General features: G+C 39.2%; 2 protein-coding genes across 3 annotated transcripts; both read right to left on the reverse strand.

Annotated features, from left to right (window-relative positions):
* Window positions 1–9,509: 9,509 nt before the first annotated feature.
* Window positions 9,510–10,280, reverse strand: LOC18435152 (2S seed storage albumin protein). The gene is made up of 2 exons (XM_006845203.4): window positions 9,807–10,280; window positions 9,510–9,670 (listed from the first exon to the last, which is right to left on the reverse strand). The coding sequence occupies exons 1-2, from the start codon at window positions 10,237–10,239 to the stop codon at window positions 9,657–9,659; spliced, it is 447 nt and encodes a 148-aa protein (XP_006845266.2). The 5' UTR covers window positions 10,240–10,280; the 3' UTR covers window positions 9,510–9,656.
* Window positions 10,281–20,622: 10,342 nt separating this feature from the next.
* LOC18435153 (DEAD-box ATP-dependent RNA helicase 20) lies at window positions 20,623–44,344 on the reverse strand. 2 transcript variants are annotated; one of them, XR_016058281.1, is made up of 10 exons: window positions 44,000–44,344; window positions 42,529–43,247; window positions 36,719–36,898; window positions 36,441–36,602; window positions 36,145–36,299; window positions 26,384–26,476; window positions 26,176–26,261; window positions 25,523–26,039; window positions 24,591–24,827; window positions 20,623–21,012 (listed from the first exon to the last, which is right to left on the reverse strand). XR_016058281.1 is itself a non-coding variant. In XM_006845204.4 (10 exons), the coding sequence occupies exons 1-10, from the start codon at window positions 44,056–44,058 to the stop codon at window positions 20,918–20,920; spliced, it is 2,013 nt and encodes a 670-aa protein (XP_006845267.1). In that variant the 5' UTR covers window positions 44,059–44,344; the 3' UTR covers window positions 20,623–20,917. The 2 variants fall into 2 exon arrangements, 1 of the variants encoding a protein (XP_006845267.1); XM_006845204.4 differs by having other exon boundaries at window positions 25,813–26,039.
* Between the last annotated feature and the right edge of the window lie 27,745 nt (window positions 44,345–72,089).

The following is a 72,089-nucleotide window of genomic DNA, read 5'->3' on the forward strand; positions in this document are numbered from 1 at the left end:
TGACTTTGATTCACATAAAGTTCCTTTATGAAATTCATGCGTAAATCTTGCTTTAGACTAAGTTCGATTTAGATGACATGACATCTTAATTGGCACGCTATAATTTTTCCAATCTATATTGCCTGAGGTTGATCGAGCGTCCAAACACAATAAATTCCTTTATTTATTGAGAGAATGTAATGGGAGAATGGGTTGGATTTTTTTGAGAATGTGATGTGAGAAAAGAAGAGTAATATTTTTTAAGAAAAATATTTCATTGATTTTCCTCCATTTTATCTTTGTCTCATCTTTGTCTCACTTGCTCCGGGGATTCTTGAAGAGATTGTTTGTATTTGTTACTTTGGTTTGTGCCCATCTTAGAAGCCTTGATATACCGAATCTGAATCCATTGGCATCTATAGGGGGAACCTCAAGCAACAAAGGTTCACAAACTTGGGGTATAGATGGGGCTGGGGTTGTTCATCTTTTAGGGTAAGAAGATAGGGAGGAAAGCTCCGTTTTTTATCTTCTTCTCCTTACTCTGCAATTGGGTTTTGAATCTGTGCTCCGTTAATGGTGCCATAGATGCACGGGATGAAGTAAGGCGCGCCACAAAAGTCTATTTTAAAAGGTTGTTTCTGTGTAAGTTTGCAGCAAACAATTTATAGATAGTATGCAGCAGAAGCTTGATGGAACTTGTTGCAAAGGGTTTGACGGCAAAAGCTTGATGGAACTTGTTGCAAATAGATTAGTGGAACTCCCAAATTTTCAACAAACAGCTCGCAAAGAGTTTGAAGGCAAAATCTTAATTTTTTGGTAGTAGGCTGGATGGAGGAGTCCAAGGTTTCTGATGGGGATGGTGATGCTAAAGGTGGAGCTGGCACTACTTTGGTCAGTATTAGGTATGATCATTCAGGAGGCATTCTTTCAGAGGCACAGTTTCAGGTGGTGGGATCTTTCTCTCCGCCTTCAACGGATATTTTCGGTCATTCTGACTGGGCTAGAAGGAGTTGGAAATTGTCGTATGCTCCAAAGGTTATAGTTATGGGGGACAACAAGATCATCTTTCTCCTTCTCTTGAAGATGGACTTTGTTGAGGCTTTGAAGAATCGTTTTGTGCATATTAGAGGGAAATTGTTATCCCTTGACCCTTGGAGGCCGGATTCTCATCAATCGTACCTACGAAAATGTAGTTTGTGGATCAGACTATTGGGTGTTCCTGCCCATGCTTGGTCGTTACAAACCTTTCGTAAACTCGCTAGCAAATGTGGTGAGTTATGTGATATTGACAAGTCTGCTTTCACTGGGGCTGATCTTAGATCTGTAAGAGTTCGCATCTGGAAATTGGAAGGTGCAGACATCCCTAAATTATTGACCTTGCAAGTGGGTCAAGAATTTTTCTCCATTTTTGTTATGCAAGAAACTGTTGAGAGAGGCTCTTTTCAGTCAGGACTGCAGAAAGTTGACAATGACCCTAATGGAAAATCTAGGTGCAAGGAGGTCGTACACTGTCGTAAGCTTAGGCAAGAAAATTGGAATTCCGCCCAGCAGTGGGTAGGTCCTCGCAATTTTGGTAAGTCACAGATAAAATTTCAAATTTTAAAAATTCATAAGCATTGGGTGCTTGTGGGGCTTTTTACGAATAATACAGCGGGCTTAGAGTAATCCGTTATTGACCATGCTATGGGACCAACAAAGGTGACTGAGGGTCCATCAAAGATACGTTAGCAAGTTTCTATGGAAGTTTCTAAAAAGGATGAAGGTGTAGGTTTGGGAGTTTTATCGAGCCACCTAAACGAGCAGTTTTCCTTGAGATGGGCGCAATCACGGTGGTTAGACACCTGGAGCTCCTTGACATTGCTAAGAGTGTCGGCGATCGGTTCATGGAGGTGAAGGTGTTCCTTCAACATCTCATCCCTTAAGTTCAAAGAAGGTGTTCCTTCAACATCTCAAATCTTTGGCTTCACAATGGGAGACGCAGAAGAAGGTGATAGTTATCCAGCTGATACTTGCGATTCTGGCCACCACGTATCCTTTGTGGCATCGACGCGGGGTAAGGAAGACCTAAGCTATGAAGAGGTTGCCTTTGCGATCCTCTGTTGGTCAATCCACTAGCTTAGCTGGTTATAGATGATGTTGAACCAATTGCTATGGCGGAGGATGGTGATGTTGAAACTCTGTGTTGAACTTCCCAGTGAATGCGGTTATGCCTCAGGAAGAAGGGCAGGAGTTGGTGTCCATTATGGAGGTAGTGGACGTGGCCCCACTCTCTGTGATTTGTGAGGAACGTCCCCTACTTCTTTATCTCTCTAAGACTGTGTCTGGTTCAGTGCCTGAGGAGAATCAAGACGGTGAGCCGCATGGGATAGATTCGACTTCTGTAGTGGATGGTAGGGTTGATCAAGCAGAGAAGTTAGTGGGGACGATAGTGCGTGACAGTGGCATGGACTTCGATTTATCCATTGGGGTAGTTTTTAGTGATATCATAGGGAAAATCAGGGTTGGAAAATTGGCTTCCACTGGCGGTAAAAATCAGAAGTCCAATTCCTTGATTCCTGGTGGAGATGCTGAGACACTTACCCTTGTTAAGGAGAAGCGTACAAAGAAGAAAAAAGGTAAAAGCCTTGTTAATGGTACTCGCTCATCTATTAGATTGTTAGCGAAAGGGAAGCGTGATACGACTGCTGGAGTGGTGACCAGAGAGGCTCAAATTAATGATATCGCCACCACTTCTTCTTCCTCGGTGGATGATGCTGATGATGTGACCATGAAAGAGGCGATGTTGTTCGAACAAGTCTACTTTGGACCAAGGGAGGATGGTTCAGGTTCTTTGCATTCCAAATCTCTTTCATATTATTACTTTCTTGGAAAGTAAGGAGTCTGGGTGACCCCTAAAAAAGACTTTTTATTTTTTGACAGTAAGTATAAACCTATTTCTCTTATTTTGCAAGAAACCAAACCTCCAACCCCTACTCTTTTTGGGGACATGGAGCAGTAGAATTTGTGGGCGTTGATTCAGTGAGTCAGTCTGGTGGTATTTGGTTGATATGGAACCCAACGGTTTTGCTTTCTTTTTGTGTTGTCAAAAAAGATTTTTTATTGTTGTTGGCTTTGTGGGTTCTGAAGCTGAGTTTCAATGGGGTCTGATGAATGTCTATGGTCCACATAGTTCTGCTTAGAAATTTTGTTTTATAGAGAAAATGACTGAAGTCATTTCTCAATTTCTTTATCTTATTTGTATTGGGGTGGATTTTAATTTTATCCGTTGACCGGATGAATGCTTTGCTGGGGGAGTGATTACTTCGTCAATGCGTCTATTTAATAGATTCATTGAGTTGCATGCCTTCATTGACCTTCCAATTATTGGGGTGAAATTCACTTAGTTTAATGGGAGTGCGACTTTTCTATCCATGTCTAAACTAGATAGGTTCTTGGTTTCCCTTGAATGGTCTGAATTTTTCCCTGTAGCCTCTGTTAAAGCACTCCCCATGCTCTCTTCGAACCATACGCCGATTTTGTTAACCTCTAAGGTTTTTTTGGGAGGTACTAAACCTTTTCATTTTGAAATTGGATGGTTAAAGGAAAACGATATTCTAGACTTTAGTGGGAGAATACAATTGTCAGCGGGTCTCTTGATTTTCAACTCCATAAGAAACTGCTCAATCTTAACCATAAGTTTATGGATTGGAAAAAAGAGAAATGCTATTCAATAAAAAGGAAAGTTGATGAAGTGTTGCTTTCTATTGAGACCACAGATCAAGTAATACAGCAAACATGATCTTAGACTATAAAGATGGCTGGGGAGAGAAGTGCCAAGTTGAATGAGTTACAAGAGCTTAGGAGGGTGGAAGAGGAGTATTGGAAACAGAGGTCTAGGGTCAAATGGCTGAAAGAGGGGGATATGAATACAAAATTTTTTCATGCTATTGCAAATGCCAGAAGTCGTCAAAATGATATTTCTGGTCTGATGGGTGATGATGTTAACGCGGATGATGGTGAGGGTATGAGTCATGCTATTATTAACCACTTTCAATGTACTTTTACCTCGGAAGTAAGTTTTACCCCTAGACTGAGCCGAGTAGGCTTCAAAGTTTTACCGCCTCACTTGAGTTCTATCCTGGATAGAGATGTTTCTTTGGAAGAGTTAAAAAATGCAGTTTTCGCTTTAACTAGTGACAAGGCACCTAGTCCTGATGGCTTCCCTCTAATCTTTTTTCACCAATTTTAGAATTTGATTAGTTCTAAGCTATTGGAAATGACCAAGAGATTCTTGCGAAGTGGAAACCTTTTTAAAGGAGTTAACTCTACTTTTATTGCCTTGATCCCAAAAAGTTCTATGATTGCTGCATTGCAGGATATTAGACCAATTAACCTTCTTATGAGGCTATACAAAATTGTGGCTAAGGTCTTGGCTGAGCGACTAAAGGAGGTTTTACCTGTTATCATTTCTGGCCAGCAATCGGCTTTTAGTAAGGACAGAATGATATCTGATAGAGTTCTGATTGCACATGAATGCATTCACTCTGTGATCCTTGATGAGAGTCCAAGGGTGGTTATTAAATTGGATATGAAGAAGGCTTATGATAGGGTGGAATGACATGTTTTGTTAGAATTATGAAAAATATGGTTTTAGTGAAAAGTGGCAGCAGTGGATTTTGGGTTGTTTGTCTTCAGCTCAATTTTCAATTCTTTATAAAGGGAGCTCGATGGGATTTTTTAAGGCCACCCGAGGACTACGTCAAGGGGATCCTCTCTCCGTTTTCCCTTTTACTATATATGCGGAATACTTCAGTTTGATGCTTACCAATGTAATGAGGAATTGTCAGTTTGCCGGCTTTCAAATGCCCTAAGGGGGACCGTGTGTTTCACACTTATAATATGCTGATGATACCCTTCGTTTTTGTGAAGCACAGCAGGTGCATGCTGCAAATATTGCTATTTTTTTAAAGTGTTGTGAAGTTGCATTGGGTTTAAAGGTTAATTTTGAAAAAATTGGTATGGTGGATGCAAATTGCCCTGATGCGAATATTTCCTCTTTTGCACAAGAGTTTGGTTGTAAGATTGAATTTTTCCCTATTATATACTTGGGTATGCCAATTTCAGATGGTCATCTCCCTTTTGCAATTTAGGATAAAATTTTGCAAGATATCCAAGTTAAGCTCTATTTGTGGAAATTTAAGTATTTATCTTTTGGAGGGAGGATTACGCCCATTAAAGCTTATATGTCAAACTTGCCTATTTATCAAATGTCTATTATACAAATCCCTGCTTCGATAGCAAAGAAAATAGAAACTATGGTGATGAACTTTTTGTGGGGGTCCTTTGTGGAGAAGAAGAAGTTCCATCTCCTTCACTGGGATAGAGTGTGTACGCCTAAAAAGGAAGGAGGGCTTGGGATTAGGAAAATCAAATGGGTTAATCAAGCTATGCTCTGTAAATGGTGGTGGAGATGTCTTACTCTTAAATACCACCTTTAGTACGAAGTGATTGCTTCAAAGTATAGAATGGATAGGTGTGGTATGTAGGGGGGGGTATAGGAATCGAGTAAGGGGCATGTCAGCCAGCTGGAGAGTTATTCATTCGTGTAAAGGCTTTATACATCTTGATATTCGGTGGTGTGTAGGTAATGACTGCAATATCTCCTTTTGGCATTATAAATGGTTGGGAGACTGCCCATTGAAATTAAGTTTTCTTTGATTTATCATTTGATGGCTAATCGAAAAGCCACTATTGTTGAGTTTTGAGTTTTTTGTTCGCAGGGGTAGGAATGTTAACTAGAATATTACTCTACCTTATAATAGGGTTTCTTATTTGGTTTTCTCTCAGTTTGCTGATCTTCATAGACTATTGAAGGATGTTTATATCCCACACAATGCTTCTGATGAGGTAGTTTGGGAGATCGACAAAAATGAGATTTATTCAGCTAAATCCATATATCATTTACTCTACCATGATAGGGTGCGATGGTCTATGCCTGAAATAGCTATCTTGTGGAAATGATCCCTACCTCTCAAAGTGCAAGGTTTTCTTTGGTTGGTGGTTCAAAACAGAATTCTCACGGATTATAATCTGATTAAGAGAGGGAAAATTTTACCGAATATATGTCTCATGTGCAAGGAAGACGAAAAGACTGGCGATCATCTCTTTCTCCATTGTCTGTTTGGCAGTCGCATTTGGAAGTGGTTTTTTTACAAGCTTGAGGCTGCATTGGTAATGCCACCACCGGTGATTGGGGTTCTTCATAATTTTTCAGTTACTTTATCAAGGATTGGGAGAGTTGTATGGCAAATCTCTAGAAGTGTCTTTCTGTAGGAGATCTGGAGAGAGAAAAATAGAAAAACGTTTGAAGGCATCTCTTTACCTGTTGGAAAAGTTTTGAAGAAAATCTTACATTCCATCTGATTGTACCTCTCTGTTACGAGTTGTGGACAGAATAATTCTGAAATAAATGTAAGAAGTAATCTAATTAACCTTTTCCATTGGTTTTCTAAGAATGTAGGCCCAAAGACAGATAGATGGTCCCACCTTTGGGGGTTTATAAGCTCAACTTTGATAGTAACTCATTGGTCTTGCTGATTTTAGAGGGGTTGTTCGGGATCGAATTAGTAATGTGATCTTCTCCTATGCATGGCCACTTAGGGTACGGACTGCGAATTATGCAGAGATCTTTGTCTTCTCTTTGGCCTTCGTCCCTTTGTGGAGAAGAATTTAGGGACTTCTTACATTATCGAAGAGGATTCTCTCAATATTATGAAATGATGCAAAGCGGATCAAAAACTTCCTTGAGAGTTGAAATCTTTGTTGTTTCAGACTTTGGATCTCGCCTCTTCCTTTTCTGCCGCTTTTGTTCATGTGTTTAAGGAAGCTAATGTGCTAGCTGATTCCCTCACCAAAAGAAGTTCTACCCTCTCTGAAGCTGTTATTTTGGATTCTGTAATCTCGTTCTAGATTAATAATGAACTTTCTCTCAAAAGATTTTCTTTTTTTTTTATTAATAGTAGGAATCTTTATTAATAAATGGAAAAACTTACAGGTAAACTAGGTTTCAATTACGTTGAGACCACCCCAACCTTATAAATTACATTGAAACCACCCCAACCTTATGGTCCTTATCTTCATAATTGCCCATCTAATCAGCATTTCCAACATCTCCAATGTCGAACGGGTGGAAAATTCAACCTAATATAAAAAACAAAAAACGCTTGTCCAGTACTCAAAAATCGCTTGTCCAATACTACCAATGACAACCGATACCGATCAGCTTCCTAAGCTGTCTAGGATTAGAAAAATTAAACCTAATATAAATAGTTATTGTTATTTATTTTTTTATTATTTAAATTTTTCATTATTTTATTTATACTTTGTATTTGAATGTATTTTTCAATAGATTTTTTTTTTCTTTTATTTGATCTTTTCGATTTCTAATTTTCTATTTCTAAATTTCTATCATATTTTTCTTCTATTGTAGGCTTCTAGTCCACCATTCCGTCATTCTATATATATAATTTTATATTCTAATTCTGAAATTTAAAAAATAAAAATAAACAAATTGGAATGAAAATTTGAATTACATATTTTTATCTGCTAAATATTTCTATTATGCTAATATTTCTCAAGAAATTTTATTAAAAATTAAAATATATTCATATACAAATAAAAATAAATAAAATTAATTACATTACACAACAAAACAATAAAAAAATTAGTAAAAATTTAAATACTAGCAATTACTTATAATAAATCCAATATATCTAATACAAGAAATATCGAACAGTAGAACTATTCGGCGTTTCTAGCGTTTCAAATATTTTCTACCATTCGGCATGTCAAATATTAGACAGGCCTCGAGTAAGAGAAACAATTTTTTTGAGCTATCTGATATTTAAAACACCACAATTTTTTTGAGCTATCTGATATTAAAAACACCAGACAATGTAGATGTTCAGTGTTGGTAGTATTAGACCGGCTATTAAACCGACCCCAACTAATAGCGATGGAGCTCACCAATCCAAAATGCCAGGCAATTCCTTTTTTTTTTTTTTTTTTTTTTTTTTGTAAAAAAAGAAAAAAAAAAAAAAAAAAAAAAAAAAAAGCCACCTGTTGGGAGCAGTTTCTACCATTCTCTAATAAAAGGGTTGAAAATACTGTCATACGCAATTTTTCCTCTATAGAAATCTCTCAATAACTAGAGAAATAACTTAAACTTCAATGTGCCCTTTGGTTGATCTATGTAGGCAACGAAGGAATTCATTAAACTGCCGTGCTCTCGGATTGTATCTTCACAGGAAAAGTGTTTGCCGACTCACACTATTCTTGCGCCGTCTTCCAACAAAATATATCTCAAACGTTAGCATTTTCCATCCAAAATTTAAGAGTTCAATAATCTCTCTAAATTTGGAAAAAAAAATTTCTAAAACACATAAATATTATTTTTAAATTCCTTTTTTTCCACCGTTTATTTTAGAGTGATATATGCATTATTTTAGAGTGATATATGCATGAACCGTAAAATTTTAAATAAAATACGAAATGCTCTACTTATTAGCAGAAATCACAAAGCAAATCGGTCAACCGACCTATTTTTTTATGTTTTTTCTAAAATTTCACCACAATCAACCTGAATTTTGATTTTTTTTTATTTTATTGTTTTATTTATCCTCGATAGTAGGGCAGCCTATTAAAGTAAAAAAGGGCACTGCCTTGCTAATAAAAAACTAAAAACAAAAAAAAATCAAAATTTGACCGGAGGGACAATTTTTTTTAAAAAAAAAAAATCAAAATTCCACCTGACCTGAGAGACAATTTTGAAAAAAGAAAGGTTGACGGACGACGGCAGAGCATTCTATATTTTACCTAAAATTCTAGGGCTCTCAGGTAAATCACTCCATTTTAACCAATATTGTTTTGACATCCTAGAGATGGACATGAAATTTTTTAAAAATTTATTTTAGAGATGGATGTGAGATAGACAAGGGAGTGCACGATAATAGGCTAATCGAATGACTCACCGAAACGGTGTCCCTCTTCATATGCATCGACTAATCAATTAAGTCTATATATTGTGGATTCCTTAAGGTTGGAACCTTAAACAATCCAATTAAGGCGCCCCTCCAAATTTTATCAAAAATGTAATTTTGATATAAAAAAATCTTACGATAATTTGAGAATCTATTTCATATCTAATTACAAATTTTAAACTCTAAAACTGGTTCAAATCAAGTAGATCTAAAATCACATCAAGATCTTAAAAACTGTAGATCTAAAATCACATCAAGATCTTAAAAATTGACAGTCCAAAAGATGCACTATTTTGCGGACTCAAAATATCTTTTTCGTTTCATATTCATACATCTCGATGTCAATATGATTAATCAGAGGATTTTCCAACATCCAAATAACGTTTTATGACGGATTTTTGAGGTGCACCTTTAATTCTACGATTGCAACCTAAGATAAACTTTTTCCCATTTATATTGCTTCCCTCAACACATTAAAAGCATGGTATTAAATGAGATAAGAGGACTGGAAAATGAGGAAAAAGGCAGGGAGTATTCCTCACTCTTTTATCACTGTAACTTCAGATTCAAACAACTTACTAAATCTTTCCGTTCACTACAGACACACACGATGATGTATGTGCTCCTTATTTATTCACAAACAACACCCCACTGCGTCCTCTACGCCATGGAGACTGCAACCAAAGAACACCAAAATTCAACACAACAAATCAGAAAACCCTAATAGGAGGGATTTATTCATCAGAGAGAATTTTGCTCATTTTAAAGATAAAGAGTGATTTATTCATGAGAGAGGTGTCGAGTGCTTACATGAACTGATGGAGCAGCGCTGCTGAGAGATGCCACAGATTTGTGGGAGTTGCTCGGCGCGTTCAATCATCTGCTGCTGCTCTCCCTGCCCCGCTTCGGACATGAGACTCCTAGCCATCTGCCTTATCTGCTCGCACCTGCACTCCTCCCTCATGTTCTCCAATTGCTCACAGCACCTTCGCGGAGCATCCCTCTGGTAAGGAAAGAGAGTTAACTCAGGCCTCCCGGTCTGGATGAAGCGCCTGCATGATTCTAGGCTTTTCCTCTCCTGCCTGCACCGCTCCTTCTCTCCCTCCCCAGAATTCCCACCCTTAAACACCTCCTCCTCTGTGGTGGTGGTCACAGTCGTCCTGTAAATGGACGCCTCCGCCACCACTGCCACACACACCACCAAGGCCAGTGCTGCTGCCCACCGAAATCGCATGGCTGCCATTGGTTTCTCTCTGTGAAAGTGTTTGATAGGAAGATGGTGGTGACGAAAGGGTTGCTGCGTTGGGTATTTTTATAGTAAGAGTGAGGGTGGTGGAAATGAACAGGTTGCTTTTTGCCTCCTTCCACGTTCATCACTCCATAACTCCACCTTGAGCACTTTCATTGCGGCAGGAGACAGCTGCCATGCAATGAAGCTTTACTAATTTTATATTATTATACCGTGCTCTTGTTATCGAGTTTGGGACGTTAGGGGCAATGGACCCGACTACCCGGAACCCACGGTATACCCGACCTCAGGTCTCGTTATAGGTTCAAATTTTGAATCCGAATATTATTTGGGTTTCGGTATGAGTTTAGCCGGACCCAATCCGTACTCATAGTCGTAAGGTATATGACGGCAATCATGTATTTTTAGACGCCCGTTAAGTGTTTATATTGTCACAATATTGGTAATATTTACAGTATTATTGGTAAAAAAAGAAGCTCAGAGTCTTAAGCAATATGATGCTAAAAAAAAAAAAAAGACAAAGAAAATAAAATATAAACTCATAATTATAGGGTGGCAATGAATCGGACTAGACTCAGGACCCAATAGATACAACCAGAACCAGTACGGGTCCAAATTGTAGACCCAAATACTATTCACATCCGAGTCTAGATCCAGTCGGACCTGACTCGTGCCCGACCTATTGCTCCCCCCCCCCCCCCCCCCCCCCCGGGGGATCATGCTTGAATTACATGAGTGATGATCATTAAGGACTTTGGTCCCTAGCTGATACCATTAAATCTTGTCTATTTGAAAAGGGTGTGGTTTCCATAAGGTTGCAACTTTAAACATTCGAATTAAGGCGCACCTTCAAATTTGATCATAACATATAATTTTGATGTAAAATATTTTTAGGATTATCACAAAATATATTTTTGTATTTAATTATAAAATTTTAAATTCCAAAAATGTTTAAAATCAAAAAGATCTATAAACATGTGAAAATTTTGAAAATAGACGGTCTAGATAATGTGCTGTAAGATGCACTATTTTTGAGACTCAAAATCTTTTTTTATTTCATAATCATACATCTCAATGTGAAGATGTTCAATTAGATGGTTTTTCAACATTAAAACAATATTTTCCAATAGAAATTTGAGATGCATCCGTAGTTCTACATTTTAAAGTTGAACCCTTGTATAAACTTTTTCCATTTGGAAAATAGATTATGGTGGCAGTTGGCTTACAAATAAGTTGCTAGCATCTTTTCGTCCGAACGGTCTGAGAGGTATTATCTAGGGCCGGCAACATGCAGGGTACGGGTCATGCCAGTCTAGACCTTAATCTGGCCCTAATCCATATCAGGCCAGCCCTAGGCCAGGCTAAAGATATCCTGACCTAGGCCCTACCCTGGCCATGTAAGGGCTAGGCCAAACACAATCCAATTAAATAACCAAAATAATAATTATAATAAGAAGAAAAGTTGGGCCATGCTGGGTCAGTCCTTCAAGGCCCTGGAGTAGCCCTCGAACCACAAATTTTGGCCCATGCCCTAATTTTGAAGGGCCAGGCCACCCAGCCCATTACAAGCCCAGTATTAGTTGTTAAAGAAAAAATATGGGCAAAAGAGGACTATATAGATCACACTAAGCGGAGCTTTGGCAACCGTATGACTTTCGGATTTGGTAAACGAAAATAGAGAGCTAAACAAACCCTTTGTTGGAAGAGGAGTTCCGGCCTGCCATAAGGTTTAATCAGTGTAAGAAAAATTGAACCGGAATGACAAACCAGACGTGGCCGGAAGTGGTCTACCCGGCCTAACCAGTAAACGGACCAATTCAACCATTGTAACTGGGCATATTCCGAGCTGTCCAAAAAATATTAAAAAAATACAAAAAAAAAAGCTAATAAAGTATAAAAAAATATTTAAATAATGATCAAATAAAACACATTCAAATGAAGTTGAAAATTAATGCAAAAATGGATTTTAAAGAATCGACTTGCGCCTAAGGCTATTTTTTAAACTTTTCAAAAAAGATGGGAAAATTTAAAAGTAAGTATTAATGGCCAAAATAATTTACAATCTTTGCCACAATAATAAAAAAATACATTGCAAACAAAATTCCTTAATTTTGGAGATTTTATATCATTTTTAAAAAACATTTTCAAAATACTGAGCCTTCACCAAAACTGGCCGAAACTAGAACTAGCCACTATCTACTCAGGCAGTTATCGATTAGATCGGCTGATTTTTCCATCAATGGGTTTAATATTCATCAAAGACATTTTCTACCAACTAGGTTTTGTGTGGGAGAGAATAAATAGAATTAGAGAAATTTATCATGGGTGTGCTTTGTATAAGGCAGAGGCTCTAAACAATCAAAGTAAGGTACACCTTCAAATAGTGCCGAAATATGATATTTTGATACTGAAAATCTTTGTGATGGCCTGAAAATTTATTTTCATCTCTAATTATAAAATTTAAATTTCAAAAGTAGTGTAGATCAACCAGATCAATGAACACTTGAAAATCTTGAAAATTGACGGTTCGAAAATACATTACAAGATGTACTATTTCCATTACTTCAAATCCATTTTTTTTCTCATGTGCATACATCTTGAGGTCAAGATGATCAATTTGAGAATTTTTGAGCTTCAAAACAACTTTTTTTTAATGAATTTTGGAGGTTCGCACTAAATTGATTGTTTCAAGCCTTGACCTTATACAAACATTTTCGTTTAATGTTTTCCCATTTGTTTTGAATAAATGTCAAAATGCCCATCAAAAAACACATGACTTTGACTTGGAATTGCAAAAAAATGGTAAAATGCTAAAGGCTAAATAATTGAAATGTGAGGTGTATTTTGATAAATTTCTTAATTAAAGAATTATATTGGGCATCATTTCAGAACAACTCTAAATATGTACATAAACAAATAAATTGTAAGTCAAACATTAAAGGGTACAGTTGGCATACAAATGCATCTGTAGCTATAGAGGTAAGGTGCACCTTCAAATTTTATCATGGTATATAATTTTTGATGTAAAATGTTCTTAGGATTATCTCAAACTTTATTTTTATATCTAATTACAAAATTTTAAATATAAAAAATGGTTAAAATCAAGTAGATCTATAAACATATGAAAATCTTGAAAATGGACGGTGTAGATAATATGTTGTAAAATGCACTATTTCTGAGACTAAAAATCTTTTTTATTTTTCATGGTCATCCATCTCGATGTCGAGATGATCAATCAAAGGGTTTTTCAACATTAAAACTACCTTTTCCGATGGATTTTTGAGGTGTATCCGTAGTTCTACATTATAAGGTTTCATTCTTATGTAAACTTTTTCCAACATTAAATTATTAAAAAATAAACAATAATATGGTGTATCTAAAATGTACATAATCATCCCCCAGTTAAAGGAATAACCGTTATAAAATGCATGATAAAGAAAGAAGTGAATTGTGGAGAGAAGGTGTGGAGCTTGAGAGCCCAAGGATATAATTTGCATAGCTTTACTAAGCCTTTTGGAGTTTGTCTCCATTATTTCAAAGCCAACATATTACGTTGTTTAAATATTGTCTTGATTTGCTTAATGTTATTAGTAAAGGGTGAGGTTTGTATAAAGTGTCAATGTTAAATAATCACGGTAATGTGCACCTCAAAATCTTATTAAAAAATGAATTTTCAATGTCAAAACTCTCATCATGGACTAAGAGTTTATTTTTCACCTCTATTATGAAATTAAAAACTCCAAAAATGGTGCAGATCTAGTAGATGTACAGACACTTGAAAATCTAAAAAATGGACGGTCCAGATAATGTGTTACAAGATGTACTATTGCTAAGTTTAAAATTTAATTTTTCTTTTACATCCATATATATCGAGGTCAAGATCAACTGGAGAATTTTCAAGTCACGAAACAATTTTCTTCGATAGGTTTTTATAGTGCACCTGTACAGGAAAATCATTCCCAACGATCGATTGCTGACAGGCAATCTTTTCTTTATGCGAGGAAATCTCGAGACCAAAATCCGCCGTCAAGACGTCATTTTTTTCACTGACACGAAACTAAAAATGAGGTGGAGCTACACGATCACCAGCTACCAGCGTCTTGGTCCCACTAAAATGTTCTCGCGAATGATCATCCAAAATCCAATCCTTCGGGACTTTCGTAACTGCATCCGAACTTTTCGCTTCTATATATATCTTCATGCCGTCATTCCCTCCTTTGATAAATTTTTGGGAGTTACTAATTGAATTAGAAAAACCCTCTGTGAAATCCAGAAACTTGCCCACAAGAATCCACCTTTTGAAATTTTGAGAGTTACATAATTTTGAATTTCCAATTTCCAATTTCCAATTTCCCAAAACGCCAGTGAAAATGACTCTTCGAATGAAACCTCCTCGGAAAAATGGCTGGCATCTTAATTTTTTCCCGCAACTCCCTAGCGTTCAAGAGATGATCACCATAAGCCCTACCAGAACTCTTCATCCCCTTTGACCTAGACTCACAAAAAACCTGAATATTGAAAAAAGCATCTCCAATGGCGAGGGAAATAAACTCTGAAAAATGAGAGCCTTAAGCTCGAATCATTTTAACAAGCACTCCATTACAAACAGGATTCAAAAACGAATCTCAATCCATGCCCAAATAGGAACCCAAGGTTCCCACAATCCTTTTAATGATGGCCAAGCTTCAAGCATGCAGAGGAATACCATAAAGACGAATCCAAACAATCTCTTGCTGAATAAAAGAACCATGATCAGCTGGCTTCCATAAATCCAACGAAAAGAGACTACCTCGGATTCTACAAAAACGATTTTGGAGAGCTCTACTAACCTCATCTTTGGAACGAAGTTTAAAAACAATTTTATTCTCTCCAATAACCTTAACATCGGGATGAAAAGAAAGATTACATCCCCGCCAAGCCCAGTCAGAGAGACCAAAAAGATCAGAGATAGGAGGAGAAAAGGAACCTGACGCAAAGAACTTGGGTTTAATATTAAGCTTATCCCATTCTGATTTCTCAACTCACACCACCGTAGGGAAAGTAGACCTACTCTGATCTTCCCCTAAAACACCCACTATAGTAGCCATCCTAGGTTTACTCAGTCATAGCCAAGAAATCTCGTCACAGCCTCTCTATTTTCATAATTCTTCAGCCTAACTGAAACCCATGTTCCAAACTACAAATCGCTACAAAGCCAATACAGCCCAAATCAGAAAAACCTACTTTTCTCTCACTAATCCAGCAGCATTACAACTTCTCCTTGCACTCCATAGCTATTTTGAGTCCTCTGAAATCAACATGCCTCTGAGAAATGGCCCATGAAAATCCCTATGAAACTGCATCTAGGGACGACATAAAAACAGGCTTCGCTTCACTTTGAAACAGTGGTCTCTGTGATTGCTCCAATCAACAATAACTGATGAGATAGATCAGGATTAAGGAACTCTATGCCCTAGGGTTTTCCATACAAGCTTCTCTCCCAATGTGAGGGGAGTTTTAGAGAGAACAAGTCGGTGCTATTTCCTAATTTACTTACTCCACATAGGTGACAGCTCTCTTCTTTACTGCGACAAAGGAGCTTTTGGAGGAGAAGGTTGAGCGTTGTTGTTTGTCTTTTTCCTCACCAGTGACTTCCTTGGTGTGTCTTCATATTCATCGAAAAAAAGTGGGACAGGCCTAGAGTTTTCTTCTTGTGATAGTCTTCTTCAATTTGAAGATGCATCATCTGCTTTTCCTGTTGGCTGTTGCAAAGAGACCGATGAAAAAGTTATTCACGGTTTGACCCATTGTTAATTGACCATTTGGCCATAGTGGTAGTCGATCTTGAGGAGCCACAGTTACTTTTGGAGGATGAAGCTGTTGCGATCGAGGATGAGGAGATGGCTCCTGAACCTTTGGAGATGCCCCTGGTGGTGGCCCCTTTGGCAGTTAATCCCCCGATTGCATATGAGTTACAGGAGAAGGAGATGGTTCTGATCCTTTGAGTTGCTTATGATGGTGTTCCTTACGGCATTACCTTTGGATATTAATCCGCCGACTGCAGACGTATTTCCTCTACCCATTCAAGCACATGCTGATAACTCTTCGTTAGTGTAAAAAATGTTAGTTGACATGGGCATGGAGGATGTTCCTCTTGCTGTGGTGATGGACGAGATAAGAAAACGTCGAAAGGCTAAGTGTGCGATGGTGGATAAGGTGGAGCAGAATGTGACTGTGAGTCTCTTAGAGAATGTTGTGGTCAGCACCCCGACAGGTAAAGCGCCAGCAACAGAGAAAAAAAAGAAGGCCTTTAAGCTTGGTGTGCAGTTGTCGACGAGATTGGAAGCACGTAGTGTCCCCAATGGAGGATTTATGGCTGCTGCGGCGATTGTTTATCGTGATCCAGAGATGGTGCATATTGATTCGCCTTCTGAGTCCTCTGCAGATAAAGATTACCTGGAGTCCATGATGCTAGAAGCAGCCTACTTTGTGCATGGTCCATCTGCGTCAGATTCTCCTTTCTTTCCTTCCTCTTCTTTTTGATGAATATTATATCTTGGAATGTAAAGGGGTTAGGTGACCCCAGGAGGAAAATAGATGTTTTGTTTTTAGTTTATAAGTTTAAACCTGTTATTTTGGCTTTACATGAGACTAACTTCTCCGTCTTACTCTTTCTTGGGCCAGGGAAGTTTGGGGCTCAGGGGCGGTCTGTGTTTGTGGGATTCATGCTGTTAGAAACTCTGGTGGGATTTGGATCCTTTAGTGGTTTCTAATTTTGAGTCTGTAGTTAAAGACAATTTATTACTTTTGAGTTTTATGGGTCCCAATCCGAGGTTTTCTTGGGGCTTTATGAATGTTTATGGGTCTTCTATCTCTTCTCTAAAAGTGGGTTTTATTAATGATATGAATGAAGCCATTTGTTTTGTGTCTTACTCGATTGTAATTGGGGGGGATTTCAATCTTTTTAGGTGGCCCGATGAATGTTTAGTCGGCCATCATATTAATTCTTCTATGAGAAGGTTAAATAGGTTCATTGAAGATAATGCCTTCTTAGATCATCCTATTATTGATTATAGGTTCACTTGATCTAATAATAGTGTAGGTAATCTTGCGATGTAAAAATTAGATATGTTCTTGATTACGGTAGATGGGTGGATTCTTTTCCTCTCATTTTTTTCAAATCTCCGGTACATTTATCCTCCGATCACTTGCCTATTCTTCTTAATACGGGGAGTCTCAGAGGTGGGCCAAAACTTTTTAGATTTGAATTAAGCTGGCTGGAAGATTAAGAGATGGTTAATCTTATTAGTAGGACTTGGTTAAATACTGAGGTTGTTGGTTCTATAGATTTCCAACTTCACAAAAAATTGTTGAATGCCAAACATAAACTACTTGCATGGAAGAAAGAGAATAAGGTTGATGTAAAGGCTAAGATTGAGGGGATTCTAGCTGAGATTGAGGTGTTGGATCTTAATACTCAAGTGAATGGTGTGCTTACGGAGCAAGCAATGTTTGAGCGTAAAGTGAAAGTTACGAAGTTTGTGGAGTTACGGAGATCAGATAAAATTTATTGGAAATAGAGATCGAGAAATAAGTGGTTGAAGGAAGGAGACCTTAATCTATGCTATTGCTAGTGTTAGGAGAAGACAATGATATTTTGGGTCTGACCATTCCGAGGACTGATTCTGATGATAGTGCTGCTATGGTGTTGGGAATTATACAGCATTTCAAGAATGCATTTTCTAAGGAGGTGACCTTGACTTCCAATTTCACTAATGTTCATTTTAAGACGTTGGATGTGGAGCGTATAGAGTTCTTGGAAAATGATATCACTATTGAAGAAGTAAAAAATACAGTTTTTGCAATGCTCGGTGACAAGGCGTCAAGCCCAGATGGTTTTTCTTTAAGTTTTTTCCATAAATTTTTTAATATTATTAAGGTTGAATTACTGCTGCTGGTCAAAAAATTCTTTATTGGATGTCATACTTTTAAAGTAATTAACTCAACCTTTCTGGCCTTGATTCCGAAAAATATGTGATCTTTGAGCTTACAGATATCAGACCTATCAGCTTGTTGTCGAGTGTTTGTAAAATTATTGCTAAAATTCTAGTTAAGCACTTCAAAGGGATCCTTACTTTTCTCATCTCAACCTCACAATCTGCTTTTATTCAGGACCGTCAAATTATTGATAGTATTCTAGTGGCGCAAGAATGTATCCATTCTCGGGTGCTGAGTAAAAAGCCGAGAGTTTTGCTGAAATTGGATATGAAAAAGTCATATGATAAGGTGGATTGGGCAGTGTTGTTAGAGATTATGAAGCTGATGGGTATTGAAGTGAGATTGAGGAGTTAGATTTATGGCTGCCTTTTTTCAGCTCATATCTCTATTCTCTTTAAAGGGCATCTCATTGGCTTTTCAATGCCTCTAGAGGTCTTCGCCAAAGTGATTCACTCTCTTCATTCTTATTTACCATTTATGCATAATATTTTAGCTTAATATTGACTAGAGTTGAAAGAGTGAGAGCCTTTTCAGAATTCAAGATTGCAAATTCCAATATTACGATCTCCTACTTACAATAAGCTGATGATACAATTATTTTTTGTGATGCAGAGGCACTACAGTTGGGTAATATCGTAAGGTTTCTTGAAATTTACGAAGTGACCCTGGTGATCAAAGTTAATTTTCATAAGTCATCCCTGGTATGTATAAATTGTACAAAATCATTGGTGAATAATCCGATTGTTGTAATAAGGTGCAAAGTGGGTTCTTTCCCAATCACATATTTGCGTTTACCAATTTCATATTCAAATTTTCTATATAATTGAGAGGGTACAAATCAAATTGATCTTTGAAAGCATAAATGTCTATCCTTAAGAGGTAGGGTTATGCTTTTAAGAGTATGTTTGGCCAACCTTCCAGTATACCATATGTCGGTGATCCAAATTCCAGCTTCGATAGGGAAATGAATTGAAAAGATGATTAGAGATGTTTGTATGATTCGTATAGCGAGAACAGGAAATTCTATTTGTTAAGATAGGATAGAGTTTGTACCCCCAAGTGTAAAAGTAGATTAAATATTCAAAATGTTAGAATGTTTAACCAAGCTCTCTTGTGTACATGGTGGTGACGCAGCACACACTTGAAAGATTAATGTGGCAGTTGGTTCAACACAACTGGGATAAAAATAGTTGAAGAATCCATCATTCTATTACTCTGTATTATACGGAGCCAATACAAATAGGACTAAAAATCTGCAAAGCCTAGTCGAAGTCTGTCAAGCAAATAACGAAAGTTTATCCCCTTGGCCTGTAATATGTTGCTTCATTTTTTTTGTTATGTGCTCAACATCATAAGCAAGCAGCATGAAAACTTGTTAAAAGTAACTTTATTCACCCACTTCTCAAAAATTAAAAATATGCAACCATAATAACCATAGAAAAAGTTCATATAAGATCGCAACCTCGTAGATGTAAAATGGATCTCAAAAACTTAGTAGAAAAAAGCATTCGAAAGTTGTAAAACCATTTAATTGATCATCTCAAATTCGAGTTGAATATAAGGAAAAATAAGAATCTCAAGTCCAAAAAATAATACATCTTATAACAAATTATCTGAACCATCTATTTTCAAAAATTTAAAATGTTTATAGATCTTATCTATTTATACCATTTTTAAAATTTTAATTTTGTAACTATGGTGAATACAAATTGTCAAGTCATCCTAAGGTTTCTGACACTCCAACTACATCTCAAAATTTACAAGTGCATCTTACTTCTACAGTATAAATAGGCAGTCCAATGTAAACATCTCCCAATAAATATTACAAATATCATAATAAACTATAGACAATCCATATTATAATAATTGAATAAAAGAAGAATTGCGGACGGCAGGTGTGCACAAATACCTAATGGGAACGAACACGGAGGACTTTTAAGAGTATGGTCAAAATCATTCAAAATACACCACTCCTCGAACCATCTTTCAAATTCAATTTAGAGGAATGGACACAATACAATTCAGGGCTTATTTATTAAGGATTAATCCGGAATATTTTGCAGCAATGCTATTCATAATAACCCAATATTATGAATTCACTTGAAACGCTTAAGCCAAACTTTTGTTTACTGCAGATGTCCAACTTCCTATTCATTCCATTTGAGAAACAGATCAATATTACTGAATAATAAAATTTTCCAGGAGGTGGACATAGCAGAAACAGAGAATAGTAAGGAATCTAAATACCAATAAAAATAAGAATTGAACAATAATAGATACACAATTACTAATCAACTCCATCTCATCATCTCTTTCTAAGAAATGGACAAACCAAAATGTTTTAGTGTAAAGAAAGATCAAAGACATCCTTTCAACAGAATTGTGCACGTAGGGTAATAATTTTTATGCAAACAAGCACCTCGATTAAGGCAACAAACTATGCTGAGTATACAAGATAATATCTGAAGAAAGATCAGGCATGTGTACAAGGGCTAGAAGACCCTATTGTCACTTGAAAATAAGATCATACTACTCAAAACATGTTATTTTTCATTAAAAAAAATAATCAAATGCATGTGTGGGTGAAAAACACAACCCATCTCCAATCAGTCTACCTATCGATAACCGCAACAGGCATATGGAAAGATGGTGCAACAAAAAAATAAAGCCCAAAGCCAAGAGGCTAAGTCCATTCCTACCACGGCCGTTTACCACCAATTGGAATTGTATTAGATCCCGAAATTAGTGATCGATTGCCATAGCCGCGACCTCTGGAACGGAAGTTCCCACCTACACAAATGCAAGCAAAATGTAAAAGGGATTCATAAAATCTCTCTCTCTCTCTCTCTCTCTCTCTCTCTCTCTAAAGTACATAGGTAAACAGTATCAGACACCAAACTTTGTTAATGAACTTTTTTTTTTTAATAATTGGATGCGACTTGTTGGAAGATGCAATTCCAGTGTTAGAAATCCTTACAATGTTAGAAATCCTTACAATGGCCTGAAAACATATTTTTGCCCTTAATTATGAAATTCAACCTAAAAAATGATACAAATCAAGCAGATCTATAAACACTTCAAACTTTAGAAAATGGAACTTTAGAAAATGGACAACCTATATAATATATTAGATGAACTATTTTTAAAACTTGAAATCCATTTTTTTGCAGTCATATGCCTCGAGATAAAATTAAATATATATATATATAAGAGGAGACTACGTAACGCTATAGGCGAAATGCTACAGTGATTTCGCCTATTGGCTCATCACCGTTCAAAAAAATCGGACAGCATGGATAAAATGACCGCCATAAACTTAGAATGTCCATGATTGAACCCGCTCGAAAAAATCGGACGGCATGGATGAAATGACTGCCATGGACATTCTAGGTCCGTGGCGGTCAAAAATTCACGTAGAAACGCCACAGACATTGCACCGTCCATTGCGGGTCTGTTCAATAAACCTCCACGAACATAGCAAATCCATGGCGGGATAAAACACTAATCATTTTCGCCTAGTGTCTTTAAGATTTTCCATATTTACATATATATATATAGAAAATGTTATGAAAAACCTGCTCGCGTATAGCTCATTGGTGCACCCAACGGGCTCAATTTTGTTGGCCTATTTCAATGGCCAGATGAAAAGCCGCTCTCTCCAATAAAAGTTTGAGTTCATTAATGCTATGTCAGCCCTCTGCTCTGAGGGCTCTCTCGTTCAGCGTGTCCTCTCTCTTTAAACTCTAAATGGGAGTCAATACTACCTTATGTCCAAAACCAACTGCTGAAACCATTTACACCTCCCTCTCTCTCTCTGTGCTTCAGCACTCTCTCCCCCAAACCAACAAGACCTCTCTCTCTCTCTCTCTCTAATTCAACACTCTCACCCCATCTCTCCCCCAAACCAATCAATCGAATAAACCAGCAGCACCTCTCCGCCTCTCTCTCTCTAATTCAACACGCTCTGCCCCTCTCTCCCCCAAACCAGTCGCCCAACCCAGCAAGGCCTCTCACCCTCTCTGTCTCCCAAACCAGAGCAGCACCTCTCTGCCTTTCTCGCCCTCTAAATCAGCACTCTCTATCTCTCTCACCCAAACCAGTCGTCCAAACCGTCTCTCTTTTAATTCAGCACTCTCTCCCTCCCCAAACCAGTAACATCTCTCTCCCTCTCTCTCTCTCTAAATCAGCAATCTCTCTCCCAAACCAGTCGCCTATCTCCCTCTCTTCCCTGCTAAACCGCAGCTCTCTCTCTCTCTCTCATTCATAACTTCGTCTTTTTTAATCTCCTTCTCTCTCTTGCTGACATTATCTAGCAAAAGTTTCAATCTAGGATAGCTTTTCGTATTTTTCTTATGAAGTATTGTGGCACTTCTATTTGTGCTTATTATAAAATGTGATAGAAGGAACCGTTTTTATATATGCGGAGATAACAATCTGCTCTTTATCAAAAGTGGTAAAAAGAAGTTTAAACTGAATTAGAGAGAGGGAGAGAGTGCTGAATTTGAGAAAGTGAGGGAGAAAGGTCTTGCTGGTTTGGGAGAAAGAGAGGAAAAAGGTCTGGTTTGGGAGAGAGAGAGCTGAACTAGAGAGAGGAAGGGAGAGAGAGGTCTTGCTGGTTTGGGAGAAAGTGAGTGTTGAATTAGAGAGAGAGAGAACATTGACTGGTTTTGGATACAGGTAGTATTGACTCTCGTGTAGAGTCTAGAGCGAGAGAGAGCGACACGCTGAATGCGAGAGAGCTGTCCAAGTAGATAGAGGGCTGCAGAATAGAGGCTGACATTGCATTAATGAATCAATTCACACTTTTTCTAATAGAAGAGAGCGGCTTTCAGGCCATTGAAATAGGCCAACAAATCGAGGCCTTTGGGCGCACTAATGAACTATACACGAGCGAGCTTTCCATAGCCTTTTCCTATATATATATATATATATATATATATATATATATATATATATATATATATATATATATATATATATATATATGATTGAGCGTAATTAAGATTAGAATGTTGAGATGGATGAATAGTAAGACAAGAAATGATGGAATTTGGAACGAATGGCATTAAAGGGAACGTAAGGGTGACTCAAATAGGCGATAAGATGAAGGAAAGTAGTTTAAGTAGATTTAGGTAGTCTAGCTATGTGCAGCATCAACCTCGATCAGCAGCGGTTAGGAGGGGTAATCTGGTTCAAATAGAAGGCTCTAAAAGCACCAGGGAAAGGCCCAAACGACATGGATGGAAGTAGTAAGAAATATGATATCTATAGTCTAAATGAGGATATGCCCCTTGATGGAACAGAATGGTACATCAAGACTCATGTAACCAATCCCAAATAATTAGGATAAGGCTCAAATAATGATGATGATGATGATTATATCTATATATATATATATATATATATATATATATATATGGGTGTGGTTTCTATAAAGTTGCAACCTTAAATAATCCAATTAAGGTGCACCTCCAAATGAGAATTTTAGCCCCAATGAGAAGTTGTATAAAAATAATAATAATAAAATACTCTGAGGCATTGGATTTAAGATCAAACGGTGAGTGGCGCACTTGATAAAAATTGGACGGCGGGATGGTAAGGTCTTCTATGTTGTAGGGGAAGTATAGAAACCTTGCCCTATATATACATATATATATATATATATATATATATATATATATATATATATATATATATATATATATATATATATATAATGTATGGGAAACTATATAATGAAACCATTTACTTTTGGTACAAAGTGGTTACAATTAATCTTGACCATTGAATGTGAAATTGGGTAGAAGCATTTATTTCATGGACTAAGCTCAAAGTTCAAAAAGAATTTTTTCGAATTTTGTGACACACCCAAACTATCAGATTTCACATCAGATGGTTGTAAGTAATTGTAACCTCCCCGTACCAAAGGTAAGTAGTATAATTGTATACAATCCTTATATATACATATATATATATATATATATATATATATATATATATATATATATATATAAAGCCATTACGCAACGCCTATGAGCAAAAATGAACAGTGTTTTCTCCCATAGGCTCGACGCTGTCCGATTTTTTCGGACGGCGAGGATTAAAGACCGCCATGGATCTAGCATGTCCGTGGCGGTCAAACCGTCACAGACATAGCACGAAGAACCGCCACGGACCATGCGACATTTGTTGCTGCTCCTTTCAATAAACCGCCACGGACATAGCATGTCTGTGGCGGGGCAAAACACTATAGCAATTCGCCTATAGGCATTTTTAAGATTTTTCCATATATATATATATATATATATATATGGAGAGAGAGAGTGAGAGAGAGAGAGAGAGAATCCTAAGTGTCCAAGAAACTATACCTCCACTGCCTCCTCCCCCACTAGAGCGACCCAAGGCAGCCAATTGTGGACTCACAGCCTGTCCTGCTTCTTGGAGAATCTTAATGAGCTCCCTCGCAAACCTCGCATTTGCATTAGTGAAGAATGAATAAGCAGTTCCCTTGGCCCCAGCACGTCCTGTTCGGCCAATCCGATGAACATAGTCCTCAAGGGATCCAGGAAAATCATAGTTTATGACACATTTTATGTCCTTCACGTCTGCAACGCATCCAAATTAGCACCAAAATACTTACATAAAATGTTAAAGAAACCTAATTTGTGGTTGGAGTATGGTGCAGAACTAGAGCGGAAAATAGAAATTTTGGATAGAATGTTATCCCATGTTATTGATGTTCCACTCCCTGATGGTGAATCTAGCTTTTAGCCTAAGAAAATGCCTAAAATGAAAGAAGTTGAGAAAGGACACAAAGGCCTAGAGAATTCTTCAAGGTGAAGAGAACCTAGTGAAACTAGGCCTGTCATCCAATGGACTATAAAAATAGTATAGACAACTCAGTCATTGCCATCCACAAAAATCATGAATGGTGATCAAGAGATAGAGATGTCCACCATTGGAGTCGTGTCCCATTCAGTGGATGCAACTCCCTCTCCATAGCTGCCCATGATTTCAATGGATAGCAATGACCCAATTGTCAGTGGTTTTCCCAAAGTCCCTAGGATTATAGTCAACTTTGCAGAAAAGAAATCCCCAGATGCCCTTATCCCTGATTGTTATTTCTGGATCACCAAATATAACACACATGCAGCAAATGATGCCCACCTTGCAGGGATAAGGGCCACCACGTTTTTTGTGCACTGAGTCGATCGGGCTGCCACATGAAACCAGCTCCATAAACTGTGGATGGCGGCGAACACAAAACAACCCGAGCAGAGAATTTTCTATGGGAACCAACCTGTGAAGGGACCGAAGGATAAATTCACAAGAGACCATTTAACAAGGTCAGAAAAATAATAGATCTCCAACGACTAGAGAACACTCATGCTCGGGATGAAACATCTAAAGTTTCAGTTTTTTTTTATTTCCCAACACTTTTCCAGGCCTTTAGAATGAGGGTACAATCACACGCCGCCACCCACCGAACTCCATTCTCCTTTAAACACTGGCAAGCAGCCCGCTGACTCCTCCAACCACCAGCAATTCGACTAAATGAGATATAAGACTTCAAGCATAAATGGGCTATACCAAGACCACGAGCAGCTACATCAGTGGCCGTCATAATAGGACTTCTTCCATTCTTAAACTCAGCCAGAACCCAGTCCCTCTCAGCTTGGCTTTTATCGCCATGAATGGACAAGGCTGGCCATCCATCCATTCTCAGTTGCCTGGTGACCTGATCACAACCCTTTTTCGTCTCCATAAAAATGAGGATCCGGCTTCCATCCATGATTTGCTGCAAAAGCTTGATCAGCCTGCAAAATTGGGGCAAAAACAAAACAGTAGAAACCCAATTATCAGAAAAGAAAAAAGAAGAAAACATAAAGGAAATCACTTATAAGGGCAGACATGACATTTGCCAGTACGGAATTGGACATATGATTGACTCACCTAGGGTACTTTTCAGTCTCCCCCACAACTTCAACAATTTGGTTGATAGATTGATTAGCTTTCAGATCTGCTGATCCAATGATGACCTACAATTGCTCAACAACATCAATGCATGCTTTGAAGGTATGAACACATCGGGGGAGCACATTCTTAACTCACTCCACACTTTGATATCCACTTTGCTTACTAGAATAATAATACTATATACCTTGTATGGATTACGTAAGAACTGCCTGGCCAAAGCCTCCACCTCTCTTGGCCAAGTGGCACTCCAATACAATGTCTGCCTATCGGGTCGAATCTGCAAACATGAACTCATCCTTCAGAGATAGGAGCTTCATTTTAGTTTCAAGAAGTAGTGCGAAGGAAACTGGCCTACATAATCTATCCAAATTATAAGTTAAAGGCCCATCAAATGATAGAATAGATTTTTACAACTTGGGACAACACCCAAAACAGCACGCAAAGATGTACTTTCTTTCTTGTAAAAAGACAGCATCACAACTGATGATTTTTATTAGTATACAAAATTATACGAAGTTAAGTATGGTGATTCTAAATACAGTCAGGAACATGTAAATAATTGAAACCGGAAAAAGAGATGCACGTCTTCCAAATAATTTCATCAGATGGCATGTTGATAATCAAAAAAGGTTTTGAAACAACAGTCCACTCCATCCTGAGGCATGGTAAACCAATACATACCAAACAATGTATTTCAAACACAAAAGATGGGAAACCAGAGAACAGCAAACTCCAACAAGAGGATAAGAGATGATGGAAACACAAGGGACATCTCGCTTTCTATCTTAAAATGAGCAAATAGACAACCCATGGACCCAATGCCTTCAATTATGGACAGTGTGTGGTGTAGAATAATGGTAGAATAGTACACAATCAGCACAGAGGAAGAACCACCATAAACATAATGACAAATGGCTTAAAGACAAACAACAGTAAAACCATTATAAGATGCTGTAATACAATTTTTTTTTTTATTCAACAAAATCCAAAGCCTGTTATGCTCAGCAAAAAGCCTTAGTAAACCATCGCAGAACAGACCTGTCAAAAAAGGTACCATCAAATCTGATATAAAAGCTCTCAATTTTTGAAGTTTCAATGTCGTCGAGTACAAAATCAATTTTATGAGGGGAAACTCTGGTAGATAAAGAAAATCAGAAATATACATCCAAAAATTAAACAATGTCAAAATAGTCAAGGATTTGTTTTGCAATGCTTTCTCAGCCTCTTCTATCACATCACATCTTAGACTGGGCCTTTTGGAGGGACTCATTAGGCTATGGTGTCATCCATGAGTCTTCCACAATCTTCAAGAGGAGAATGGATGCCCTTTCCTTGGAGAAATATGTAAATATAATATGGGCAAAGTCCTGCTGTTTTCATCCTTTTCATTTCATATCATGTTTCTATATGCATAGGTATCACGGATTCTACACAGCATGATAAATATTGAGCTCTCGAAATCAATTGCAAATAGTCCCCATCAATGGTATAAATTTTGTAAGGTTTTACGAAAACTACTCAAAGTGGAACACAATTCAAAATTAAATGATCATTTAAACCTACTGAAACCAAGAAAATCTTCAAACTACAAAGACTATCTCAGAGATTATGGACTCTCATATGTTATATCGACAATCCAAAGGATGACAGATTTAAAAGGATGAGCCATACAAATTTTATCAACCATTGATTATCCATTGCTCATGTGATATAATACAGGACATGAATAGTTACAATTACATTGAGTTGTCAATTCTAAAGACATCTTTTTTGAAAATTTGGCTCTAACCACTCTGTGGTACAGTTTTAAGAAGGTATCAAATCAAAAGAGGATTCCATTGGTAAGTTTAGCAAAAATGGCTATTCTGTATTCATGCTTGAGGTCTAAATCCATGTATGAGAAAAACAAAAGTGGCCATAACCCTCCAGCCCACCACTATTAAGTTTAAAACAAACACAAAGCATTCTAGAACTACTGGAAATTATATATAACATTAAGGTCCAGTATGGTGACAAGAAGTGACATTATACTAGAGCCCGATCATAACATGCAAAGCATGGAGTATAATAGAGAAATATTTTGTGGTATTACTTTGCATGAAATGACAAAATTTAGCGGGCCTTAGAAACCCATTGCAAATGTTGTCGAATGGACAGTGAGAACAAGCTAGCGATACAACATACAGCCCAAAGCTGTAAGCCCTCAAAAAGGTTTTCTGAATATTGCAGATTACCTGCAAGTGCAATGCCAACAAACAACCCCAAGTTGCAAACCAATAACTCTTTCTAGACAACATAAATGATTTGAAACAGCTTTCATTTGAGACAATTAAAAAAGTTAATAACATCACTCCCACAAGCCCATACTGGATAAATTTTTTTAAAAGAGAACTATAGTTCGTCACAAAGACATCATCTCTCAACAAGATGAAGGGAGAAATCAATTTGGCACATAAGATCATCCCACTTTATGGCATTTTCATTATATTTACAAGTTCCAATTGTAATGAAGTTATATTACTTTTGCACGCTTGTGAAATAAAGAAAAAGCACAAGGATAACAATTTGTCCCGATAAGTGGACGGAAAAAGAAACAAAATCAAGAAATAAATGCCTATTGAACTTAGACTAGCCAAAAGAAGATGTCATGAACCAAGCTAATTTTTGTTTTGATCACAACAAACAGACCCCATTTTTGCACTTTAAAGCAGTAATTTGTATACTTAGACAAATTTGAGCACAATAGAGTATCTATCAACAGCCCAGCATGGTAAGTTCCTCAACCTGCACCATTTGCCTGGAGATTGCAACAGAGCCACACTTGCAGCTTCTAAGGTTGAATGTACTAGCCTGAGTTTGGACGGACCGCTTATTTTGTAACAGACTGTTTCACTCAGCTGCCTGCTATTGATGAGTAAGGCCCATTTTCCCCCTACCCTGCTTACCAAAAACTGCTGAAAATGCTCCCCATCTATGTGTGGTTGTGATTTTTCTTTTCTTTTTTTTTTTTCTTTTTTGTTTAGGGTCATGTTTGGGGTGGGTTGTTAGTTTTAGGGGGATGGTGGGTTTGGAGGAGGTGGGATTAGTTTTAGGGGATGAAAGGTTGTTATTCCCGACCTTTTTTCATTTCATTGTGCTCATTAACAGCACCCCTAAGGGTTTCTTCCCATCATCTAGGGGACTTTGTGAAGGAGACCCACTCGCCCCCTTCCTCTTTGCTATTTCAGCTGAGGTCTTTAGCCCATCAATCTCCCACATGTACCAGTCAGGTCGTCTAATTGGTTTCAAAGTAGCCCTAGAGTTCCCATCATATCTCATCTGCAGTGCACTGACAATACTCTCGTCTTTTTAAACGTGGAATAGCAGGAAACCGAGACCCGGTCACTTTTTCTTAAATGTTTCAAGTCTACCATGGGATTCAAAGTCAACTTGGAAAAATCCACAATGATTCACATCGCTCTCACTTAGTCTGAGACTCGAGCCCTCATCCCTGATTGGAACTGCATAGTGGAACCTACCTACTAGCTACCTTAGTATGCCACTGGGCCTCGGTAAACCCAAAAAGATGCAGTGGTACCACATTATCAACAAAGTTGACAGTCTAGCTAGTTGGAAAGGACATTTCCTCTCCTACGCGAGAAGAACTACCCTTATCAAGGCAACTATAGCCAACACTCTCGTGTACCTCATGTCACTATTCCACATGCCAGCTACAGTGGCAAACCGTCTAGAACAGTTAATGAGAAACTTCTTGCGGCCAAGAGATTCAAATACAAAAAATATCACATCATTTCTTGGGAGAAAGTTTGTCAACCCAAACACCTTGGTGGTCTCGGTATCCGCCTCCTAAGAAAACAGAATACGGCTTTGCTTGGAAAGTGGTGGTGGAGACTAGCAACTCAAAACAACCTCCTCTAGACCCAAGTCCTCCGCTGCAAATACAGAATCCCCATCAATGATTGGCTACCAACTGGAAGACCCTAATAGACCATTCAGGACTTGGAAGCCCTTGTCCTCTTTTGCCCGATTCCAAAGAAATGTCAACTTCCACCCTAGGGAGGGACATCGAATTCAGTTCTGGTCAGAACTATAGTTGGGCTACACCCCCCTCAGGGACCTATTCCTGATAGTCTTCTCCTTGGCCATCAACAAGTTCTCCTCTATTGCGGATGAGATATCCCCCTTCAGACACCCTCAAAGTCTAGAAACCTTACTTTCAAGCGGCCGCTCTCTGACCTGGAAACCTCTGAATTTCTTACCTTGTCATCCCTGCTTCACTCGACCTTCCTGGCTCTCTTTGGGCCGGATTGTATCATTTGGACCCCTTCTCCCTCGAGTAATTTTCTTGTGGCATCTTTCTACAAGAAACTCTTGATGCCACCTACCTTCCACCTCTACCCAAGGTCCATTGTTGCCCAAGTTTGGTCCTCTATCGCTCCCCCTAAAGTTCAGGCACTGATTTGGATAACCCTCTCCGAAAGAGCTATCACTGTCGACCTTCTCCAGTGTAGGGGTGTTCCTATCCCAATCACTGTGAGATGTGCCTCATAGCAGAAGAGAGAAATTCTCATCTTTTTATCAATGACCAACTCGAAAACAACCTGTGGAGCTCACTGCTCCAACTCTTTGGCCTTCTTAAGGTTATCCCACCCTCCATCCCGGCCATTTTCAACCTTTCACTCGACACCTCATGGCCCAAAGCTGGCAGGGTACTGTCGAAGGCGTCTATAGCAACCCAATTTGGGTAATCTAGACTGAGAGGAACTCCGAGGATTTTCTGAGGAGTCAAAAGCAAAGTTTTGGCCCTCTTTCACAAGATAACCACAACAATCAACTTTTGGGCTACAAATCACAAGGTCTACAAAGGAACCTCATCCGTGACTTTCCTACACCAGTGGCAAACCCTTCTCCAGCACCGCTCGAACCTCTAGATCCAGCTTTTGGTCCCCCCCCCCCCCCCCTCCCCTCTCCTGTGGGCCTAACCAAACTTAACTTCCACGGGTGTTCTCTCGATAACCCTAGTTTGGCAGGGGTGGGTGGTGTCTTCCACGACCACCTCGGCAACATTGTCGCTTCTTTATCCAAGAACATTGGTCACGCCGTCTCACAGCTAGCTAAGCCGATGGTCCTCCCTTTCGGACTAAGCTTTTCGACCCCTATTGGGGTCACCTGCTGATCATCGAAGGAGTTGCTCAAAAGCTGGCAGGGTACTGTCGAAGGCGTCTATAGCAACCCAATTTGGGTAATCTAGACTGAGAGGAACTCCGAGGATTTTCTGAGGAGTCAAAAGCAAAGTTTTGGCCCTCTTTCACAAGATAACCACAACAATCAACTTTTGGGCTACAAATCACAAGGTCTACAAAGGAACCTCATCCGTGACTTTCCTACACCAGTGGCAAACCCTTCTCCAGCACCGCTCGGACCTCTAGATCCAGCTTTTGGTCCCCCCCCCCCCCCCCCCCCCCCCCTCTCCTCTCCTGTGGGCCTAACCAAACTTAACTTCCACGGGTGTTCTCTCGATAACCCTAGTTTGGCAGGGGTGGGTGGTGTCTTCCACGACCACCTCGGCAACATTGTCGCTTCTTTATCCAAGAACATTGGTCACGCCGTCTCACAGCTAGCTAAGCCGATGGTCCTCCCTTTTGGACTAAGCTTTTCGACCCCTATTGGGGTCACCTGCTGATCATCGAAGGAGTTGCTCAAAACATTTGGCCTCTGGCTTACGAGACTACCCACATTTGCAGGGATATGGCCATCTTATGGAGGCATATCTAGAGGGAATCCAACACCCTGGGGGATCAACGGGCTAAAGACAGAGCGCACTCCAGCTTTTTAAGACCTGGCGTGCCATGACCTTTTTGCATCTTTATTATCCTTTTTCTTTTGTCCAGGTTTTTGTGCTTGCTCTTACCCATTTTTTGCAAAGGGCAACCTTCCTGGATAAGCCTATTCCTTTGGCGAGAGGCCCAGCCTGTGGGTTTCCTCTTCGCTCCTATGTAATTACTCTTTATATTTAAACAAGAGTTTAACACTTTCAAAAAAATACATGGGGATCACCTAGTATTTCGTGATTTCCAACTAACAATCCCTAAAATTGCTCCTAGTCCCCATCCCAACCTAACTAAGCATTTATGTTTCACATATAAAACTGTAAGCATCGTTGTGGCAACATTGTCCCTAATATAAATTCTTCCATAGGGGCATTTTAAATAAAGCCATGAATGCCACTTTCCTAGCCCTGGTGCCCAAAAAAGGAGTTGAGGAAATTAAAGACTTTTGGCCTATCAATCTCCTCAACTCCTCCTACAAGATCCTGGCAAAGGTTTTAGCGTCTAGACTGCAACATGTTTTGCCTTCCATCATCTCTAACTCACAATCCGCCTTTAAGAAAGGTAGACAAATTCTAGATGGGGCCTTGTGGCCCACGAATGCGTCCATTCGAGACACATTTCCAAACAATCAGGTCTCATCTTCAAAATTGACTGGGAGATGACATATGACCATGTGGATTGGTCAGTCTTGGACGCGACTATGGCCAGAATGGGTTTTGGGGAGAGATGGAGGAAATGGATGAGGAGGCTGCTATTCGAACCCTCACTTCTACACCCTCAACAATGGAACCCCTGTAGGCTACTTCCCCTCTTCTAGGGGTCTCAGACAAGGAGACCCCCTTTCCCCCTTCCTTTTCGACATAGCGGCTGAAGTCTTTAGCCGTTCCATTGCTCGGGTCTACCAAGCAGGCCTTATTACAGGTTTCAAAACTAGTAGACAGGGGCCCACTATCACTCACCTACAGTACGCGAACGACACTTTAGTCTTCCTAGAAGCTACTGCTATTGAGATAAAAAATCTAAAAACTTTCCTTAGCTGTTTCCAATCAGCTACTCGGTTCAAGATTAATGTGGAAACATCTTGTATGCTGGGGGTGGCTTTGTCACTTGTTGAGATTAGGGACCTCATTCCAAATTGTGAATGTAAAGTCCAAAACCTGCCTACAACCTACCTGAGCCATCCCTTGGGTGTTGGTAAGCCAAGAAAGCAGCTCTGGTCCCCAATATTGGACAAGGTCAATCGACGATTGGCGAGGTGGAAGGGTAGATACCTTTCCTTTGCAGGAAGAACTACCTTGATAAAAGCTACCATAGCGAACTCCCCAATCTACCTCATGTCCCTTTACCATATGCCTGCTCAGGTGGCAAACCGCCTGAATACTCGTGAGGAATTTCCTTTGGTTTATGCAGGAAGACGAGGAGAAACCACCTCGTTGCTCGGAACAAGGTTTGCCAACCAAAAGTGCAGGGAGGTCTAAGGATAAAGGTACAGCGCAAGCACAATGCAACCTTGCTTGGGAAGTGGTGGTGGCGCTTAGCAACTCAGCCAAATGCCCTTTGGGCGCAGGTCTTAAAACACAAGTATACGATTCCATCTGCAAATTGGCTCCCTGGAAAAGGCCAAGTCCATAAGACCTCAGGGCCTGGAAGTCGCTTTTAACAGTCCTGTCCTCTTTCAAGAGACACATTAGGTTCCACCCGAGAGAAGAGTCAACAGTTAAATTTTGGCAAGATATATGGTAGGGACTTCCCCTCTTCGTGAGGCCTTCCCAACTCTCTTCTCTCTGGCACGAAACCAAGATTCTTCTGTGGCCCAGGAACTCAGCACCTTGGGAGGTCACAGAGTTTGGAATCCTTCCTTTAGAAGGAGCCTAAACGAAGTCGAGTAGGCAGATTTCCAGCGACTATTGAACTCCCTGCACAATCTCTTCTTCATTTCTCAAGGAAGAGATGAAATCATTTGGACCTTAACCCCCTCGAGCAAATTCTCAATGGCTTCACTCTGCAAAAACCTTTCCTCCTTCCCCTCCCCATCCGAACACTTCTCTAGAATTTGGTCCACTATTGCACCACCCAAAGTACAAGCCTTCAATTGGCTCGCCTTCTCACAAAAAGCTCTCACAGTTGATCAATTACAAAGAAGAGGGGTGCCCATTTCGAATAGGTGCGTTTTGTTTGAATGCAAGGAGGAAACAAACTCCCATTTGTTCCTACTTTGTGCCTTCTCTTCAGACTTATGGGGCCGGGTTTCACAACTCTTTGGCTTACAATGGGTTACCCCACCCTCGGTAAAAGCCCTCCTTACCTTCAATTTTGAATCAAGCTGGCCAAAGGCAAGTAGAATCCTGTGGAAAGCGACCTTAGCTGCTACCATTAGGCTAATATGGATGGAAATAAACTCCAGAAGTTTTCGAGGGACGAAGCTTTCAATTCCGGCCATTTTTCAATAGGTAACCACCCTAGTGACCTTTTGGGCATCCAACATGAAGTTCTTCGCAGGAATTCCAAGATCCTTCTTCCTTTCCCAATGGGGAAATATCCTTCATCACCAACCAGCAGGGGCAGCTAGGCCAAGTCTCTAGTTACCACCGAACCAAGGTAGCATCAAACTCAATTTTAATGGGTGCTCCTTGGGAGTAGGAGGGGTTTTCAGAAACTTTGAAAGCAATATTCTCCTCACCTTCTCCGATTACCTCGGCATCAAGTACTCTCACTATGCAGAAGCCTTAGCCCTCCTCCTTGTTCTAAAAAAATTCAACTCCTCCTGGGGCTCTAGCTTGATAGTGGAAGGTGATTCCAAGAATGTCATCTCATGGGCTAGTAGGACATGTGATCCTCCATGGTACTTGATCCAAGTTTTTGACGAGGTTCAACAAATTTGCAAGACTATGGACGTCTCATGGCAGTATACCTAGCGGACGTCTAGCGACTTCGCAGATTGGCTGACAAAGGAGGGTGCTAGAAGACAGGGCAAGGCAGTTCAAACTGGGTCCACCTTCTTTTTTTCTTTGGACCAGTGAACCCCCTTTTAATTTTTTGGGCCTTTTTATTTTTCCTTGTCATTGTACATCTGAAGGTGGGGGGGGGCAATTTTATAAGCCCTATCCTAGCCTCTTATTGTAAACCGCACTTAGGGGGAAAATCCTATTACTGTACAGGGGTTTTCTATCTTCTTTTTACCGGACGTCCCGTCTAGAGGGCTCTCCCGGAGAGACAATATACTGCAATTCCCTTTCTCAGCAATACAAATGTTAACATTATCAAAAAAATCATTGTTCCTAATATACACTATAGTAGAATATTATATTAGATAATGTGCTTCACTTATTTCTCCACAAAAATACAGACTTTTCTAAATACATATAATCTTTATTGCACATTTGGAAAGCAAACTAACCTACCTCAAAAAAGGTTAATCATGTTTTTTTTTTCCCCTAATGTTCATTTTTTAAATGTTTTAATTTATGCATCTATTGATGATTACAGAGAATCTACTTGAATTTGATTCAATGGGTTCAAATCATTTGATCCCCAATTGAAAACCAAAACTGTTATCAAGATTGAAACTCTTAGGGATTGTATCCTCAAAGCACCCCCACTCGCAATCAGCAACCCATTCCGTGTCTATGTTGACAGCCATGTAGCCCGCCAGGTCTCAGCAGTAAAAGGCTCAAAATGAACAATTACGACTAAATATTTATGTTAAATCCAGTTATATGATTTATATTAGAAGACTAAAAACTCTTGAGATCAAGCAAGTATTACAGTAAATGCATTTTGAAGAAACCAATATCACTAATTCTTGAAAATCCCAAGAAAGTTGGTTCTAAGATCTCACTAAATCCATATTGCAAATGTCAGAACAAAGTAAAGAACTACCAAAAACTTCCAAGGACACTTATACCCATCCCCATACATAATATGCATGTGAATCACTGAATGCATGTAGGAACTTTCTTTTATGCCTACACATTTTCCAAAAATAATAATGCAGCATTACTAATAATATAAGAAATAATAATAGTAAACAATAATAAACAAGTTTATACTAATATGTGTTAAATTTAAAAAAAAAATTGATTGAAAAAGAAAATTAAGGAAATGTACATCCAACCTGAGCAACAATTTTTCTAATCTGAGGTTCAAATCCCATATCCAACATACGGTCTGCCTCATCCAAAACAAGGTACGTAACTCTTCGCAAGTTTGTGTGATGAGCTTCTAGCATATCAATTAGTCGACCAGGTGTTGCAATGACAATCTGAACCCCTACAAATTGCATAGTTTGAGAGGTCAATTCAAATATGTAAGTCTAGACAGCAAAATTATTCAAATTGCAAACATTTGAAATAAAATAAATCCACAGACGGCCACGATGTATAGAAGTCATTTATCAATAAACAACCACACCTTTTTGAAGATCTCGAATTTGGGGTCCCTTAGGGGCACCACCATATATGCACGTAATTCTAACATTGGAATGTGACGCAAATTTTTCAGCTTCTTGCTGAATCTGAACAGCCAATTCCCTAGTAGGTGCTAGGACCAAGACAATAGGACCTTCACCACGAGCTGAAATTAAGAAACGTTTTCCAAGTCATAAAATAATAAATACCAAACAATTATCAATCAGCAATTATAAAGGAATTCATCCTTATCACAAAATTTGTTATGATAGAAATACTCACCAAGACGAGGTTGTGCATTCACATGTACCAAGGCCGGTAAAAGATAGGCCAGCGTTTTCCCTGAACCAGTTTCAGCAATACCAATTAAATCCCTACCCTTCAAAGCCATTGGCCATCCTTGAGATTGGATAGGAGTAGGTTGTACAAAACCACATTTTGTGATCACTTGAAGGCAGTAATCTGGAAACAGAACCCAATTTCCACATTAAAATAAACAAATGAAAACAATGCAAAAATTTGAAACAAAGCAAGGCAATTGCTTATATGACAAATAATGACTGATTGAAGTAACATGCAAAACCAGAAAACTATGGATTGGTCAAATAAAAACTATAGATTGGAAAACAATGCAAAAACCCTCACAACCAAAACAAAGATTTTCCCAAAAGAACACAGAAGAAAAGAAATAATAATGCAAGCAAAGCAATGGTAGCACTTTATTTGAACAATAGTAAAACACCAATTTCAATGTCCACTATGCAAACTCAAACATCAAAACTCACTACGGCTTCTACATATATTTCTAAAATATCTAATGCGGATACAGCTTAAGCTATCCCTGCATAATAGATAGGTGAGTGTAATTTGCAAAAGTAAATCAGATATGGATAATAAGAAGACACTCAAACATAGGCCCTGCCACATTGGGAAATTGTAAGACAATCTCTCTGCATCACACTGATTATGGTCAATCTAAACGATCCTAGATTCCTAATAAAGGAAAAGTATTCTCCATAACCAGCAGTGTTGCATATTGCACGGCATGGGGGCAACCACCCTTGTTTCCCAGTGATGGACAATGAAAATTAACTGTACTTCCCAATGATATACATTCATATGGATATGGTTAATCTATATCATCCATCATAGGGACAGATGATGGATGACCATAGTAACCAGGTTAGGGATCGAATCGGATCAGGTATACGACAAGGACCTTAGGATTGTGAGACGCAAGAAGCAGCCTATGGTAGGGACAACAATCTGTACACCCTAAAATCTAGGGATCTCGATCCCAATATGTTGGTGAGCTCAATCCAAACTTAATTGGGGTCAAATGATAATTATATGAGACCAATCTCCAGGTTGAAAATCTAAGGCTAGTACGATAGTATAGTACCTAGACCACATTGCTATATAATATATACCTCCATACTGTACTGCAATATTGTGCTATATATTATATTCTACCATTCTATATTAAATGCTATTACATTTAAGTTTACAACATATATACAATATATACTAAACTATATAGTATATAGCATAGCTGTTGGAAATGCCTAAGAACCTGAATCGTTTTAGGAACCGGACTCGCGACCGACTAGAAGATTCATGTCTTAGGAATCGTTGTCCGTACAATAGGAATCGCTAGGAACGAGATTCGTAGCTTTTGATAATCGTGTTTCGACCGAAATAGATCTAAGTTTCATCCACATATGGAATCGAGATTCCAGCCTCCTTGGAATAGAGATTCCCATTCCCCCCGAATTGACACTCTAGGAGTCAAGATTTATTAATATGCGGAATCGAGTTTCCGACATCTATGAAATCGAGTTTCTGACATATGTGGAACAGAGATATGTTGTTGTTTCGAATTGTGATTCTAACATATTTGGAATCAAGTTTTTGAAGTATATGGATCATAGATCCATGCCTGTTCGAGATCAAGATTTACAATAATATGGACTATGAAATGCGTTTGACGACCCCTACCAGGAATCGAGATTTCATTTTTATGGAAAAGGAAGCCACAAGCACATCTTGAGCCTCATCAACTTTACAAACCTATATTGAATGTCTCTTATTAGAAGGTTTCCAAAATTTTAAAGTGATTATGTTGACTATTGAACTTACAATCATTATATACAAAAGAAAAGCATTTCTAAATTGTGATTTTGACTTCATTATTATAAAGATAAAATAGGATTATGTCTACGTCATGATTTTACTTTTAATTGTATGTGTTGTATTTACCAGTTATATTTTAAATTTAAAGTAAAAGCCATCTAGGGTGGCACAAGTAAAATAATGAAACCCTGCAACCACTAGAAGCATTTGAAGAAAGATTTCTACTCCAATTGACGTGGAATCAAGATTTAATCCTCGTTGGAATCCAGATTCGATATATTTGAGAACATCTACCAACAATTAATGGGTTCAAGTTTCTATAGATGTGTTGGATCGAGATTCCGAAATTAAGGAATCGAGTTTCCTTGGTTTCAATAAATGGTTTCTAAAGATGTGCTGAATCGAGATTCTGAAACTAAAGAATCGAGTTTCCATGGTTCCGAAAAATGGTTCCTAAAGATGTGTCGAATCGAGATTCTGAAATTAAGGAATCGAGTTTCCTTGGTTCTGAGAACGGCTTCTGTGGAGATTTCTTAACAAAAACTCGAAATAAGGTTTTCGAACCGGAAACACAAGGTCGGTGGAGAGATTTCGGTAACTATGGTATATAATACCACTATACTATATCACACTACAAGAACATACCATACTACAATGCAAGAGAATTTGGATCCCTTGTAGCTTAGGATCTCAATCCCTAATAGGAAGGATCGAATTAGGGATCGAGATCCAAAAGTTAAAACCATTGAGTGAGATTCCCTTCCCTGGAGCGCATGACAAGATTCCAAAGCCGAAGGTTACAAAAAACGACCCGCCCAAATCCTAACCGACCGCCTAAGCACCCAAGAGGCCATAGACAGCCACAATTAGGTATGGGCTGGCCTTTCTGGATAGAACTTCCTAGGAGCCCGCCCAGGCAAGCTAGTCGGACGCCTTGGATCCACCATAAAAATGGCGAAAAAATACTAATTTTTTGGGGGGCATTTTTGGGTAATTTTGACCCATGATGAAGAAGGAAGGGGGGTATTCTAACACAGATCTCAATGTCAAGATGATCAATTAGAGGGTTTTCCAATGTTAACACAACTTTTTCCGATGGATTTTTAAGATACACCTTAATTCTCCATTTTAAGGTTGCAACCTTATATAAAAATATATAAAGACACGCACATCCGGGCACCCAAGCCGAACGCACACACACACACATGCTCTACGCTCAAGCATGTGTGTGTCATTCTAACCGATTCTTAGTTTCCCAAACAGTTGGTTAATGTTCACTTGTACAATAATGGAAATAATGTTGCTGATTGATTGTCAAATTCATTTGTAAATTACCACAGTACTTATTACAATTCAAATTTCAAATAGTCTTACCACAAAGAAAAACTCTCATTTTTGCTCATACATGAAGTCTTAAAAGAAAAATTAATCCATGTACAGTTACAAATACACAGTCCAATTCATAGAAGAGCTACAGCAAGCATCATGCAACAGATAACAGTTTTCGTCAAGGTGAGATAATATCGTTCAGGACACTTTCCTTTTTCGAGAAATCAATGACTATATATTTCGACACCCCTATGGATATGAGGATGTATTTCTAATTACCCTAGTGTGTTTGTCTAATACAGGATTGAATCTGTTTTACGTATTTGGGATGTGTCTACTGTCTATTATATAGGTGATATGAATTTCACTTCATTACATTGGTAAGAGTATATTGGAAATTCCCCTAAACACTTTCATACAAGTACCAAAAATTGATATATTTATAGGGTACTCATAACCAAAACAAGTTTATGCATAACCATGATTTGCAAGGCAGTACGAGATATAAAACATAGCTTCAGACGATCTATTATCTCGGTGGACCATGTGAGGATTAGGCTAAGTCACTTCTTTATTTTTCTCAGAAATCCCATGTACTTGACGTATGAAGTGCTTCACTTGATCTTGGGACAGGTAGAACATGTGATGGCTATGTAAGTAGGTCAGATCATTTCTCGATATTGTGAGAATGGTGACAATGGTCATTATGCTCGTACTTCCAAACATGTGCCTAGCATTTTTTTATTATTATTAGCTTTTCGTCCTTTCAATAGGGTACTGCTCAATAAACATAAGTATTGAGACATAGGGATGCTAGGCCACTATCACTGTTTCAAAAAGCGGACCACCCAACGCCTAGGCGGATATCCCTGGGCGCCTACCTGAACCCGCCTAGGTGGCCGTCCATGGCGTGCACCCCACCCATGGGCAGAAATGTAGCTCCTTGAGGGTATTTTTGGGTCATTTTTTTAATACTAAATAGGCAAAATTGTAGATTTTAGGTTCATTTGAAACCTAAAACACATAAGAGGCTATTTTATAGAGAGAGACAAAAAAAAATATTTCTACTGGGCCGCCCAGTTTCTGGGCACCTGCCTAGGCGCTGGGTGGCCTGGACCCCCCTACTGCTTAGCGCTTTTTGAAACACTGGCCACTATACTTTATTAACAAACAATGTTTCAAATAGCTAGACCAAAAGTCAAAGTGGAAAGTGGGTCAATCCAATCCATTTCAATGGTCAACAATTTGAACTGCATTAATAAATATAAATCAAGAAAACAATATGAAAAATGAAGTAAGAGAATATGAAAAAGGATCATTGGGCAGGTTTTCTAGTTGAACAAGCCAGTTAACCTATTCAACATCCAGTTTAACCCAACTCAACATTTATATTCAGTTTTCTAATGAAAATGGGTTTTCATGGACCAGTTTTGGTCTAGGTTCCTATCCCAACTAGTTCAATCCGTAGTAGATTGCTATGAAACTAATATTCAAAATTTATCAATCCATTTCACCATAAATAATCCAGATAAAAATTAAGCCATTTTCTCATTTTTTTGACTAGTGAAATAAAAAGGAAAATGGTTTACATAGAGCCGAGGATCTAAACAATCAAATTAGAGCCCACCCCAAAAATTTCACTAGAAGAGGTCGTTGTGATGCCCAAATATCCTCAAATTGATCATCTCGACATCAAGATGCATGGACATGAGAAAAAAAGAATTTCAAGTTTTGGAAATAGTGCATCTTGTAATGCATTAGTGCATCTTCTAACGCTTTTTTTTTTTTTTTTGCGAAAGGTTAACTTTGTAAATAAATACAAATAATACATTAGGCTATAATCTAAAGACGGCACTCCCACAAGTTGGGTGCTCAGACAAACAAAAGTAGTAAGAGAAGAGGGAGACAGAGGGGGAGGTACATAGTAAAAGAAAGAAGGAAACAAGGAATAAAAAAAACTACAACATTCGACTGTCAATTTTCAAGATTTTCAAGTTTTCATAGATCTGCTTGATCTACACTATTTTTGACGCTTCAAATTTTATAATTAAAGATGAAATAAATTTTAAAGGTCTCACAAAGATTTCCAGTATTGAAACCACATTTTTAGATACTATTTGAAGGTGCACTTTCTTTGATTGTTTAGAGCCTCCGCTCTATACAAACCGCACCCAAAAACAACTTATATGCATATGACAATTATAACAAAAGTTTGCACTGATAAACATTAAAATAAAATATCCTATATTTTTTATAAAGAACAAGTACGATAACATGATACACAGTGGCAGCTGGCAACAAAAAATATTCAACAAGAATATCCATAACTTCGAAGGAACTACAAAACTTCACCATAACTATAGAACTTCACCATAAGTTCTAAGTGATAAAAATAAATAAATAACAAAAAATTGAGAAAAATGCACCCTTTAATTTGCATATATAAAACTACAAGTTACATATTTAAGATAAAATTTGGAATAGCTTAATATAGTGGCCACCATCAACAAAAACATATAAAGACAAGGACAAAGATATATGAAGAATGGATTCCAAAGTAAGAAAATTATAACACATGACATGCATACTATAAAGATGATGAGATAACCCAAGTTACACAAAAAAATTACCCGGAAAGTTGGCCTCATGAAAATAACGGATAGGCTTTGGAACATCCCGACCCTCAACTGTTATATCACGACTCTTACGATAGAGCACAACATCTTGTTCCGACATCACTTGCACGGCTGGGTTCTCTACATAGAAGTTCTTCTCAAAGGGTATCAACTCCCCGAAATCCTCAGGAGGAAGTTCAATGCTATCCAATTCACTCTTGGACCCAGCACCGTAGCCTCTCCCCCTACCCCCACGACCCCTGTCAAAACCTCTGCCTCCTCCTCGTCCTCGACCAGCATCAAAATCCCGACGTCCCCCTCGACCCCCTTCGTGACCCCTACCACCAGAGCGAGCCCCACTAAACCCTCCTCTCCCGCCATCCATGTCATGCTCCCTCCCTCTTCCATTGCGGACCCCACCACCACCTAATCCCCCTCGTCGACCGCCACGATCACCCCGCCCCCCACGAACTCCATCGAATCCTCGGCCTCTTCCATGTGGTGGTGGGCCTTCGCGCCCTCGCCCGATGCTAGAGGGTAAGGTTGACATTCCATTAAAGCCACCCCTTGCAGGCCCACTGACCGTGCTGCCGCCTCTAAAGGGAGCAGGGTCTACCCCAGCGTGGGACTGGGCTGCAGGGATGACAGGGGATCCACGAGGGCCAAGGATCCCACCGGGGAAAGCACCTCCGGCCATGCTGATTGGGGCACCAAGGGGCGGCCCCATTATGTCACTGCATTGTAAAGTAATTCAAACATTTCATAATGCAATAGATAGAGAGAGAGAGAGGGGAGGAGAGTATAACTATATATTTCCAGGATAATTTGGAGAGATAAAGAGAGTAACCATACATTGAATCACATACAGTATAACCTAGTATTTCAGTCAGAATTTGGAGCGAGAGACCAACAAAAGATTCCAACCAGGGACGTACAGCAGAACAAGAAACGACAGAGAGGTGGGAGAAGGAAAAGTAACTAAACAATCCAGTCACGATTCAGTGTCAATAACCGCGATGGAAGTGTGAAAAGTCCCCCCAAACTATGAGGTGCAATTCATCAGAAGTTCCCACTAAATGGAATTGATGCTTAGAAAATCCAGAAAGAAAAAAAAATAGAAGGGTCTATAGTCTATTCCTTCAAATGGTGTGCCACAAGAAACATGGAAACCACGCACAATTCAACAACCCATATTGGAAGCACCAGAAGGCCCCTGACCCAAAACTGACATACATTACACCATGAATTTCACCTAACTCTTCCAAAACTCACTTTCAGCCGTAATGGCAAAACAGAAAAACCCTAACGAATGAACAAAACCATCACAAAAGGAGCGTGAGGAGAAAGAATGAGAAGAAGTGAAAAGAAGAGAAGGATAAATATGTGTTTTCTAAGTCGTATAGGAATTGTATTGGCGCCATTGATGAGAAAATCGTTAGAGAGAGAGAGAAAAAAAAGGAAAGGAAAAGTGGGGATTTTGGCGTACCTTCTCCTTTCACGGTAGGAGTTAGGGTCTCCATATCTGGTATCAAAGTGGTTGTTCATAGCAGCCGCTGTCTCCTACTCCTGGAGCCTATACTGAGTTGCAGCTTCCGCAGGAGAGAGGGAAGAAATGAAACGGAAAACTAGGGTTTCTCTCTTCCCCTAAAGCCCGCTCAGTTTGAACGGCCAATTGAATCAGAAACTCCTGCTCTTTCATTATTTATAGTATTTCCTCTTTCAAACCCTTCCCTCTTCGACACGTAGCTTTCGTTCCGCCTGTGTGATACCCTTGTACGGACAGTGGAACGGGAGAATTTATTCTCGAATCTAAAGCCATGTTTGAAAGAACGGATCGGTTGACCCGAATCGGCCATCATAAAAATTAATCTCGATTAGAGGATCAACAATCTCAATAAGATCTGACGTATCTGATTTTAAAAATATATAAAAAATTTATTTAAAATAGGAAAAATTATGTCTTTATTTGTTGTATGATAAAATATAGAATGAGACTTTTTACTTTTGATATAAGGTGGTGACATTAATATCGGCTAAACCATTAAATGTGAAATTGGATGGCTACAATTCTTCTATTGATCAAGCTCAAACTTTAAAAGAAATTTTATTTAACTTTGTGATACATCCAAATTATCAAATTTCATATCAAACGATTGTTAGAAATTGTGATCACCTTGTATCAATCGTCAATGATCTCTTGTCATAGTTACCACTACTACGAAAATATCTTTAAATTTTCGACTTACATCCATTTTTTCACCATTGTAACAATTTTTTTAAAAAAAACCAAAATTAGACTGAATTCGATTTTGATATACTAAATATCTCTTCCTCTCTCTTTTACCTCTTTCACAAAAATAAAATTTGACGTTCTCGCTCTCGCTCTATCTCTCGACTTTTTCTCTCTCCCCTCTCGTTACTATCTATATAAATTCTTTTACCCCTCTTTCTCTCTCTGCCTACAACTCAGTCGAGTTCATGCATCTGAGATCTAGATGGTGGATGGAATGGATCTGAAGCCCTGTTGGCACAGTTTTAGTTGTCGTTGAATGGGTTGCCTCTTTTGAAGAGAGAGAGATAGAGCCTTGAACATTTGCATAGCAAAGAGCCTTGAATTCGAAGCGATGAACAGAAGGAGTTCGTGCTCGGTTCAAGGCAGCTTCCATTGCCTATGTAGCAAGTGCAATCCCAGCTTTGGTTGGTATGCGCGTTAAAGGCTATCTCAACTATATGGCACAAGCACCAATCATGTCAGCAGCTTCTATTGTGTCATATTTCATTAGGACTGATAAGACCATAGGAGAGTGTGCAAAGAGAAACTACATCGAGAAATATGGTAAATCCACTTGAATGATCAGTTCCACCCGTACTGTCGTGTTGAGATTATGCAAAAGCTTGGATCAATTCTCTTGGGAAAAAGTTTATATAAGGTTGCAACCTTAAAATGTAGAATTACATAGAAACCTCATAAATCCATTGAAAATTGTTGTTTTAAAATTAAAAAAACTTCTAATTGGTCATCTCGATATCGAGATATATAAATATGGTAAAAAAAAATAGATTTTGAGTTTAAAAAATAATACGTCTTGTAATACATTATCTAGACTGTCCATTTTCAATATTTTCATAAGTTTATAGATCCACTCGATTTTAAACATTTTTTTAATGTAAAATTTTAAAATTAGATATGAAAATAGATTTTGAAATAATCTTAATAACCTATTTCACCAAAATTACATGTTATTGATACAATTTGGAGGTACACCTTAATTGGATTGTTTAAGATTGCAACCTTATAGAAACTACACCCATTCTCTTTTGTTATTGTTTTTTTTATCAATTTTGTACATGGATAGATGTTACACATTACTAAATAAATCCCAACGGTTGCTTTCTCGCTCAAAAAAATAGGCCTTGGGATAGCTAAAGGCAATGATTTCACAATAGAGAGAGAGGGGTAAAAAATTTAGATATATAGAAATAAGAGAGGAGAGAGAAAGCTGAGAGATAGAGAGAGAGGGGGAACGTCAAAGGTAAGAGAGGAAGAGAAATTTGGTTTTTCAAAAATCGAATTCAATCCCATTTCGGTTTTTGAAAAAACCGAAAATAGGCAAAACTGTCTTTTTAAAAAAAAATCGTTACAATGGCAAAAAACGGATATAAGTGTAATAAAGAAAACTTGAAGGTATTTTCGTAATATTGATAAATATAAAATACGTACTTTTCTGTAAAAATTATTATGAAATAATATTATTTGGATTTTCAAGAAAAATGGGGGTAATGCATGATGAATTTTTATTATCTTATAAAAATAAGTGAACAATGAGAAGTCATTTCTTGTTTGAATATCTATTGATCAACATTCTAGCTGTGCTTCGAGCCTTATTACATGCGGCTTTTCTCTTTCTCTCTCGAAAGGTGATGAAGGAGAAAATGCTGGTTTTAAGGTGGGTCTAAGTTCTCCACTCTTATGATATCAATCTCTTTGTATTTGATGTTGTTTGTAATGTGATAAGAGATAAATTGATTTTTTATAATTGGCATATTCTATTTCAATTTTTAAATAATGGCTTGTAACTTTTTGGTTTTAAAGGAAATAGAAAAATCTAGATGAATGTCTCTTTTTTAATATATAATTAGAATACTATTATTATCCAAAGTCGCTAACTTTGGCAAAGCTTACATCCTACCCGATTCTCTCTCTCTCAATTATTGGTAGAGAGAGATGATATATATATATAGAAACAAATTATCTATGGAGACATGTTAAATTTAAGAAATTAGAAACTTAGGAATCTATAAAATAACATGTTTTATGTCAATTGTTTATTGAGAATACATTGATAAGATATTGATATTTATCCCATAAATTAGATTTTTAAGAAAATATAGCTATAGTAGTAATAGAAATAAAATTCAAAATAGTAAAATACATATTCCAAGATAGGAAAAAAATGTTGCTATTACATTTTGAGAAGAGAATGTAACAAGATATGAAAGTGTATATTGCATGTAGCAAGATATAAAAGTTTATATTGCACTATTGTATTAGCATTATATATACAATGAAATAATCACCACAAGAGTTGTGTGGGGCACAATTATTTTTCCAAAGAGTTGTATGGGTTGAAGCTTTCAATACCATAGTCTTCATAATAAACAAGATTCCCTCAACCAATTTGCAAATGGATTCACCATAGTCTTTATTGTTTGGCCACATACCAAACTATTCTTCACTTCGAGTTTTTGGTTATCGATGTTTTTCGTACCTTCGAGTCTATGCTGCAGATAAATTTTGTCTTCGTTCTCTTCCATGTGTATTTTTGGGTTACAGTGTTTAACATAAGGGTGATAGATGTCTGCATCCACCTATAGGGCGAGTTTATATCTCTAGGCATGTCATATTTGATGAAAATATATAGCATTATGCTAACCCCAATTCTTTTTTTTATAATTCTCAGGTTCAAGGGGAGTTGTCCACCTATGCAGAATGATCAGAATGTTATGAGCCTGATATACATACTCCTTCATCTTCTGATTCATCTTCTCCACATAAACCATCACATGGGATGCACTTGATGTATCAGGTCCCTCAAGTCCTGTTTTGCCCATCACCACTGATAGCTCTCCAACTTTTCTTATAGAGGAAGATGTCACCACTGCAACACCAATCCAAGATGTCCAGGATGATGCAACACAAAATCATGATGATGAAAATGTTGCTACGGAAGAAACCAACCAATCTAATTCTTTACTAGTCTCTGAGCATTCTTGTCATCACATGGTCACTAGATATCAAGATAGTACTCGAAGACCTTGAAGTCTTTCATCTATGGCAACAATCTCAAGTGTTCTTATTTTTTAAGTTATTCCTTCTTAACCTAAAACCATTAAGTTTGCATTGGGTCATCTAGGTTGGCATCATGTGATGGAAGATAAAATTGAAGCCCTGCATGTGAACTCAACTTGGAAGCTAGTTCTTCGTCTTCCATGTATCAATATTGTTGGTTGTCGTTGGGTTTATACGACTAAATTAAAGTTTGATGGTAGTTTAGGGAGACTTAAGGTCAGATTAATTACTAAAGGATACAATCAGGTTGTTGGAATTGATTTATCTGAAACATTTAGTCATGTTATTAAGCTTGCTAGTATTCAGATTGTGCTCATCATTGCTACTGTGTGCCACTGGCCTATCAAACAAATTGATGTGAAAAATGCTTTTTTGCATGGCTTTCTTAAGGAACCTGTATTTATGAAACAACCTATTGGATTTATGAGCTCAAAATATCCAAACCTTATCTGCAAATTACAAAGAGCTTTATATGGTCTCAAGCGAGCACCACGGGCCCTTGTTTGATAGATTTAGTGTCAATTTATTATCATTGGGTTTTATTGTAGCATAGTTGATTTATCTCTATTTATTTATTGCACTACTCAAGGTATTATTATTCTTCTTCTTTATGTTAATGATATTATTGTTATTGGTAATAATTCAGATCTTTTAGATTGATTCATTTCACAACTTGGAAAGGAGTTTGTAGTGAAAGATCTTGGACCTCTTCACTACTTTTTTGGCATAGAGGTATCTTATTTTTCAAGTGGGGTTTTCTCTCACAAAGCAAATATGTCTGGGATCTTCTTGATCATGCCAAACCTATTTCAACACCAATGGTGATGAAGAACAATATTCATTGAAATTTTGATCTATTTCCTGATCCATCTTTTTATCATAACATGGTTGGTGCCCTCTAATATATAAATATAACATGGCTAGACCTTTCTCATAGTGTTAATACAGTGTGTCAATTTATGCATGCTCCTACAATTACACATTTTCAGGTAGTTAAGCGGAATTTTCGTTATCTCAATGGTACACAATCGTGTAGTATAATAAACTTATATGCTAGTTCCCTTGAGTTATATGTCTTCTATGGTGCAGACTGGGTTGGGTGTCCAACCACTAGTTTTTGCACATTCTAACTGCATATCTTAGAGTGCTAAGAAACAGTCGATTGTGGCTCATTCCAATGTTGAAGCAGAATATCGCTCTATAGCATCCACTACTGCACAGTTGACATGGCTTTTTTTTCAATTTTTTGGGATATTAGATTACCTCTTCCTCAACCATTAATAATTTTTTGTGACAATATTAGTGCTCTCTATATGACAGTTAATCCTATTTTGCATGTTAGGACAAAACACATTGAGTTATACTATCATTTGGTACTTGAAAAGGTTGCTATTGGATTTCTTATCACTCATTTTGTTTTCTCTTACAATCAAGTAGCTGATATCTTCACCAAGCCTTTGCCATGAGATGTTTTTCGAGATCTTTGTTTCAAACTCGGGCTTTAAATGCTTCCTGAGTCAAGTTTGAGGGGGAGTAATAGAAACAAAATTCAAACTAGCAAAATACATATTACAAGATATGGAAGAGATGTTGATCTTCCCTTTTGAGAGGATAATATAACAAGATAGGAATATATATATTGCATGTAATAAGATAGGAAATTGTATATTGGATTATTGTTTTACCATTATGAGTAATGATCCTATGAGACCCTCCAATACCTATGTGTGTAGGACCCCAAAAGAGCACCATTAGATTTGGCACAAATATCTAGAAAAATTATCACATGGATGTGGGACTTGATAGAGATCTATACCAAATTTAATGGTGATCCATTAGGGTCTTGCACACATGAGTGTGGGAGGCTCTCACAAGGTCATTTCGCTACCATTATATATAAAATGAAAGAACTACCACAAGAGTTGTGGTACACAATTATTTTATCAAAGAGTTCCTATCTCTCTCTAGAATTTCTTCAAGTAAGACCACATAATGGATGGTTCATATCAAAATTTCAAATTATTATCATTGCTATAAGTTGTTGTGATTAATAAATTACTCCCCTCACATTGGGTAATTAGTAGGGTTATTCTAGAATTGATAATTTCATTAAACTCACATGGATGTCTCCGACAACACATAAAGATTAGTTGAGAGAGAGAGATCAGCTATTCATAGGAGAGTAAATCGATGAGAGAGAGAGATCAACTACCTATGGGAGACTAAATCAATGTTATTTAATTTTTTTAAAAAAACAAAAGGTTAAAGGGTCTTTGATTTAGTCCCATTTCTTACAAGATTAAAGATGTACCCATGCTCTTGGTCCCACATTGGAGGATTGAAGATTTTTTTTTTTTTTTTGGAGGGGAGGGTGGGGCCATAAAAATAGTCAATAGGAGTTCAAAAGTGGTGTGTCATACACCAAGGAGAGGATGTCAATACATGGGGGGCCTGGCCCCCCTCTTCTAAACAAAATTTTGAGATACAATTTTGAAATAAAAAAAATTTAAAGACCCCCATTCTAATAAAATGTTCAAATATAAATTCAAAATACATAAAAAGAAAAACTACAAGGCTCTGGAACTGGTTCTTTAACAGAATCAACCGGATTGGTTATAGAGCCAGCTGGTTCTTTCGGGAGCAACTCGGTAGCTAATATATGCAGGGAATAGGGGCAGCAGTCCCTCCGAAAACATATTCAGATTGGGGATTCCAATTTGGGTCGGCAATTTTAAAACCCTATTCTCACAAGGAATGAAGTATTTTATGGAGCACAATGGAGCATAATTGATTCACTTAACAAAGAAAAAATAAAAATATCTTTACGTTCATGTCCTAATTTAATTTGAAAACTTCTCTCAATTTTTTGTTTTTCACATCTATATATATATATATATATATATTATATTATATTTTTGTCCAAAATTCCCTACTTCAGACCTCAAAGATTTGAAGTGAGAAAATAATTCTTAGCTTCAGATCTTGAAGATCCAAAGTTAAGCCTCGAAGATGATTTCAGATATGCAATTTCTGAAGGCACTTGACTGCAAAAAAAATGAGTGTTAACCGCAGACTTTCTATATCTAAAGTCAAGACTTGTCGAAACAACTTCAGACCTTGAAAAGCCCAAGTCATTTCGACAAAATAGAGCCCCAGTCATTTTGACTAAATATAACCTCTGATAATAATAGATCGAAGTCATAGTAGAAAAAGCTTGACCTTAGATCACAATAACAAATTTGTTTGAAACCTTAGTACTAAGTCATTTGTACAAATTTCTTTAGAAAAAAATACAGGTGTAAATGTTAAAAGCAAAATTCTGAGGAGATATTTACACTAGGAAAAGTTTATATAAGTTGCATCTTATTTGTAGAAATAATGTTGCAATCATCTACACCTTACATTTTTTTTGGATGGTTTAGAGTGGGCACTATCTTAAAAGATATGACACGTATTATACTATCTTAAAAGAGACGCCAAATCTACATTATCCAACTAAGATGGATAGTGTATAGTATTGTAACCTTATTTCTGCAAATAATATTTTTTACAATAACTTTAATTTAAGGGGACGAGTGTCAATTTCTCTAAAACAAAATATCTCATAATAAGCAATAGGGGGCTGTGAGGGTTGCTAAGATTCTTCGTGATTTTCCAACACGATTTGCTAATGGCATGTATCTTGCATGGTACATCAAGTGAGAATAACATTGATTTTTTTAAAATATTGGACAATATAATCATATTATTTAACATTAGAATGGCCACTTTTAAATTGCATTTTAGTAAGGTACTTCGTCAAAAAATATGTTAAAAGTATGTGAGTTTTCCATATTCAAGATTAAAAACCCTAAACAAACAAGGACATTCCAATAATTTCGCCCACTTAAGTGGCTAGAACCAAATGATGATACTAATGTTAGTTTTTCAATATTAGTAACATGGAGCTAACAATTACAATAATACTTATGGATCTCAAACTTAGCAAGACAGAGTTCACTTTATTTTTTTCCCACTATAAACCCTTGTTCTGTGTTTTCTAACTTTTTAATAGCCAAAAGTATTCACATCAGTTGGCTCAAGTAACTTAAGTAGAAAATACCAAAATTCCCTTGCATGTTTACTAAACATAGACAATTTTGTCATTTTGTTAAATATTATTTAAAAAGGTACCTTAGTTAAATGAAATTTAAAACTAATCATCCTAGTGTTAAAATGGTGATTTGACCCATTTTGTAAAGTGGTTTGACCGTTTAATCGATATTTTCAAAAAAAATATTAAAAAAATAACCAAATTGGCTATGTTTGGGATTGAAAATCCAAAACAAGTAAAGGTATTTTTATAATTTAAAATATTTAAGTAGCCCAACCAAATGATGATAATAGTCCTAGTTGTTCAAGCTTCTGATGCAAAACATACATTTCATGCTAAAATCTCTTGTTCAAGATTTTTAAAACATAATAAATAGGGACATTTACACCATTACGCTTGAAACAAGTGGAACAAAAATGGGTAATATTGAGATGAAAAGCTTATATTTTTTTCTCATTAAACTCATGTTATGTGATCCAACATTGGAACAAAATGGGTATTATTGATGTCATTCTTTACTTAAGGGGTCGTTTGGATACTTGGAAACATATAGTCTGTGAAATATATTACGGGCGTAATACATTACTGGGTAATACATTACCTGCAAATAGATTGTCACTATTTGGATAGTATTTAGATGTAACTTGGGAAATACATTGCTATTGTTTGGCTATGTTTGGAAGAAATATGAGAAATGCATAACCATTCAAATATGAAAAATATGGCTATGTTTGGCTAACATGATTAGACTTTGGTTTCAACATAATAAATCATTGGAATAATATGCTTGGAACAATATGATTTTATTGTGATAAGCCTTACTTTTATTTATTTTTTATAGAAACCTTTCAAAAGTCTCTCTATATATAATTTCAAATAAGTAATAAATTTATGATACCAAAATCAAAATCTTTATGGTACAAATTAAAAAATGAGAAGAAGTTTGATTAGTAAACTAGAAGGTTTGGCAAGTGCAGTAGAGAATTTTGAAGCATTGGAGGAGAGTAAAGAGGTATCTTATTTCAATTGAGCTTTTACTAATCTCTTATGAGGATTGTGTTGTGTAAAATTTTTTATTATGATTGTGTTGTGTAATTTCTCATTGATTACCAATTATTATTTTTGTTTTTATGGGAGAACTGATTTCAGGCTACAACCCAAATTTGGGATAGAGGGATGTATAAATTTTTTTATTATGATTGCAGTAGAAAATTACCCTCTACAACTGTTCAAATCAATTTAGATTTCCCCTTACTTTCACTTACCAATTATTAAATTTTGTTTATATGAGAGTGAGATAAGTGCTACAACCCAAATTGGGGATAGAGGGATGTAGAAAATTGTTATTATGATTGCAATAGAAAATTGTCCTCGTATTCCTGTTCAAATCAATTCAGATTCCCCTTTTCATGCCCCTTACTTTCACTTTCTACTTACCTTAATAATTATACAATATAGCCTATATTTCAGAGAGTGAAATGTTTTTTTAAGCACGTATAGGGCAAAGTGACACACGAAAGATTGCCCAAGATTACCCATCAACCTCGTATTAGATTTTTCACCCCTCATCGCGCGTAATAGATTTCATGATTATTGGGGAAATCTCGGGTAATGTCTTTCCATTTCCTTATTATTAAAGTGTACCCAAACAATGTAAATGTCATATTTTCTTGTAATCTATTGTCACGTAATAGATTTCCAAGTACCCAAACGGCCCCTAAGAGACTTGAGCAGAAAAATATTTTTACCCTCTTTGTTTAGGTTTATCAACACATAACTTACCTTTTTTGTTTGGCAACCCTTTTACCAGTTTCTAGTTCTAAATAAGGTATGGCATTATCATCTTTACTCTTAAATTAAGCGGCCAAAGCAAATGTTAGTTGCATCCCTCGTTGTCCTGGGTCAACAATACAAAACTCACTTTTCCCATTGTAAACGTTAGTTCCATTTTTCTAACAGTGAACTCCTAGGGCTAGTGTTTTAAAAACTGGCAGTCCATATTGGGAATAATAAATCTGGACAGAGAATTGGTCCAGATGGACTCATTACCTTGCTAAAATTAAGTATCAGTCTTATTCCTATGGAATCACCCAATTATATTAGGGAACTGAGCGACTTTGTCAGGTAGCTAAGCAATGTAGATGGCTAGATCTCTTGGTTCCCACAAATTATATTTTTCCTGTTCTTATTTTTCCATTTTTTTATTTTAACGGGCCGATTCTTACACAGGAGAATTAGCCCGATTCTCTAATCAAGATAATGATTTAAACTGATATTCCGGATGGCTAATTCGCCCAATCAATTCAGGTTTTCAAGTACTACCTAGGGGTATTCACACTATTTGGCTCAAGTCCCTTAAGCATGGCCAAACTACGTACTGTTTATACTAAAAAATTCCAGGCAAAAGTTGTGGCCTCCACCTAATTTTCAGGCATAAACTCGTCAAAAGGGCTTTGGTGGAGAATGGTTCATGTAGAATTATGATTCGAGCTAGAGACTGGCCACAAGACCGTCATCACTCGGATTGCCGGTATTGCTGACTTCCAATACAACAAAAATTCACGATAAAAGTTTCGAAAAAAAGGTTTTTTCTGATAAGATGGGAAGGGAATTCGAAAGGATTTTAAAAATTTAAGGAAATGAAATGAAGTAAAAAAAATGGCGGCATACCTAGTGGTCCAGAAATGTGTTACAAAATATATCTACAATATTATGCCTCAAATATAGTTTCAAATCAATCCCCAAAATATCATGGTTGAGGTCATCAGTCAAACTATATCGTGGCCGACGATGAATTATAAATGATGCACCAAATGATGTCCAATTCATATGATTTTTGGACTAGAGATATATGAGGCCTCACTAAATATATATACATGGACACACAGACCTAAATACAACATCCTTTGATGAGATTTTTCTATGATTGGGTTGTCAAACACCCTTTCTTTGACAGATGATGGTTTCAAAGAAATATCGTACCGTATCCAAACTCTTTAAATGTTGTGTGGAAAGACATATTAGGGCCTTGGAGATATTAGTCCTAGTGTTTATCTCAAATTGAGATGGTCGGATAGTCTTTTGTAACCAGTCATTACCACAATGGGTTTGAAGGCATATCACACCATATCCAAACTCTTTCAATATCATGTGGAAAGGCATATAGTGGCGTCAGGGATGTATGAGATTGCCTCAAATTTAGATGGCTTGATAGCCCTTGTTATCATTGGTCGTTAGCTAAGGTAGATGAATTGGCCAATGACCAGGACTCTTAAGGCACATAATGGCCTTTATTTGGCGAGTCCCTAATTCACCATATCCCATTATTATGCTTTGAGCATGCCTTACGAATATATTCAAGAACCATATCTATTGGTATCATATAGTGACTCAATGTTTACCTAGATGCATAGGCTTGACGTCCATTCAATATTCATTCTCTTCATCACACCCTTGGGTTTATTTGCAGATTTCTCTAAGTGTATTTAATCTTATGTTATGATTTAAAAATACACCCAATAGTACTTTAAGCTGGGCCCTAGGACTAGAGCTCGGAGTCGGAACCAGTGTAGGATTAGTATAGATACACGGCTTTCTCCGAGTTCTTTAGTGTACAATGAGTGAGGCGAATGTATGTTGATGAAGTTGGAGAGTTTGAGAATATGAGGTTCTAGGTTTTGGGCATGTTAGATTGAGGTATGAACCTTCAGGTCTAGGGTTAGTGCGGGGTTTGGTAGGGTCCAATTTAGGGCAATAGAGCTTGAGCATATTGTTCAGAATTTGGTGCTTAAAATGAGGGGTTCGATCCCTATTTATTGAAATTTGTCCTCGTTAATCATCGATTAGAACATGGGATCAAATCTGGACTGTTCGATACAAACACCACTGATGGCCTCGTCAACACTACTATAAGTATTATTTTTGCAAAAAATGTAGATGGTGACGGTGTCATTGATTCATCATGATTATGGGTTGTTATACATAATTCTTTATCTATTTGTATCCTCAGGACGCATAAAGAGAGAGTTGGTAGTAACCTGGTCCTGCCGGTGCCCAAGACGCCGCCAGACCAAGAGGAACACTGTAGAAATAAGCATGATATTTAGCGACTTATGAAGAAGTGCTAGAATGGCTTCAAATTGCATGAGAGGATAGTTTTAGATGTCCTAAGGACACTCTCAAAGCTTTGTCACGTTCTGATAAGTATTGAGTCGATCAAGATGAATCTTGGTTTGCAAATCTAGTTCCTTTCATGTTGAAAATGGACCATATAACTATAACCATATTTTCTAGATTTTAAAAGAGTGTCAAACTATTGCCATTGGATTCAGAACATTGAAAAACCCTCAGGTACTAAATTTCGGCTCAATTTAGACCCTCTGGGACCATTTTGAGCCTAACTTACTAAAAAAATGTGGGTTTACATTATCGAGGTAGAGTACGGTGAACCAATTTCTATTTATAACAATTGTGTTTTATCATTTCGGGATGAATTTCAACTGCTCATAACTTGCTCATTTTAGGTCCAATTAAGCTCAAATTCAGACATAAGCTAGATCCCGACGATACGCTCGTTTTGACATATGGCACGCATCATGGCGTGACCTAAAACAATAGAATTGTTAGAGAGAAGATGGGCTCGAAACATGAAAATTCATATTTTAAAAAGAGGAACATCTCATTATTTGAGAGGCTATACCTCAAGATCTCGATGTTGGATCGTTACAAGTATGGATCCGTTGCGACCATGCTTCAAAGAGCTCCAATTTGATATAATTTTTTAGTATGATCAGAGGCCGGATGACTCCAAATTTTAAGGTTGAAGAACGCACATTTTTTTTCATTGAAATCCCATTTTCCGACGATGTCTCAAATTTGGAACGTGCTCAAACAGAGACCAACATGGACAAAATTTATAACAAAATGATCATGAAAGTATCCTCCTCAGTTTGTGATTAAAATGAAGTCTTAGAACATCACGGATCATGCCAAATCGATGGTCAAAGAATCACAAGTTTATGGACTTGGCTAGATTTTTTTGTTATTCCTTAAAACTCTGATCCAAGACGATCAATATGTATCAAAACGTGCATAACAAATCCAAGCATCGAATCTACGACGTTTGATTACTCAAATTGCCAATGTAAACATCGTAAAAAGCTCCCTAGGCCTAGCAATGACAAAAGACCCCTCATGGAGGGATGGTTTTATCATTTAGTGAAAAGTGCTTAGGGGTATTTTAATCATTAATTTTAAAAACGGGATTAATATTTTTATTAATTAAATATATAATTTTCAACAATTTTGAAGGTTTTTAAGTATCCACCTATGTTTTGGGGTTACTCTATATAAGCATAGTGTAGTCATTTGGAATGAGACTCTTGAGAGTTTTGGGAATTAATGAGAAGAACTTGAGAATTATAAGAGCTTAGGCTTATTCTTTTGCTTTGATTGCAAACTCAAAACTCAATGAGAGAGAGGAGAGAGAACAATTCCTAGAAAGAGAAATTCCAACTTCCCTAGGATTCCCAACTCCCAATCCTATCCCATACACTCTAGCTCCCATACAACCTAAAACTCCTAGCTCCCAATCCTACTCCATATGACCTATCTTAGCTTTCCTACACCCTATCCTACTCCATACACCATAGCATCCCATACACCTTAGCTTTCCTACTCCCTACCTTATTTCATACACCTTAGTTACGCCAATACATCTTAGTATCTATACACCCTAAACCCTCCATGCATACCATCCTAGCCTATACACCTTAGTTTCCATGCACCTAAACCTTAGACCTTAGCCTTGACCCACAACGACCAAGACCTCTCTCTCAAGGGCATGCAAAGGGACCCATGAATGCGCACCTAGGTTCAAGCCCATTATGGGTCCACTCTCTCTTCTCTTTTCTATCTCTTCTTCTCTTTCTTTCTCTCTCTTGTCTCCCTCTTCTTTATCTTTTTCTCTCTTCTCTCTCTCTCTGCTCGGACTCAGGGTGGCTTCGAGCCTACCTCTCTCTCTCTCTCTGCTGGGGCCTAAGGTGGGTCCGAACCTCCCCATCTCTCTCTCTTCTCGCTCGAACCCAGGGCTGGTTTGAGCCTCACCCCCCACTCTCTCTCTGCCCAGACCTAGGGTGAGTCTGAGCCACCCTCCTCTCTCTCTTTCTTCCTCTTTCTCTCTCGTTCTCTTCTTCCACTCCCTCTTTCTTTAACACCTAAAACCTTAGGCCCGCACTTAGGACAAGCTCGACTCCTCTCCCTCTCTTCTTCTCTTATCTTCCCCCTCTATCTCACACAAAAGTTTGGACCCGCATCATAAGCGGGTCCAACTCTCTCTCTTTATTCACTCTTCTTCACTCACTCTCTCATCTCACCCAAAGCTCGGACCTGCACCTTAGGCAGATCCAACTATCTCTCTTCACGCTCTCATCCTCTCTCACCCTATCTCGTCCCTTTGAGTCATGGACTAGCACCTAAGGCGGGTCCGTCCCCTCTCACCATCTCTCAACCTCTCTCACCCGAACCTACCCACTAAGACACTCGGACTTGCACCACAGGCAGGTCCATCTTTCTCTCACCCCAACCTAAACCCAAGACACCCGGACTCGTATCATAGGCAGGTCCATCTTCTTTCATCCCCCTTAATTCATTTCTCTCTCACTCTAAACCAACTCTCTCTCTAACCCATATATTCATCTCTCATCTACTCATTTAATTTTGTTTTTATTTCATCATTTCTTTATTCCTTCTCTTTACTTACTGCTTCCCTCAGCCTCGAGCACCAGAGTCGAGGTCTTTCTAAGATAGTGCCATAAGGTTCTAACTCTCAGGCTACTACTCTAACCATCAGTTCACATAGTGTTGTTGAGTCATAAGAGACATTGATACTCTTGCGCTTGATCACTCGGGCTGGGATCATCCTGAGATATCTTTTCATAGAGTTTTGACCCTTACACTACTCTAACCACTGGGTTATACAGTGTTCGAGTTGTGAGATATTTTCTATCTCCTTTCACTCTCATTTATTCTCTCATTAGATCACTTTTAGGGGGCTCTTTGGGCCAGTGACATAGTTATGAGCTAAGTCTCATAACTCCACTTTCCAAATCCTTCGGGTACCAAGTCTTCGAGCCTGGTACATTCCTTTATCTTCGATAATACCTCTTAGAAGAGGTTACACCAGGAGGCTGCCCAATTTTCAGGTCATCCTTTCACATCTTTCATCTCATTATCATCTTCTTCTTCTTATCTCTAAACCAAGTTCTCATCAACTTACACTTATTTTTTTTCTTTCTTCTCTTTAATGCCTACTTTTCCTATCACTCTACCCCCCAAAACTAGAACCATTAACCCACAAGTGCATTAAAGAGGAGTTTATTATAAGTGGACTTTTTATTAGCAATCTTTTTGTGAGAGTTCGAGTTAAGTGTTGATTTCAGAGGGGGCAAAATTCAAACCGCACTACTGGACAACCGGAGGGCGTTCGCCATTGATCTAAGAGGGCTATTCCTTGGGTGTATCCCATGAACTCAACCGGCGGTGAGGTAGGTGCTCGAGTGCACCTCTTCATCGCTTTAAAATCCTCTCATTGTTGAAAATACATATTCACACATGGCACGCGAGGCGCATATACATGCGCGAGTCAAGTTGTTGTCCAAGATGGGGTTCATTGAGTCGGGCTCCCTGAGGGAGCTCGAGCGAGGTAAATCTAGGCCCGACCAACAAGTGACTCCAATGGGGACATGCCACCCTATTGTTTGCATACATTTTTCAGCACCTTGGTCCCCGATGTGGAATAAGGAGGAAGTCAGTCAATAAAGCTTGACATATAGTGGAATTCTCGACAATCTCATAATAGCCCCCAAACTGGTCAAGATCTTCATAAGGACTCCAAAAGGCCACCTGCCAAGTTTTGTCGCATTCTGACATGTATAAGGCACCGAACACAAAGAAACAATTTCTGAAAAATTGGCCTTTAGCACCCTGAAATTATAACTGGAACTCTACTTTCAGTGTGTCAAATTGCTGTGAGACCACTGCAATTAGATCCGGCACGGTTGAAAACCCTTAGGAGTCAAATTTCATCTTAAACAGGCACTCCAGGAAGATGTTATGAGCAAAAGATTGAAACAGGAGCAGTCACATACTATTCCCGTGAGGCCACCCTGCAACTAAACTCCATTAAAGCACAGTCACAAACAATGGCTTGCGATGTCCATATCTCCCTCGTTTGATGTCGGATCATGCTTAAACTTGATGGAGGGTGTTTGTCTTGTCAAGATGAGTGTTTTGATATGTGGTACGCCCTATGACGATGTTCGAACAGGGAGAAAAGCCAGAGAGAAGTTGTCGATTCTTGAAGAAAGGTACAGAAAATTCAGCAGCGACAAGCCTAGCTCGAGCAGCCAAATCATGGCACTCGCACATCGGATCAACGCGAGACCAATTTCATCATGTGTGTAAGTTTGGGGCTACTATTGTTCTGAACCCCATACATGATGAACGGTTGGATTTCGCACATGAAGGCGATGAAGTGACTAAAAGTTTTTGCCGTCGGATTCTAGATTCCAGCCAAAACCCAAAAGTTACGAAATCTTCGTTCGGACTCCAAATCGCGTCCCGTTTGTTGCCACACGATCGTGACGGCATGCTCAGTGCACTGCAATGAAGAAATTACAGAAAAACATCAAGACATTAAGGAACGAGCATGCTATCAATATGAAATTTTCAAGATTCATTCAAATTTCAAGTCGCATGATTGAGGCTTAAAAACACGAGTCGTGGCTCGAAATGGGTATCAAATCGATCGTCATGCCAAGCCCTATAAGAGAATAATCATCTTTCGATCAAAGGGACATCAGAACAACCCTAAATCAGTTAAGGAAGATCACACAAGTTCTAGGATAGTAACAAAGACTGTTTTGGAATTCCTTGAATTGTTAGGTAGGGGGCAAAACAGTAATTTTGCACCCTATTTTCTTAATTTTTTTTAATTTAAAATAATTTTAGTTATCATCAATTAGGAAAATTTTTTAGTGTACACTCATGTTTGAGCCCAATTCTACATAAAATGCTAAACCAAATTGTAACAAGGTCTCATGTTCATTCAACACATTGATCAATAAAATTTCAACTTTTGCCTTGAGTCTGTAGGTGCGTCTTGGAGAGAGAGAGAGAGGAGAGAGAAGAAAAGGGTTGGTACCGTTCGGTAAGGTAATTTTTTCTCTCCTCTTTTCTCTCATCTCGTTCTTTCTCTCTCTCCTTCTCTTTTCTCTAATCTTTTTCTCTCTCCTCCTCTTTTCTCTCTCATATCTTTCTTTCTCCCTCCTCTTTTCTCTCTCATATCTTTCTTTCTCTCTCCCATTTTCTCTATGATCTCTTTATTTCTCTCTCCTCTTTTCTCTCATCTCTTTCTTTCTCTCTCCTCCTCTCGTCTATATCTCTTTCCTCTTTCTTCTCCGATCTTCTTTATCCCCTTTCATTCTCTCTCTTTATCTTTCCTTCCATTCTTCTCTCTTTCATATTCTCTCTCTCCTTATTCTCTGTTCATGCATGGTGAGGTTCATCACCTGGCATGACGTCTTCTCTCTGTTCTAATCTTCTGTCATGGACGGCGAATGTTCATCGTCGTTCATGTCTTCTCCCTGTTCTAATCTTATGTCATGGATGGAGGATGTTCATTGCCGTTCATATCTTCTCTCTTCTAATCTTCGGTCATGGATGGTAGATGTTCATCACTGTTCATGTCTTCTCTCTCTTCTAATCTTATGTCATGGAAGACGAATGTTCATCGTCGTTCTGGTCTTCTCCCTCTTTTAATCTTCTGTCATGGACGGCAGATGTTCATCGCCGTTCATGTCGTTTCTCTCTTCTTCTTCCTCTGTCATGGACGGTGGATGCTCATCGTTGCCCATGTCTTCTTTCTCTTCTTCTTTCTCTGTCATGACATCGTTGCCCATGTCTTCTCTCTCTTCTTCTTCCTTTGTCATGGACGGTGGAAGGACATCAGCGCCCATGTCTTCTCTCTCTTCTTCTTCCTCTGTTATGGACAACGGCTGCTCATCGCCGCCCATGTCTTTTCTCTCTTCTTCCTCTGTCATGGACTGTAGATGCTCATCGTCATCCATGTTTCCTCTCTCTTTTTATTCTCCTGTCATGGACGGTGGATGCTCATCAATGTTCATGTCTTCTCTCTTCTTCTTCCTCTGTCATGGACGATGGATGCTCATCGTCGCCTATTTCTTCTCTCTCTTCTTCTGCCTCTGACACAAACGGTGGATGCTCATCGCCGTCCATGTTTCCTCTCTTCTTATTCTCCTGACACGGACGGTGGATGCTCATCGCTGCCCATGTCTTCTCTCTCTTCTTCTACCTCTTTCATGGGCAGCGGATGCTCATCGTCGTCCATGATTCCTCTCTCTTCTTATTCTCCTGACACAGACGACGGTAGCACATCGTCGTCCATGTTTTATTTCTCTTCTTACCCTTCTGACATGGATGGCGGAAGCTCATCGCCGTCCATGTTCTCCCATATCTTCTCTCTCATTACCGTCCATGTTCTCCCCTATCTTCTCTCTCATCGACGTCCATGTTCTCTCCTATCTTCTCTCTCATCGCTGTTTAGGTCCTCCTCTCTCTCTTTTACTCTCTCCCTTCTCTCTCTCTTCTTCTTTCTCTCCCTTCTCTTTCACTACTCATCTCTTCTTCTTCTCACATGCATGACATCGATAGTAATGTGCATGTCTCTCTTTCCCTCTCTTTTTTGCTCTCTCTCTCTAGTTTGGCTATGAGAGGCTAAGACAAACCTTGCCATGGTAGTCTCTTCATCTAGCAGTATTGCTATTAAGTCGGTTTTAGATACCGTGCCCGCTTTAGTGCCACGATAAGCTAGCCATTGTGCCAGGCTGACTGATGATCAATCTGACGTCTAGTAGCACTATCGTTGTGCCAATTTAGTTACCGTGCCCGCTTTGCTACCATGCTGGGTCAATCACTTGCAGGTTTAGTTGTTGTGTTTGTCTAGTCACCTAGTCAAATCCTTATCTTCCCTATTCCTCTGCTCTACCCCTTTCTTCTTCTTTTGTCTATTCTCTTCCCCTTTCCCTCTCTTCTTTTGGATGTGCACACCTGTGTACATTTGCCCAAAGGCAAGGTAGGGTCCCTTGACCCAACTTGTCTTGTAAAATTAACCATGTGTGTATGATTGCAGAAACAGATGAATACAGGCCAAGGGAGGCGATTCCGAACCAGTTCTACGACTGGGGAGCTTTCTTAAAGATCTAAGAGGGCGCCAACACGAGCCAGCTTGAGTAAGTCCTGAACCCACCTTAAATTCCTCTCTCATCGGTTGGTATACTTGCCCTCGTTCCTAAGTGAGGTTTCCGAGATTGCGATCTCAACGTCTCGAATTCTCCCGAAACCTGAGACACGTGCCGCTCGATCGTTTAGATCCGGAGGGCGAGATCGAGCCACCTAACCAGCTTGGCGACTCTACTGGGGACTTACTACCCCTTCGTCGAGTCGTTCTTGTTTGGCTAATGTTTCTTTTGTTTTTCTGCTTTCACACATCACACGGATTTTGGGTTCGTTAACCCATTTATCCAGATCGGGGATTTTTGAAATCCCGCATTCACGAACATCCCTCGGGAACAAGTTCCTTGAACTTCGTTCCCAACCTTCCATTCGAGTAAAGACCCAATGTCTAGCTCCCAGGTCTTACCCTGGATAGGCGTGAGGAGGGACTTAAAGGTCCCTAACTCCGCATCTTCTCTTTCTAGTGGAACTTCTGCTAAGACATCCTGCATCAGTGACACATACCCCACCACTCACAGCATGCACCCTGTCAGAGGCAAGTCGCTTGTTGGTCGTATTGCCGAGGTACGTCGAAAGGCTGCCTTGTCCCTTGCTGAAAAAGGCAAACAAGTTCACGTTGCTTCTGTGGGTTGCCGTAAGGCTACCCCCCACACTCTTGCACCACCACGAGTCTCTACCCATAGAGGCCCGACACATCGAGGGAGAGACCCTGAGACCTCCATCTCTTGCACACACCCTAAGGATCGTGGGTCATCCACTCGAGCCATACCTCGGGGCAACCCTTATATTACGTCGAGTCAGTGTCCGGGATCGGGCCACCTAAGGCTAGGTCCTACACACGTTATGCATGAGCATCCCACCTCTCGGGGCAACGCCGTTGTCGTGCCAACTCAAGTATAAGGAAGATGACCCCCTCATCCTCCTACTCAGCACACACTAGCCCACCCTATAAGGGGCAGGCTTCCACCTGTTCACTTACAGGCACCTGCTCTCAATTCTCAGCCTCTTAAGGCCAGAACACTTGCTCGAGCCCAGGTTGACGCCAAGATCACCCGCGATCCTTCTTCAAGGGGCACACACGCGTTGCCTTCCCAAATAGCTCCTCCTTTCTCCTGACTCGGATGCCATTATGAGTCGATCCTTGCCTCGCTCGCCCTTTCTCCTTCGAGTAAACACCTCAAACCTTGGTACTCGAAGACTTTCCCTAAGAGTACCACATTGAACCAACCCCATCACCTTGGTCATGCCTCTAGAGCTCATTAGAGAGCTCGGGGCAAAGACCCAACGAGAGATCAAGTCCTTCATCCTCCCCAGCCCAGGATGATCCCAGTTCCTAACCCACACTCATTGCTTCACTTAATGGAGACAGTTCTTTCTTACGCAAGAAGGGTTGATCAGCCGCAGTCTCGATCGCAGTTTAGGAACGAGGTCCATCAAAACCTCAAAGCTAAATGAGAAAGGGGTCTGCAAATTCTGACCTAGGAAGCGACCAAGAAGGTTGGGGCATCCAGCTCTGATGAGCCTTGTCACCTGAACCCCTTCTATCCTCTTCAGATGTCAGAGCTTAAAGAAAAAGTCCACGAATCATGCACTGTGGTTAGCATCGTAGAAGAGGACCTAGCCACTCAACAGCTACGGTCCTAAGACCGTCGAGAACCATTCCTCACAAGATCGGCATACAAGACTCGAATCCAGTCGGGGCATGTTGACCCCTTGCTGACCGAGCTGCCGCATGTGACCCGTCAAGCCCGGAAGCCCTCAAACACACCTAACGCTGACCTTCTTGGAGAAACAGTTAGCGTAATGGTTGTGAACGAACCAGGCGACTCTCACGAAGAGCACATGAATAAGTTCAAAGATATGGTGCCCACAATGATGGAGAAGATTGATCACATAGATGCCGTAAGGCAATCGGTTAATCATGAGGTCAATTCCCATCACTCGGGTGATGCACCTCCAATGCAGTCTCTTCCCTCGACCTCACAGGAAAATTCTGTCCCTCACCTCATCTCACAAGTAGACATCAATGCTATGGTGTCCCATAGTTTATAGAGCAGACATATTCCAGGTATGCAAGGAGCAACCCTCTACCAGAAGCCGTACCCTTCGTACATTGATCAGCTGCCATTTCCCTTAGACTACAAGAAAGGGAAGTTTCCCTTGTCTAATGGTACAACCTCCCCGCACCAGCATATCGCCCACTTTCAAGCAGCGTATCGAGAGACATCAGCTGATGAGAGACTCCTTCTCCATCAATTTGTTGAAACCCGTGACGGCTCGACTTTTCAGTGGTATGCTCGGCTTCCCCCACTCAATACATACCTAGGAGGAAATGGAGAAACTGTCCCACCAGCGCTTCTATAAGGTTAAGAGAGAGGTTCAAACAATCGAGCTTATCACCCTAACCCAAGATCTTCATGAGCCTGTGGATCAATTCATACCAAGGTGGAGAAATTTTTCCCCTCGCCACCCCAATCCCATGCATGAGAAGGAAGCAGTTCAAATCTGTGTGCGAAACATGCGACCTAAAATTGCTCTACATGTTGAGGCCTCCAACCCGACCTCCATGTCAGATCTTATCTCAAAGTCGGTCCACATAGAAAGTCTGTCACGCCATCACAACGGGTCACGACAAAGTCTGCAAGCTCAGGGAACAATCGGGGCAATGGTAACACTCAGACTAACACCCGGGGCAACCAACAGAAAGGAGTGATCAGTGCGGCTGTCACTGTAAGTGATCCAAAGAAAGCTCCCTCCCAAACCTTGGACCTCTCCTAAGGGGTAAACATAGTGAAAGTGCCTCAAGCAGGCAAACAACAACAATCCTATAGCCGAGTACCTCCACCTGCGAACCTTAATCGAGATGATTATTAGACCAGGCATAAGAATAAAGTTTATCCTTTTGAAAAGGAATGGGTCCCTGCACTACTCTGACTATTACTCGATAGTCATGCTAATTATTGTGCTTGTCATCGGAGGATAAATTACCCCACAGATGACTATTACACGTTAAAAGACATCATCGAGCTCTGATCCAGAAGGGTCAGATAAAGCTCGAAGAGCTGAAAAAGGCATTCAGGGCAACAAAGGCTTCTCACATAGTGACAGTCCATGAGGAAGATGAAGCACCCGATCTTCTTCACGCCTTGTTCTTTATGATGCTCCAAGAAGGCTTCATCATACCAAAACCTGTGAGACAACCCAAGCGCCTTGCTTAGGGAACTGAGAACCATTGATGCCCGTACCATCAGATATGAGGCCACGACCTGAGCGAATGCTTCAGTTTCCATGATATAATGGCAAGGAAAATACAGGGATGCTAAGAGGCTTGTAACGGTCCAAAAGGAGATCCCCAAATCACAGCTTCACAGATGCAAGAGGGCCTCCCAACACAAGACCTAGGTAATGATAATTTAGGTTCTGCAGAACCCTCGACTTCCTAACCATAGATAGTCTACCATGGGCAAAGCAGACTCAAGTCCTTAAAGCAAGAAGCAGTTCGCCAAGCTAGGGCTATGCATAAGCCTAGTGAGATATATCAACCACTGTCATAGAAAACTAGAACGAGATGGGCACCAAGGGCCGCTTGTCGAAGAAACAAGAAAGCTTAACCACCTGTTGAGCAAGAATTTCTCAGGCCTGTTCCCCCAATGCCAACTTTACTAGATTATCCCTGGCGCGATCATCTTTCCTTCCTCGCCTCACCAAGAAGATGTCTCTGAGCCATCTCTTGCTTGGGGCACATCCAATGAGGGTGACAATGTTAAAAATACTCCCCAACTGTCTGGGCAGGGGAAAGACCTAAAAGTCTCCCTTCACACGTCCAATTTCGATTATGACGTAAAAAGCTGCTTAGATCAGTCCGATGAAGGGGACAAGATTAAAAGTCCCTCACTTACTGATCCTTCTCCTTCTTCTTCTCATTCTTCCTTTTCTATATCTCTTACAGGTACAACTTTGAAATGTCCAGACTTCGAGGCTCTTGATAGAGAACTTGAAGGAACCAATATAAGCATGATGCAATGGAGGCGGTTGAAAAAGACTCTAGCCCAAGAAGCTCGATTCTTGACAGTTGCTGATGCCCTGGCAGCTAGAGCCAAGGCAAACCCATCTTCTGCGAAGAAACACAAGAGATTAAAACCAAAGAAACCCCAGTGGCCCCTTAGCTTGACTTTGAGTAGAGGCTGATTCTCTCAGCCACCCATGCAAAGAGTGCGGTGCAAACAATGCGGTGCAAATGTTGCAGCCACCCATGCAAAGACCAAGTGATTCATATGAGGGTGCTTCTCGTCCCACCATTGCTGAATCTCAACTTCCCTGCGACTTTCAAATTAACCTCTCACAGCCAGATACGACGTCCATAGTTGAAGTCAATCCTTCTGTGCCTTAGATTAATAAAAATGCAGAAATCATGACCTGCTTTGGAACTCTATTGGAAGCAAAGATGTCAGGATCATGGGTCTTTGCACTCGAGGTTAATGAAAGGACATCTGAGGACAATGAAGAGGAGTTACAAGAGGCCCTAGAAGAATGGGAAGAAGGTAGTCATGCCACAACCGATGAACTCGAAGAGATAAATTTAGGGGATGAAACTGACCACAGGCCCACTTTTATCTCGGCGAATATGTCAACAGAGGAGAAAGAGAATTTCATTGCCTTCTTGAGAGCAAACGGAGATGTTTTCGCCTGACATTACCAATAAATGCCTAGTTTAGATCCTTAAGTCGCAGTCCACCGACTCAGCCTTGATCCATCTGTCAAGCCTGTCAACCAGAAAGCGAGAAGGTTCAGGATCGATCTTGAAATAAAAATAGATGTTGAAGTAACTAAACTCTAGCTAGCCGGCTTCATTCGTGCAGTCAAGTACCCAAAATGGCTGGCAAATGTTGTTCCAGTCAAGAAGAAGAATGGTCAAATTAGGGTTTGCATTGACTTTCGCGACCTGAATACCGCCTGCCCCAAGGATGACTTCTCGTTACCGTTTATCGAGATGTTCATTGATTCTACAACTCACTGCCAAATCTTCTCCTTCATGGATGTAAACTTCGGGTATAATCAGATACAGATGGCACCCAAAGATGAAGAAGCCATCGCGTTCTTGACTCCAAAAGGTGTGTTCTGCTACACCATGATGCTTTTTGGATTGAAGAATGCTGGTGCCACATATCAAAGAGCAATCACGGCCAACTTCAAAGATATGATGCACAAAGAGGTGGAATGTTATGTAGATGGCTTGGGGTAAAATCCGAAGTGAAATACACTCACAAGATGGACCTTGAAAAGGTGTTCAAGCAACTACTCTTTCATCAGCTCAAAATGAACCCGCTAAAGTGTGCTTTTGGTGGGCGTTCAGGAAAGTTCTTGGGGTTCCTTGTTAGATATTGGGGATTGAAAGTTGAGCCGATCAAAATCAAGATGATCCAGGAAATGCTACCGCCGACTACACTGCGAGAGCTGCGATCTCTTCAAGGGCACCTGACATACATCCGCAGATTCATCTCCAATTTCTCAGGCCACTGTAAGCTTTTTACGCACTTGTTAAAGAAGGATATTCTATTCATCTAGGATGAAGCATGTCAGGCACCTCTTGATGACATCAAGCAATATTTACTCAACCCTTCGGCGCTCTCTACAGTAGTGTTGGGGAGCCCTGGATGAGTCACTCGGAGCATTATTGGCACAAAATAATGATGAAGGAAAAGAGACCGCGCTATACTACCTCAGCCGCAGGATGCAAGGGCCGGAGAAGAACTATCCCCCTATAGAGAAGATGTGCTTGTCCCTGATCTTCGCAGTACAAAAACTTCATCACTACTTACTTGCCCATGAAGTGAAACTTATATCAAAAGCAGATCTTATAAATTTTCTCATGTCACGCCCATGCTTATCAGGGTGTCTGACTAAGTGGGTCTTATAGCTGATGGAATTTTACATCACATATATGCCACAAAAGGCTGTCAAGGGCCAGGTGCTGACCCATTTTCTTGCAGCACATCCCGTACAAGCAGAATCTCCTTTATCAAGTGACTTCCCTGATGAAGAGGTATTCTGCACAAAACTTGTTGACACGTGGGAAATGTACTTTGATGGAGCTCTCCAATCTGATCGAGGGGGTGCCGGAGTGGTATTCATGACTCCGAAAGGCGGGGTAGTTCCTTTATCTTTCTCTCTCACCGAAGTTGGTTCCCATAATGAGGCATAATATCAAGCCCTTATAATTGGATTGGAAATATCCTTGGATCTAGACTTAGAGCAACTCAAGATCTATGGCGACTCTGAGTTGGTTATTCGACAGCTCAAGGGAATATATGACGTGAGAAAAGACACTCTCAAGCCTTATCACGAAACTGCAAAATCATATATGGCTTAGTTCGATGAAATATCCTTGACTCATATCCCCAAGAGGTTGAACTCGCAGGCTGATGTACTCGCAAAGCTTGGAGCTACAATTCAATTGTCCTCCCTAGGGTCTACACCTATTTGGGTGGCAGAATGGAGACACATTGAACTGAGAACCAAGGTAGACGCGGATGATGAGAGAAATCTCTTCCCCGAGTGCCCCCCTTATCCATTCGGAGCACCTCTATCAACCAAAGAAGTTATTAAGATTGAACACGAAATGGCACGGAGTCAAGAAGCTAACGTTCAAAATCAGGAACCAGAGTTTTTCGATCCAATATGTGGGGAAATCAAGCAGATATAAGATTGGAGAGAGCCCATTACTAATTTTCTAAAACATGGCAGACTACTGGAGGATTGTTTCGAGCGCAACAGTGTGTGTCGAATGTCTACCAAGTATACTCTCCTCGAAGGAGATGCTCTCTTCAGATGGTCGTTTGACGGTATTCTTCTTAGATGTGTCGACATGCAAGAGGCAAAAAGGGTGTTGGAAGAGGTACACTCAGGCATCTGCGGACTACACCAATCTGGTCCTAAGCTCTATGAACGAATACGTAGATTGGGGTACTATTGGCCTTTGATGACTACTGATTGGTTAAATTATGCCCAGAAGTGCCAAGTGTGCCAGATATACTCAAGTCTTCTTCATCAGCCTCTAGAACCTTTACACCCTACAGTGGCATCATGGCCCTTCTCACAATGGGGTATGGACATTGTAGGGCCTATTGACCCTCCTTCGGCTATGGGCCATGTCTTTATCCTAGCCATAATATATTATTTCTCCAAGTGGGCTGAAGCGGTCCCCCTTAAGCAAGTTCCTGGGACCATGGTGGCTAACTCGTGTGACATCACATCATTTATCGGTTTGGAGTGCCTAACCGGATTATATCAGACAATGGCCCTCAATTTAGAAGTCATCATATTGATCGTCTGGTCAACCAGTTCGGCTTCGAGTGGAAGTACTCAACTATGTACCACCCTCGAGCCAATGGATTAGCTGAGGCTTTCAATAAAACTCTGTGTAACGTTTTAAGAAAATTGGTATCAAAGACAAAGAAAAACTGGCATGAGAAGCTGCCTGAAGCCTTGTGGGCCTATCGCACTACGACATGAAATGCCATCGATTCCACTCCTCATTCCCTAATCTATGGGGGTGAAATAGTTTTACCCCTTGAAATTCAAATCCATTCACTGCGTGTCGTCATATCTAACTAAAGATGAGAGAATCAAACTTCGGTATCGAGAATTGGATGCACTTGATGAAAAGAGGTTAGAGGCTCAGCAGAACCTCGAACTCAACCAGAGGAGAATGAAGAGCGCCTTTGACAAGTCAGTCAAAGTCCGCTCATTTGCCCGTGGGGCTCTAGTTCTAGCCATCAAAAGGCCGATTGTTATGCATGGGTAGTATAAAGGGAAGTTTGAATCTAAGTGGGAAGGTCCCTTTATAGTCAAGAAAGTCTCGCCAAATGGAGCTTACATACTGGCACATCCTGATGGAGAGGAGGAAATGCCCCCTATCAATGAGCGGTATTTAAAGAAATACTACCCATGATCCATCCTCAAAAGAAAGAAACAGACTCAATGTGCAATAACAAAGAGTTGAAAGGATGAAAAAGATAAAAGGAGGCATGACAACCCAAATAAAGCATAACTCTTTTTATTACATTAAAAGGAGTTACAAGTTACAATCAAAAGCCAATCATTAGGGAGGTTACATCTGAGGAAAAGAGAACAGTTGACACCAAAGCATTGGTCTTGCATCTGAGGATAAGAGTATGATTACAAGTCAAAACCCGAAGTGCTGCTCTTGCATTTGAGGATAAGAGGACGATTACAGGCCAAAAAGAAATGCCCTCATCATGAAGAAGAAGTAAAACCACTTGTAAGTCAGCTTCAATTCATTTGCTGGGTATTCCCAAAGTGGATGGTTACAGGCCAAAAGAAGAAGCCAACCACTTTCGAGCCAGCTTCAATTCGTCTAACGCATATATCAAACATACAAAGAAGACTTCTCTGACAAGGAACTGGCCTATGATGGAGAGCATACCCTGTTCACAATGGGTGCCCTTCCACAAAACAACATGGACTTCATTGTTGTGTTGGAGGACTTGGCTTTCAATTGGCATTATATGCCAAGCCTTACCATTGGTCCCCACCCTTTGCTTAGCCCAGTCCTCACCGTGCACGATCACAGCGGAACACGACTTGTTACTATTCATCAAAGGATCAAGCAGGTAAATGCCGTGCATGACTAAAGGCAGGCGCATCATGTTACTAGCCACGTGCGACAAAGGCACTGACTAGTGCCGCACGAGACTAACGTCGGTTGAGTTTTGGGGACTTAGCTTCGACTCCAGTGACAGTTACCCTCACGAAGGTCCCTGCGTTCCCTTGCCGATGTTTTAACCTCTCAACCAAAAT

Source organism: Amborella trichopoda, chromosome 6, assembly GCF_054954075.1.
Source record: "Amborella trichopoda isolate Santa Cruz 75 chromosome 6, AtrichopodaSantaCruz75HAP2 v2.0, whole genome shotgun sequence".
In the NCBI taxonomy this organism is placed as follows: Eukaryota; Viridiplantae; Streptophyta; class Magnoliopsida; order Amborellales; family Amborellaceae; genus Amborella; species Amborella trichopoda.

Coding starts and splice junctions, on each gene's coding strand:
- LOC18435152 (XM_006845203.4), bottom strand. CDS start 10,239: ATGGCAGCCATGCGATTTCGGTGGGCAGCAGCACTGGCCTTGGTGGTG.
- LOC18435153 (XM_006845204.4), bottom strand. CDS start 44,058: ATGAACAACCACTTTGATACCAGATATGGAGACCCTAACTCCTACCGT. Junction 36,300..36,440: donor AATTCGAGATCTTCAAAAAG/GTGTGGTTGTTT, acceptor TGCAATTTGTAG/GGGTTCAGATTGTCATTGCA. Junction 21,013..24,590: donor TGGGGGAGGAGGCAGTGGAG/GTATAGTTTCTT, acceptor GCATTTGTGTAG/GTGGGAACTTCCGTTCCAGA.